This window comes from Vicia villosa, linkage group LG5 (assembly GCF_029867415.1).
Source record: "Vicia villosa cultivar HV-30 ecotype Madison, WI linkage group LG5, Vvil1.0, whole genome shotgun sequence".
Lineage (NCBI taxonomy): Eukaryota > Viridiplantae > Streptophyta > Magnoliopsida > Fabales > Fabaceae > Vicia > Vicia villosa.
In genome coordinates, this window is record NC_081184.1 from 147,983,433 (window position 1) to 148,055,521 (window position 72,089).

The window sequence follows — 72,089 nt, forward strand, 5'->3', positions numbered from 1 at the left end:
ACAGATGGTTCCAAGACTAATAAACTTTCTTTTCTGAAATCCTACAAACATAGTTTCTTCAACAGATTTAAGAACCAGAACTTGAAAGACAATCTTTCTTCCCTTCAAGTGTTGAGACCAACTTGAATCCAGGTGTCATGTCATGTTGAATGTTGTCTTCTTTGTTATCAAGAGAATCTGCAAAAGAAATAATCTTTTTCTTTGGTACCCACATCTTCTTGGGTCCTTTCTTGTTAGATTTTCTCAAGTTCTGTTTGAACTTGGGTTTGACATTGTAAGCAATAAGAGGAACAGCATGATAATTTTTAATGTGAGTTTCATGATATTTCCTAGGTTGTGTCACATGCTTCTTAGTGTGTGTAATGTGAAAACTTTGTGCATGTGAAGTGTGCCTAATATCATGTGAGTGGCCATACTTGAACTGATCATACAATGGTTTGTATGTGATTTTCATCTCATCAACAGGTTCAAGTTTGTATGGGGTTTCACCCTCATAACCAATACCAACTCTTTTGTTTCCCGCCACAGCATATATCATAGAAGCTAGCTGACTTCTGCCAATACTTCTAGATAAGAACTTCCTGAAACTTAAATCATATTCTTTCAGAATATGGTTTAGACTGGGAGTGGATTTTTCTGAATCAGAAGTAGATCCAACATTATTGGATAGTTTTAAAAGTTTTTCTTTTAATTCAGAATTCTCCAACTCAAGCTTCTTTGTTTCAAATTCAAATTGCTTTTTCAGCTTTTTGTATTTGAGACTAATCTGAGACTTGAGTTCCAGAAGTTCAGTTAGACCGGAAACTAACTCATCTCTAGTAAGTTCAGAAAATACCTCTTCAGAATCTGATTCTGATGTAGATTCTGATCCGTCATCTTCTGTCGCCATCAGCGCACAGTTGGCCTGCTCATCTTCTGAATCATCTTCTGACTCATCCTAGGTTGCCATAAGACCTTTCTTCTTATGAAACTTTTTCTTGGGACTTTCCTTCTGAAGATTTGGACATTCATTCTTGTAGTGTCCAGGCTCATTGCATTCATAGCACATGACCTTCTTCTTGTCAAATCTTCTTTCATCAGAAGATTCTCCACGTTCAAATTTCCTTGAACTTCTGAAGCCTCTGAACTTCCTTTGCTTGGTCTTCCAGAGTTGGTTTAGCCTTCTGGAAATCATGGATAGTTCATCTTCTTCTTCAGATTCTGATTCTTCAGGATCTTCTTCTCTAGCCTGAAAAGCGTTAGTGCATTTCTTGATATTAGATTTTAATGCAATAGACTTACCTTTCTTTTGAGGCTCATTTGCGTCCAGCTCAATCTCATGGCTTCTCAAGGCACTGATAAGCTCTTCCAGAGAAACTTCATTCAGATTCTTCGCAATCTTGAATGCAGTCACCATAGGACCCCATCTTCTGGGTAAGCTTCTGATGATCTTCTTCACATGATCAGCCTTGGTGTATCCTTTGTCAAGAACTCTCAATCCAGCAGTAAGAGTTTGAAATCTCGAAAACATCTTTTCAATGTCTTCATCATCCTCCATCTTGAAGGCTTCATACTTCTGGATTAAGGCAAGAGCTTTTGTCTCCTTGACTTGAGCATTTCCTTCATGAGTCATTTTCAAGGACTCATATATGTCATAGGCCGTTTCCCTGTTAGATATCTTCTCATACTCAGCATGAGAGATAGCATTCAGCAAAACAGTTCTACATTTATGATGATTCCTGAAAAGCTTCTTTTGATCATCATTCATTTCTTGCCTTGACAGCTTTACGCCTCTGGCATTTACAGGATGTTTGTAACCATCCATCAGAAGATCCCATAGATCACCATCTAGACCCAGAAAGTAACTTTCCAGTTTATCTTTCCAGTATTCAAAGTTTTCACCATCAAATACCGGCGGTCTAGTATAACTATTGTTACCGTTGTATTGCTCAGCAGAGCCAGATGTAGATGCAGGTGTAGGTATAGTCCTTTCACTTTCATCAACCATCTTTTAAATGAAGCGTTTTTCTCTTCCTGAATCTTTTCTAAACACGGTTAAGTGCTTGCACCTTAGAACCGGCGCTCTGATGCCAATTGAAGGATAGAAAAACACTTAGAAAGGGGGGGATTGAATAAGTGTGACTTTAAAACTTGGACAATAAAAATAAAATGCACAATTATTTTTATCCTGGTTCGCTGTTAACGAAGCTACTCCAGTCCACCCCCGCAGAGATGATTTACCTCAACTGAGGATTTAATACACTAATCGCACGGATTACAATGGTTCTCCACTTAGCCGCAACTAAGTCTTCCAGAGTCTTCTGATCACAACTTGATCACTCCAGGAACAACTGCTTAGTTCACTCCTAAGACTTTTTCTAGAGTCTACTGATCAACACGATCACTCTAGGCTTAGTTCACTCCTAAGACTTTCTGCTCAGCCAACTGCCAAGACTTCCTGCTCAGCCAACTGCCAAGACTTCCTGCTCAGCCAACTGCCAAGACTTCCTAGAGTATACTGATCAACTGATCACTCTAGTTCCTTACAACTTAATGTAATCTATTCAAGAGTTTACAAATGCTTCTTAAAAGCGATAATCACAACTGTGATATTTCTCTTACAATTTAAGCTTAATCTCACTAAGATATTACAACAGCAATGTAGTGAGCTTTGATGAAGATGAAGATTCTGAGCTTTTGATTGAACAGCGTTTCAGCAAGTTAATTTGAATTGTATTGGTGCTAAATCGTTAACCTTGCTTCTCATCAGAACTTCATATTTATAGGCGTTGAGAAGATGACCGTTGAATGCATTTAATGCTTTGCGTGTTCCGTACAGCTTTGCATTTAATGTTATACGCTTTTGTCAACTACCTCGAGCCTTGTTCACGCTGTGTCTACTGACGTAGCCTTTAGTAGCTTTAACGTTCCTTTTGTCAGTCAGCGTAGTCTGCCACGTGTACTTCCTTCTGATCTGATGTTTGTGAATACGACGTTTGAATATCATCAGAGTCAAACAGCTTGGTGCAAAGCATCTTCTGATCTTCTGACCTTGAAGTGCTTCTGAGCGTGATACCATCTTCTGATCTTCAGTGCTTCTGATCTCATGTTCTTCTGATGCTTCCATAGACCCATGTTCTGATTCTGCTTCGACCATCTTCTGATGTCTTGCCAGACCATGTTCTGATGTTGCATGCTGAACCATTTGAGACACAACTTCTGAGCGCTGAATTATGCGTACTCTTTATATATTTCCTGAAAGGGAAATTGCATTGGATTAGAGTACCATATTATCTTAAGCAAAATTCATATTTATTGTTATCATCAAAACTAAGATAATTGATAAGAACAAATCTTGTTCTAACACAATCCATATTGCAGATGCATCTATAAGGCCTCTTTTGAGCGTGAGCACCACCAAGACGCCCATTTGACTAGGTAAACTTAGCACCTACTGCAGGCAGCTGCAAGAGATCATTAAGATTTATCCATAATTGAAAATATTTGATTGTAAAATTAAAAGGAGTCATGCTACCTTTGTATTCATGAGCACCAAGGGTGACATTAAAGTCATCAATCAAAAACCAGGGGAACCTGAAATTCCAAATACGGGTAGTAAGCTTGTGCCATAAGATTCTTCTAGCTAAATAACTAGTAGGCATAGACATCAATAAGACCAAAACATTTCCCATTTAGGCAGGAGGGAAAAGCAACATATTGTTCACCAATATAGATAATAGTGGGGGTAAGAGACATCTTGCAGAAACACCAGAGATTAGGTAAAGTATTATTTTTATTATTAAGAGAGACTAACTTCGAACCATGTTTCAACAACCGAATTTGAGGAAATTGATCATTATTCATCCATGGCTCAACCACCAATAGAAAGTTAGGTTGATGGAAAAAATGATTCTTTTCAAGGCTTGTTTAATTTGGGTGTTGGCCAAACTCATTGAATTCCCAAAGATGCAGATCGTTTCAAAGGCATGGTGTGACCAACCTTTGGCCTGGTTACATAGGAGCTCCTAGTTTTCAACTACTTTTTCTTGTTCTGGTTCTGACCAATGTGAAGTGATTATACAGGGGAAAATGATCACTATCATAGTCTTCAATCTCATCAATTTCTATGACAGCTAAATTGTCCTGGGTATCGTGGAATCACTTTTTAATACTAGCTAACTTATCAGCTGGAGAAATTTCAATTGAGTCACTCTCATCCTTTAGGACCTGAGTGGCATTAAAAAAGTCATTCCCAAAAGAGTTATCCTATGAATCCACTATTTCTTATGAATCCTATTTTTTTTTCTCTGCCACCAAATCCTATAAGGCATCAAATTTGTTTGGTAAAATGGGAGTCTTCACGATAACACTAGGTTGAGGATCCTGAAAATTCTTGGCCAGCACATTATCAATTATTGGATCCTGAACTTTGACACTATTTCCAATAACATGTTTACCCTTGTCCATGTTCTCTTTTGAAATATTTCCATTCCTAACCTTGACATAAATCTTCTTGTTGTGCTTAGCTTTAATGTTTTTATCCATGGGTTCCCCGTTCAGTTTCTTATAACTAGGGGTGTGCAAAATATCCAGTTGTGATGCCCAAATCCATAACCAAACCTAAATCACTTTTAAATATCCGGATATAATTGAATGGTTATTAACTGGTTTAGTTATTAATGGTTTGGTTATCCATTCATATAATCCGGATATAATTAAATGGTTATTAACTGGTTAAATTATTCTGGATTCGGTTATAATCCGGTTATTATCCAAATCCAAATATTTTAATTCTCAAAATAAAATAAAAAATTTGAAAAAAAATAATTTTCAAAATTGGATTTTTTTTAAAAATCGGTTATATAATCATAATCAAATTTATAACCAGTTTTGATTAAAATGTGATTATGGTTATAAATCCAAACCATTTAAATGGTTTTAAAATGGTTATGGTTTGGTTTTTGAAAATAACCAACCATGCACACCCCTACTTATAACCCTTAACGCTGTGTATTTAATGTTCACAAAAAGAGCAAAATCTTTCCTTTCAACTAAAACATTATGATTAAGGAGAGAGATCCATGTCAACTAGAACACTCTAACATTAAGTCTAAAATTTTGATCAACCATGGATTTTGAGGCAATGGCATTAATGAAGATTGGTGAACCAACACTACTAGCAATAGAAAATAAGAAGTTAGTGCCAATATTCTTGCGCAAGACCAAATAACCTAATTCAGCCCTGGTGTATCCAGCAAAAGAGTTTAAGCTTTAAGGTATAAAAGAGAGGAAGTGTGAAAGCTCGTCTGAATGTGTTTTAGTGATCAAATTTTTGTAGAAACACATGTGTTTTCGTAAATTAATATGGATAAATCACACACTCATTAACACTTCTTTTCAAGCATCTATTTTCAAATAAAAGTGTATAAAATTATTTAGAAGTTTAGCCAGATGAATTTGGAACTGTCATATTAATTATGGTAGATTTTCCAATTGTATAATTGATTAGATCAAGTACCTAATCTATTAGATGAGGAAAAATGAGTCTATAATCGATTATGACAGTGTCTTAATGATGAATACCATATCTCTATTAAAATCTTCTAAAATGGGCATAAATAATCATTTATTTATGGTACCTAATTAATTAGATTCAAGATATAATCAATTAGGTAATTAATTTTTCCCATTGATAGTTTCCTTTTCTGAACCATTCTTTGACCTATAAATAGAGGTCTTCCCTTTAATTTTTTTCAAATCCAGAAACGAGAGATATCTCACCTTCGTATCTCCCACTCAATCTAGAAAGTATTTCTTCTTTCTCTCACATTAATTTAACCATAGTGCTTTGAGAAAGGTTTTTGAGTTTAAGCGAGGAAATTGTTCTACAAAGGGTATTATTGTAAATTTAACAAAACTTATTTTTCCTCTTGAGTGAATTATTCTTCTTTAGGAAGTGTTTGTTTGGGCTTAGAGTTAAACCCGTCAAAGCTCCTTTTGAGGGATTAGTGTTAAATATTCGTTTGGTTCGTGAGTTCAGCCATTGAGGGAAAACTTTCTTTTTGGGTTCTTGCATATAACCATTGAAAAGTATTCTTCTCAATTCTTGATCTCAAAACGGTGAAAAAACTCAATTGGTTTGATATCATTCTAGTGTAAAATCTCGGTTCAATTCGTGGTCAGCATGGTATAAAACCCCGATTCAGTTTAGAGGGTAGTCAATTCAAACCTCATCACGCCACAATGGGATGCATCGCGTGCGCACGCAGGAAATCCAAAGGCTAAAGGCTTGTTTTCTTCTACTTTTCTTCAATATTTTCACCAAGTCTATTTCTTCCTTGTGCTGCATTTTTGCTCATTTCTTCACATTTTGCCTTTGCCCATTATTCTTCTGAATTCATCCAAAAAATTTCATAAAAATCATGTAATGACGACTATCATCAGATTAATGCGAGAATATTTTTACACTAACGGCAATGACCCGTTTGATCATACATGTCATCGGTTCCACGCCCCTCATGTACCCTTTCTCGTACTAGTCTTTGTTGATTCACCACAGGAGTTTGATACGAGTTCCTTGGATCATCATCATCACCAAATTGCCTAATAAGTTTTTATAATTCTACGTAGTCTTATGCATACATTGACACGCAACCGTAATTGAGTTTGTTGTCCATGTCGTTGTAGTTAGGTTGTGTTGTTTGGATTGATGGGGTTATTGTTGGGTGGTCTGGTCAATTGAATGACGACATTGGTTTGAATTCTTTATTGGGAAAAGGAATAAATGATCTTGTGGTGTTTTGTGGCCATATGTTTGTTCGATGTTTTAGTGTTGTAATATTAGAGTGTTTAAGTTATGGTAGAAAGTGTTGGTGTCATAGATTTATTAGGTGTTTTGGCTATGGTAATAGGATGTGTTGGCGACATATGCTTGTTGGGTGTTTGTGTGCAAGTATTTTGGTAATTTTGTTTGGGGTTAGATGTTGAAGCTTGTATAAGTGGTTTGGCGTGGGTTGCAAAAATACATATCTTCATAGTATGACCCAATTGTAATCAATTTATTCCAATACATATGATTATTAGTTGGTTTAGATTCGGTTGGCATGATTCATTGATGTCGACGATTCCAATGACAACACTCAGCTTTGGCACAATCTTTTCAATCTAATAGCTTTTCCTTAATGGAAAAACATGATTATTTGAAGAAAAAAATTTATTAGAAAACATACTTATTTTAAAAAATTATATTCATATATTTAGGCCCTTGCTTTAGCAATAAAAATCATGTTTGCTATAAAATAGAGCACGTAATAATGTGCATGCAACAAAGCTAGTTAAATTGGAAACACTTTCTAGTTAAGATTAACAAAAATAATCTTCGTTGATGTAATTATAATATGTGATATTGGTTGCAATTTGTATTCCTCGTTTCCAATTTCATTTCTTATCAATAATCATTAATACAAATATCTGGCTTCAAAAAATACTCCCTGAAGCAGCCGTTCTCATCTTTTACAATCAAGTCTCTCTAACTTTCCTATATCATGGTTCAACTTCTTGTTTAATGGGATAACTAAGATGTACTATCAGGGCCGTCTTTGAAGGCGTGCAAGACGGGGTACCGCACAGGGTCTCAAAATTTTCACACTTAATATGTGACTAAATAGGGCCTCATAAAATACTTATAATGGTTAAACTATGGTTATATAGGGCCTCTATTTGTTTTTCCATAATTAAACTAAGACTAATCTACACGGGGCCTCCGAAAAAATTGAGACGGCCTTGTGTAGTATAAGTACCAGTTAAAACCATAAGAAAATAAAGTACATGTGGTTAAGTTTCCTTGAATATCTATTTCATTTCCAATTACAGAAAATTGATCAAAATAGTGAAAAAGATCAATAATGCCTACAAATTTAATTCATTTAGTAATAGCATAAGCATTCACTTAACACCATGGCAACACCAAGTTAACAAAACACAGTAGCATGGGAAAAGGAACACAGCCAGAAACTGTTCCTAAGCAAGATCTTAACACAAAGATTATATTACACTATCATAATAATAATAATAATAATAGTAATAATGAACACAAAAGCATTCTAAATGCGAGTGTCCCAGAGGGATTCTTGCTGAACTTTACCACTTTTCAGAAGCTTCTCAATCTCCTGCGGAGGGTTCAAACCAAGATTCACCGCGCGCTCCCACCGTGCCAGCCTCGTCATCCCAATACAAGGCCCGTAAACCGTGTTCATGTCAAATTGTCGCAACACCGACTCGCTTTCGCTGTATTCATCTGTAAACCAACAAAGCCAAAATCAGATTACAGAAAAAATAAATCTAAAGGAATGTGATTTGAGTGAATGAGAAAACCCTAGAAATTGAAGGAAATGAAAGAATTAGAACCTTGGAGATCTGGTTTGCCGTTGCAGAAAGTGAGGGCTGGTGGTTGGGCGACATTGGAACCGAAAGTGGCGGCGTGGATTGGAGGTTTCTTGGCATTGGCGGTGGCGGTGTTTGGGTTTTTTCTTTGCTTGTAGAAACCTTTGATATTTGCTGATGACATTTTCTCTCTCTATCCTCTTTCAAAATTTGAATTTTGAAAAATGCTTGAATGTCTCTAGCTGTCTAAAGAAGCATCCACCTTTAAATCAAAAGATTTAAATAATCCTGTCTTGAAACTCTAAATAACACAAGGTTGGTTTATTTAATCATTTTCTGTCCTTTAATACTAGTTGGAAAAGATAAACTTATTTTATTAGTACCAATGACAATAGATAAACCTATCATTTTAATTCTACCATACCTATATCCAAACATTTTCAAAATTCACTTAAATTAGTGAGGTAATATGGAAAAATATGTTAAAATATTATAAATATTTTTATATTAATTTTTATCTCTATAAATATCTAAAATTTCATTTTAATTCTTATTAAAAAAAATGACATATTTTTGTTCCTACAAAATTATTATGCACGTAATTTTAGTCCCTACTGTTAAACCAATGTGTATTTTTGAATGATTATTTGACAAACATGTTTAGAACGTTATAAAAAATTCTTCCTTAAAAAAAGAACTCAAAAATTATTTTTTAAGTCGAGATTTGCATTACTTTTATCATTATTTTTTGAAATTTAAAAAATTCATATTTAATTCTTCTCATTTTAAAAAATTCTATAATTTTAAAAAAAAATATTTTATAATATTATAAACACGTATGAAAAAAATTATTCAAAAATTTAAAATTTTAAGGTTAATTAAACAGTTTTCAAATTTTTAAAAAAATAGCGGGGACTAAAACTATATATATATATATATATATATATATATATATATATATATATATATATATATATATATATATCTAAATTTTTTATAAAAACTAAAATATATCACTTTTTAATAATAAGAACTAAAAATAAAATTTGAGATATTTATAAGAGAAAAAAATATACTTAACCCTTCTTTTTTATAAACAATTTTTTTAGCATCTTGATGTCGCGTGTTATTTCATTCTTTTGAATTCTTCAATTTATCATACATTGTCTTTTTCAAAAAAGAAATGCTTCTTTGACACCCATGTGTACACTTACACCGTAATATATACAATAAATATATACCCATCATTTTCTTAAGGAAAATTCTTTGGCCACCTCCCAACCTTCTAGCTCACCTCTGGTGAAAAACCCAGAATACCCCTGACTTCGGAAATGAACTTCCGAAATGCAAGGAAAAGGTGTTTTCGGAGATGCATCTCCGAAAGCGTTTTTTTTTTAAAATTTGACTTATTTCGGAAATACACTTCCGAAAACACCATTTCGGAAGTTCATTTCCGAAATATTCTGCGTTTTTCAGATTAAGCAAAACAGCCCCCTCCCCCAAATCATTTACCCTAAACTTCTTCCAAACTCACACCCCAAGAGATTTTTGTGCAAACCAGTTCCAAGCTACCTCAAAGTCTCCATCTACTTGCTCTATTACATTCAAAAGTCCTCCAATCCATTCAATTGGTAAGCATTTTGATTTTTAGATCTATGATTAAAATGTATATTAGGGTGTTTACAAATAGCAAAAATTGTATTAGGTTAGGTTTATACTGATATTTAGGATGTTTAGAATGTGTAGAAATAAGTTTGATGTTTGGTTTAGGGGTCTGCCATTGGAGGCTGCAGAGAAGTTCTGCGAAGGGGTGTTTCGGAAGTTCATTTCCGAAAACACCTCCATCCCAGTTTTCGGAAATGAACTTCCGAAATGTATCAGAAGTTCAAATTTTTTTGTTTTTTATTTTGTCTCGCATATTAATCGATTTCAATTGTTAACAGGAACATGTCAGGCAACCAACCAGCACGAATCAGACAGGGAAATTCAAGTTTGTGCTAATCATATTCAGTTGCGAGTGGCTGATAAGGATCTACACCACTTTTATCTTCCCAATTGACCGTAACTGAAAATGATTAGCACGAACTTGAATTTTCCTTCCCAATTCGTAACTTCGGCAGTAAGGCTCTCGATGAAGATCAGAGCCGAACTCAAAGAGAACAGAAATAAAATGTGTGAGTATAGAAAAAGAGTAAAGATGGAGAATGATTCGGATGTGATTGAAAAAAAATGGCAACCAACCAGCACGAATCAGACAGGGAAATTCAAGTTTGTGCTAATCATATTCAGTTGCGAGTGGCTGATAAGGATCTACACCACTTTTATCTTCCCAATTGACCGTAACTGAAAATTATTAGCACGAACTTGAATTTTCCTTCCCAATTCGTAACTTCGGCAGTAAGGCTCTCGATGAAGATCAGGGCCGAACTCAAAGAGAACAGAAATAAAATGTGTGAGTATAGAAAAAGAGTAAAGATGGAAAATGATTCGGATGTGATTGAAAAAAAAATGGCAACCAAATTATATGTCGCATATTTTATTTGGCGTTTGCGTTTAATTAAAATGCGAGACTGTTTAAGAAAAAACATAAAAAAAAAACACAGCATAATTCGGAAATGAGCTTCCGAATTCACCCCCCATGAGGTGTTTTCGGATGTTCATCTCCGAACGCACCCCCCTTGAGGTGTTTTCGGAGATGAACTTCCGAATAAAGGAAATTTTTAAAAAAAAAAAAGCGCTTTGGAAGTTCATTTCCGAAGCAGGGGTAGTTTGGGTTTTTCGCTGGGGGTGACCCCCCATAGGGAGGTGGGTAAAGAAAAAATCTTTTCTTAATCATTTTTCTCCCACTTTGATATGCGTGCAGCACTAGAGCAAATATATATATATATATATATATATATATATATATATATATATATATATATATATATATATATATATATATATATATATATATATATATATATATATATATATATATATATATATATATATATATATATACACGGTGTAAAATGTTGGGGGTGTAGTAAACTAGTGTAAGCATAGCATACCTCTTTTTAAAATACTACCAATCATACCTTTAATTCATTAATTTATTATTGTTGACTTGTTCCCTAAGAAAATTATATTTTTTTTTCAATGGGCTTGTTTTATTTATGGTTTATTAGGTGATATGTTAGGGTTGATTGTTATCAATCATTGGCTTCATTCTCCAAGTTTTACAAATATTCAATTCTTCAAATAACATCTTAATTTATTAAGATTGATAAGTTGCAAATGAGGTTGTAGCATATCCTATTTCACATAATGATAAAGAAATTATTGATTGTTTCTTTGAACTCTATAAAATTAGAGCTTTAGCAATCATTAACAAGTATTTTGCGGTATTTTTTCTGTCATCTTGATCACCTTTTTAATTAGAAAATGAGTCATTATTTGTCCTTTCATTATCCCCTTCTTACTTTCTCTTTCTTTTTTGCATTGGCTTCACCTGCTTCTAATCTCTTTAATACATGCTCGTGCTCAGTATGCTTTCCAAACAAATTTCTTATATCCAAAGTCTTTTAAGTTATGTGACTTTTTTATGGTTGTTACTTTTGACTGACATTCTTTGCACATAGACCTTAAAACTTTGTTTTCACAATCATGGTTTTATAAATTCTTACCTAGATTCTCTAATTTATTAATTAAATGAATAATGTACATTTGTATGGATTCCTCGGTTTCCTCGAGTTTCATATGGGATAACTCATATTCTTCTCTCAACATATTAATTTTAGATTTCTTTGTATTCTTAATACTCTCATAGAGTACCTGAAGTTCATTCAACATTGATTGAGCATTCTTACAATGTGAAATTGAGTAATATACATTAGTGTTTAGTGCAGAAATTAATATATTTCCCGCTTTCAATTCATAAGATGTTGTTCTAATCTCTTCTTTAGTCCAACTCTTTGGGGATTTTATAGTTTTGACACTTCAATAGTTCTTTTTTAGACAAAAGGATCATCTTCAATGGCCACCAAAACATTTTCTGGACCGACATTAAGTAAACATACATGGTATCCTTCCAGCACGCTTAGTTTTTGCCGTTGAATACAGGAGCTCTATTGCTTGCACTCTATGGTTCGTCCTTGCACATATTCTCAACTTTTGAAATCTCGAGATGTGACCAAAAGACCAACTTTTTATGCTAATTGTTAGGGGAGAATATAACTGAGAAATGTCTAGAAGAGAGGGGTTGAATATACCTTACCATAAAAAAATCTATTTTAAAAATTGTTTTCTCAAAAATCAGAGTTTATCTGAGCCACGAAAATTCAATTGTGTATGTGTTGGATTAATATCACGAGTTACTCAATGTTAAGATTATAGAATCAAATATGAAAAATTAAAGTCTTAGCTAATCAATGACTTTATTAAATCAAATTTTTTATTAATCAATGAATCAATCTAATATTGCACTTTACACTCATATTTAATCCAAGAAAAATAATTCAGATTACTTAATCTATTATAGGCCTAATTTTATTCAAAAAGTTGCTATAAATAGATTAAGCCTAAGAACATGAAATTTCAAAGAAAGCGATAAAAAACTAAACATGCAATCTATACAGAAAATTAAAATGAGATAGGAAAAGAGAATATTGCATAAGGGTTTATAGTGGTTCATCGTGTTTGTTCTTGCTTTGCGCTTAATACAGTCTCCAATGATGGACCATTGAAAATTCGTAGTATTCCACTATTTAGATAAATTGATAGTGTGCATTTTATTCAATCAAGGAACCAGATGCTGAAAAAAAACAAAAATTATAACCTTCAATTTGAATATCTTCTTCTTTTATTGTACACAACCCACACAACTAAAATCCCTATGACCTTCACTCAATCTCAACTGTACTCTTACTCATATCCAATATATGCTTTAAGCATCAGTTCCGTAGCGATCTTTACTCGATCCTATCAATCCCATGTATGAGCTCTTTGTATATCTGAAGGATCATAAACTTTTAACTTCGTTCCACCACAATCTTTATTCAATTCCACAGAAGTCTTCAATTTAGATGAAATCCTTTCTTTTTGCTCCTATTAAATTGTCATTCCCAATATTATTCAATTCCATAGAAGTCTTCAATTTAGATGAAATCCTTTCTTTTTCCTCCTATTAAATAGTCGTTCCCAACAGTACAACACAATACGAATTTAGTAGCAACCAACCCATGGTAATCTTGCTAGAGGTTAAAGATTGAATTCAGATGTAATCAAAAAATTGTGAAAAGGTAAACTTTAAAAGTCAAAACTCGAATTTGGAAAACTATCAAAGTTATGATTATATGATCATATGGTTTTTACTTTATTTTGGTAAAAATGACACAGATGATTTATATATGTGCTTGAGATAGAGCACTAAAATGATTAAAATTACCTCTTTGGTTTAAGTTAAAAGCAGTGGGTATGATTCGAGTTGAATAAGGAAATGATTTGAACCAAGAACTTAAAACCTAGAGTTTGGCCATTTGTTTCGAATCACTATTAGTGATTCGAGTTAAGGAATCATGTGATTCGAGTCAAGCTGACATAATAAAAATCCTAAGATTTGAGATAAATTAATTATTCAAACCAGCCTTTAGCTTGATGAAACAAGCTTGCTCCAAATTCGAATCTGGGAAGTTTGTGATTCGAATTACACTTGCTATGGCAAATCCAACTTTTCGCATGATTCAAATCATGCACAACCTTGATTCGAATCACACTTCAAAGAGTTACCATTTTAAAAAAAAATGAAGTTTTTGATTGAATCTAAAGCTAGTATGATATAAACCATTCATTCATTTCTTCTTGACCTAAATATTCAACTAATTTGATTTGAACCACTTTGCATCAACTTTTACCCGAGGGTTTGATTTATTGCATGTAAAACACGATTTAATAAATTGTAATATATACAACGATCTAACTTAGAGGAGATTCTATTATTGAAACGATACTAAAACCAAAACCTTAGAGGGGCAAAACAACTTTTATGTGACACAAATCTAATATGGTATTGCACAAGAACCTATAGGAAACCAATTATTTGTTTGTACAATGTTGCACCAATTGATTCTTCATCTAGATCTGCTCGTTTTTTCTCCAAATTCCATTGAAGTTATTGCTTCATTGCAATTACTCATATGGAACACTTTCAACACATCTTCAACATACTTCTTTTGATGTAGAAAGATGCCTCTATTTATTTTAATAAATTTAATTTTCATAAAATATAACAAGTTTCCAAAGTCAAACATTTCAAACCCCTACATTATAATGCTTTCAGGTTTTCTTCTTCTTTTGATTCAGTTATCAATGAGTCATCAACATATAGAAACGTGAAAAAAAATGCATTTTGCTTGATTTTCTTACATAGACTTCATGTTTTGATGTACACTTTGTAAAACCTAACATGATGAGGAAGATGTTTATTCTTTTTTCCAATAAATAGAGATTTGCTTCAAGTCGTATAGATTATTATTTGTTAATTTAAACATCTTTTTTCTTGGTCTTTTAGTTCAAAACCAGATTGTTGTTTGACATAGATTTCTTCCTCTAATAATCCATTCACAAAGTTATATTCTACACATAGTCTATGTTGTTAATCTCGAAAAGCGGCACGCGTAGTAAATCCAAAAATGTATGGGGAGCGTTGCATACGCTATTTTGGCGACGCGGTCACTAAAAAATAATTATTTTAATGGAATTTAAGTATGCAGTATAATTTTAGCTAGGGAGAAAAGGCAACAATAAAATATTCAGAAAGAGAAATTATAGTTCAAATGAAAAAGAAGAATGGAGTAATTATTAGTCACAGATATTCAGATTAAGTTGTAGTATTTGAAAAAGGAGTGAATAGAATCTCAATAATTTACTTTTTAATATTAATTATTACTACTAGTACTAATTATGAGTTTAAGAGAACCCAACCCGGATCAAGTATATTTTATAAAATTAGTGTTTTTTTATTAAAACTTGGAGAAGCGCTGTCAAGGTATTTTTTTTTCAAAATGAGTTTGCTGATGCTTCTAATCCCACCTGAAGCACTGCTTTGGGCTGCAGAACTTTCGCACCGCGCCACGATCTCGGCCGCACCGCTATTGACAACATAGCATCTAGTTGATGCATAGCCTAACCTCTATATGCTTTTATTGCCACAACTATTTTAATTGTCGCGTGTCTTGTAATTGGTGCAAAATATTTCAGTAAAAACTAGAACATGTCTTTGAAAGACCTCACTTGTCCCTCTCCTTCCTTGCTTTATACTTGAAAATTTCACCATTTAGCCTCATTTTGATCTTACAGACCCATTTTATATGAATTGGTCTTTTGTGGATTGGTTTATGCATCAGCTCAAAGTACTCATGATAAAACCGTCCTTTCTTTTGACAGTCATTTTTCTCTTGCTTTGGTCTGATAAATTCAACTTCTCCTATCTATCATTGTTCAACCTTACAGTTGATTTTATATGTTTTGATTTATGCTATGTAAAGATGGTCTGTATATGCAGAAACTAACTAAAGCATTCTATTGGCACAGAAAAACACATGCTAGGACATTCTATACCTCAAGTCCAAAATCCAAATCCAAAAATTTACACAATCAAAACACATAGCAGACTCAATCAACCATAGTTTTATAACTAATTTCATTTATATGTACACATTAAACCAGCAAACAAAGTCAATTTATATATCATCAAAAACCAAGGGAACACAGCCAGAAACTGATTTCCATAAACAAAATCTAAACAAACAAGTCATATCAGAAACTATAACAGCCAGAGATTATTATACTTTGGTTATAGATTATAGTAATAATAAACACAAACATTCTAAATGCGAGTGTCCCAGAGAGATTCCTGCTGAACTTTACCACTTTTCAAAAGCCTCTCAATTTCCTGCGGAGGGTTCAAACCGAGATTCACCGCACGCTCCAACCGTGCCAGCCTCGTCATCCCAATACAAGGCCCGTAAACCATGTTCATGTCAAATTGTCGCAATACCGATTCGCTTTCGCTGTATTCATCTGTAAATCCATAAAGCCCAAATCAGATTACAGATTTAAAAAAATAAATGAAGGTGATTTGGGTGAATGAGAAAACCCTAGAAATTGAAGGAAGTGAACGAATTAGAACCTTGGAGATCTGGTTTGCCGTTGCGGGATGTGAGGGCTGGTGGCTGGGCGAGATTGGAACCGAAAGTGGCGGCACGGATCGGAGGCTTTTTGGATTTGGATGATTTTGTGGCGGTGTTGGGGTTTTTCTTCTGCTTGTAGAAACCTTTCACTGATGACATTTTCTCTTTCTATCTCTTTTCAAATTTTGAATTTGAAAACTGAATGAGCGTCCCACTCCCACCTTTATAAATAATCTCGTTTTGATTTTTTTTTTTAATGAAACTTACAACAATAGTTTGGTTTATTTATATATATATATATATATATATATATATATATATATATATATATATATATATATATATATATATATATATATATATATATATATATATATATATATATTTTAAAGAAAGAGGGTTTTCGCCCAAGGAATAAACTAGTGTACACCCCTCCGTACACAGGCGAATCCATTAATATCTTTAACATACTCCTTGTGGAGATCTGAAGGACACTAACCATACATACTATTGCATTGGGCATCAGCAGCACCTAACTTAACTAGATGATCAGGACAAGCATTAGTTTCTCTATAAATGTGCTTCACCGTGTACTCTTTCAAATTGCCCAGCAAATTCTTTATGTTCATCAACAAACTTGATCCTCGCTGCCCCACACTCGTTTTAGGACTGAGTAAATTCTTCACGGAGCAACACCTTTATCAATAGCATGCTTGACGCCTTCGCACGCGCCCCCACAATTATGCTGTCAAAACAGAGCAACTTCCTAGGTGTTTTGCATATCCTTCCACCCAAAGATCAGAACTGTTTCAGATCAGACCCTCACACCCCGCTTGGTTCGACTTCAAAACAGCGCCATCAATATTTAGTACCGCCCAGTCCCCAGTTGGAGGGGTCCAATGAACCTGTAGAACCTTCTTATGTAGGATGTTTCCTTTGTTACATAAAAGAACACTTTCCGTGTACATTTTAACCTGGCCATTTGAAACGTTTATCATGTTACGTGGCATGCGAAATTCAATGTTGTGTACTCTTTGATTTCTTCAATACCAGACGTTATAACAAGTTGTTTCCCAGTAGGAGGTCCATTCAGCGATTGTTTTTCCTTCCGTCTTGTTGTATTTTAGATTTAAAAGCAGTTAGTCCTTTAGCATACCACTCAAGAAACGAGCTCTGGAGCTGCGCCTCACAATGCTCCTCTAAATATTGTTCACCATTTAACAGTCTCGTAGAGCGTGTAAACAAGACTCTTCCGCTGTCGTGCAATCAGTGTAGAACGGATTCCCAAGTCCACGCCTATGCAAGAACTGGTGGGTTTTGATACCTTCATGATGCAGGAGCCATATAAAATACCAAACACGTTCAAGGGCGCTAATTTTCCGTATCATTTTCCACATGTCACTATCACTTTCCTTATTCCTAGTGCTAAGAGAAGCATATGTACTAGAAATCGTGTAGGTACCGTTAGGCATACCGTTCCAAGACCTGCAATCTTCTTCATACTCTTCCCTATAGGGAGGAATAGCAAGCAAATTTGGAAGGAGTTCATGCTGGACATTTCTGTTAAACCAATCTCAGTCCCATTCTCCATTGGCCAAGGTATATTCCGCAACAGTTACCTTGCTCTGTCTAATTGGATTATGCATCATATAATCTTTAAGTCTTACTCCCGCTCTAATCCAACAGTCATCCCAAATTTTGACATTTCGCCCGTTTCGTAATTTTAAACCCTTTGTTATCTCTTTTTTAAGTAAAACCAAATTAACTATTGTTATTATTGAATAAATGCATAATGAAAATCACTACGATGAGCATACAAGAGGTAGACGTTATTGTGAAAACATGAGTACTATCATTAGTTTGTCGTCTAGTAAAAATAATTTTGAGTTTTTTATGTCTTTTTAAAATATTTCTACAATAATAGAGTCATATTTTTTCCCATTATAAGTTACATGATGAATATTATCAACCACAATCCATTGTAGTGTATTATACAAATTCCAAATTTCACACTCTACTGCTTGAAGATCCATGTGACACCAATCTGTTCTAGTCATAACAAAACAATCATTATCATCTCGCATACACATTCCAATACCGAATAAGATTGTTGTTGAAATGTGGCACCATCTACATTATATTTGAGAGAACCAAAATGGGGAGGTTCCCAATGAATACTTGAGGGGGAATTTAACCTAGTTTGAGTCATTGATTCTTTTGAGCATGGTTTCATGAACTAAGCATATATGTTTCTTGAATAATAACACCTTCAACATAATCGTATTTGTCATTCTAAAACTTTTGATTTCTCTTTGGCCAAATACTCCATGTTATCATAGATAACATGGACATCTGATCATCATTAAAAATGATTTAAAACGTGCAAACAAACATCATAAAAACCATCAGTGAAGAGCATCTGGTTATGTAAAGGCAACTAAAGAGAAACTTTCTAGCAACATCATACACTATCAGGGCAAACAAGAAAAAGATGCAAAGAGTTCTTAGTATCTCGGCCACCACAAACATAAGATGGAGGAAAATCTACGCCTTTTTTCTAAAGATTTTCCTATTGTGTGAGGCAATTCCTTCCTAGTTTCCACAAAAAAGCTTTGACTTTTGATGGGATACATAGGTTTCACAAACATTTCAAATTACTATAGACCTTTAAATCATCTTAAATGACCAATGCTCTACGCGCACTCTATAGCCACAATTGACACTATATTCAAGTGTACTATCTATTCCATTCTAGAATAAAAAATATATTGAGATATAGAAGTTACAACAGAGTAGAGCTTCCGGTGCGAAAGAGATGAGGTGTATCTACAAGGTTGGAACTCTGACGCTCAATTTAGTATGTGAAAGAGTATAGAGTATTCAAATTATGTTTGGAACTTTTTACCTAAAATAGCGCAATTCCCTATATATATGGAAGAGGAATAACGACTTTGCTATCTTTCAGGCGTGGGATGCAGAGGACATTTGGATTTGTCCTAGGCATCAATCTCTTGCAGCTTGGTGCATGAAAGTTTTGTGGTTAGGAGAAAATTCTTGAAGCGCAACCGAGCGGCCGATTTATACATTTTGACCCATAGTCATTTATCTCGAGGTGATCGATAGAGAGAGGTAAGGTCGGCCCAAAATAGTTTCCCATTAAGCCCTCGTGCTTAAGTATCTAGGTGAGGGTTTGGAGAATGTTGTCTTTGGCTGCTAACCATCCTTCTCTATTCTCTTGTCATTTGGAACATCAAACGTCTATTTAGAGGCGTAATTATGACCGTTCTTGGGAACTGAAACACATGAGTGTTACGTGCAAGAAACGTGATTATTGATAGGACATATTTCTTTGTATATTGTCACTTATAAGTATAGGAAGAACTATAGTCACTTCTCCTTAGACATTTATTTCGCCTCCATTCTTTAGCGGTAACTTGTTTCCTTCACTGAAAGTTTGCCTTCTTGTTCTAGAGATTAATATTGCGCCACGGGTAAAAAAACCGCATAAAATGTGAGAAAGAACATGGTGAACTCGTCGTTTCCGTGGGAAGGTTCCATATATTCTTCCACCGTGTCCATTTTTACCAAAGTGGGGAGTCTGAATAAGGCTTTTTCTTAAGAGGGAGCATCGTCGCTTTGGGGGTCTCATTATCCCTAGTGAAGATGATAAAATATGTAGTGAGTATGGTAATTTTAGCGTCCCTCTGTACGAGTATCGCTTTTCAACCTTGGGCATTTGTAAGCCTTTCACTACTTTTGAGGTAGGTATTTTTAACTACTTGATGGCGGCCCCATCTCAAGTGCACCCTTCAAGTTAGTTGAATGTTAAAGCCTATCAGTATTAGTGTGAACATTTAAAAGGAAACCCTTCGGTCGTATTGTTCTTTCATCTCTTTCGTTGTAATCGGGGTACTTCAACCCGACCAAGAGAACGAGGATTAGACTGTTTGGTGTCGACAATACAAATTTTTGAAGGTTTTCCTGGTTTGTCGTCCTTCGCAAACTGATCATTTTTGGTTACTCCTCTTCATCATCAAGCTCACACGACCACTTACAAGGTCGAGCTAGGGGTTAAGGGTAAGTGCAAAGTTTTATTTCCTCATTGCTCATCGGTGAAGCGTTTTCTTCTGGAAAATGACACATATACATTAATGGAGAATGAGACTTTCCTGTTGAGGACTCTTATTAAAAGAAGAAATTGTTGGAATTTATTAATTGCTTGGGTTATCTCGGAGGTAAATTTGAAGCGTCTGATAGACATTTCCATGTTGATAAGGGCTCATTCTCTTGAGGATCATCGAGTTGCCTTTGGTAAGTTTTAAATTACCTTTATCTCTCCATTACTGGTTTGCTTCCTGTTTGGGTGTGTATCTGAACAATTATCATGTTTCCATGCAAATATAATTTGGAACAAAGCGAAGGCCTGAGTTCTGAAACGGGGGATGCAACCACCCGATATGGTAGTAGGTTCTTCTCTTTCCACAGACCATCCTCGAAATTTCGCTCTTTTTCCTGTTCCTCCGAGTTTGCTGACATATCCCAAATCTCGTCCTAGTCCTCTTGCGACTTGCAGAATTTGGTATTTGATGATATCTAGGTGTTTTTCGCCAAACACTATGGGCAAGCTCTAAAGGAGGAGTTGCATAGTGTAGTGCAATCTGATAACAAGCTTTAGTTGCTCTCGCTTTAGGTAGATACTGTTACACCCTAAACCCGAAGTCTTAATTATAATAGATAAAATCGCATTTTAGGATGTTACTCCGACAAAACAATACATAATTTATTCATATAAAGACAACATACTTGCATCAGAAACTCAAATTATAACATGACTCCAAATATGTATTTAAAGGAAAATAAAATCCAACATTAACTCAATAGAGCAAATACGCCCCATTCCCCGATGTTACAGAAGTAGAGCAATGTCCAACTAAAAATAGTAAATAGTAAATAATAAAGAAAGCCGCAAAATCATCTTCCATTCCAACTCACAAGCAATTACTCCTGCTGAGTATCAATATTGCACAAAACCACACAAAAAAACAACCATAGGTGAGAATATGCCTTACAAATGTTAACGACGAAATTTAACAGCAAGATGGTAAATGAAATAATAATCAACATTATTCTCATAAAACACAATCACAATCAAAATGCATAATGCAAATGCTAATGCACCAACTTCTCCTCCAATATGCATGTGGTACCAGGTTTGGGATTTTAGAGGTATATTACTAATTTATCCACGTTCTCTGGTCCCTCTCTGAACCAATGACTCCTTTGTGAATCTGAGACTCACCTCTGGTTCCTCTCTGATCCAACGATTCCTCCAAGAATCTGAGACCATCATTGGACCGGAGTCCCACCTATCTCCAAAATATATGCATGCATGATCATGTATAGAAAACATACATACAACTCAAATAATGATCAGAAATCATCTAAAACATCGCAATCATAATAGGTTCCACTCAAAATACATATCTTTTGTTGAAGATTTTTATGAAGCAAACGAAATCTGTTGATATCTACTATTATTCTGGACAAAATTAAAATAGAAATCCAAAGGAGAAAAGCCCATAATTACATTGTTATTTAAGGAGACTCAAACCTCGTGTTTGAGGTGTGCATATATTGAATATACCTTGTGTTAGGGTTTATCTCTTGAGTATCCGCTAGTGTTATTTTTGGCACCACTATAGCGCCTCCATTCATATTTTAAGGCATAGATTTTAGTTTGTTATTTGAGTTGTAAAACTTTGTTCCAAGACTCCAATTATATAAGCTTAAGAACAGAGTGTTTGTGTACACCACACTATTGCTTTAGTAACTTAGCATAGTTATTGGTTTGTCTTAGTTGAGTTGTAGATTTAGCAATCATTGTGTTAGTGATTAAGTTGATCACTTGGATTAGTGATTGAGATAAAGTGAGAGGAGTTCTCATATTTAGGGGTGTCCTAAATAGAAAGTCACTAGGATTAGGAATGGGCATTGAACATCATGGGGTTGGTTTTCATATAAGACTAATTGTACTAATTCAACGTAGTGATTTTCCTTTCTTCGATAAAATGCCCTCTCGACGTAGGTGTGTTTTCATCGAAATAGGTAACCAATTTCTTGTGTTTATTTTGCCTTTTCTGCTTCACCATCTTGTATAAGCTAAGCTGTTATAATTTGGTAGTAAAACTGGTTTTCTGATGTACAAGTTCTCTAACATCGTGACTGACATCTGTCTCCTAAATCTGCTATCTGTCTTAAATTAGTTGGACCTGTTGTCTCAACATTGTGTCTAACATTTGTTCCCTCAAGAATTTCATGTGATAACCTTCACATGGTTTCACCAAAGTCTTCAATGAAGTATAGAAAAACTCTTCTCTCTTTATGAACATAACACAACCAAAATTCATGCCCAAGAAACGATATTCCACCTGATTCATAATACATAACTTTAAAGAAAAACATTAGATTCCATATTGTACATTCTGTCTATCTCCCACGGTCAATCTTTAGAGTTGGAAACCCAAAAATAATGGTTCTTGATAATGTTTGAAGATGGTGAATAGTATATGAAAAACCTCACACACACGCAGCTAATTCTCACAAGATCCACATTCTAGGAGGTTAATCACAAGGTATCAACAAGGAGATAGGTGTTGGTGAATGAAGAACACACATTTTGGTTCTCTCAAGGTTTTTGGTAAAAATAGGTTTCTTGGTTCTTGGACTAATATAAAAGTACCTTTCACAATTGTTGGAATAAAGATTTAACCATGAATGATGGTCCGTGGTAACAAATGATGTGATAGTAAGTGAGCTACTTACCAACATGGGCTTTTAGTCATGGTAATATAGTGTACTACATATCACCATGGTTGGAATAATCAATCGTAGTAACAAATAAAAAGGTCATTGGTTCAATACTTAATAATGGCAGTTTTGGCGTTTATTAAACAGTATATCTCGCTACATATCACCCTGGTTGGAAGAACCAAGTGTGGTGAGATATATTGTTTATTTATTTTACAAAATTTTCATTTTTTTAACCTCTATTTTTGTGAATCATAAACACACCAGAAACAACACAATAATACATTCGTGAATCAAAAACAAATTGAAAACTATTATGAACAAAAAATATGTATTACATCAAAACCAAAATGGCACCAAAAAAGATATACATTTTAAACATCATTACATCAAATAAGAAACTAATCTCTCAAATCTTCTTAATGATCCCAAAGTACACTCTTAATGTCATTATAGGATTCTTATCTATGGAACTAGAGAAGTACATGGATTCGACCTTAACCACAATTACACTATTTTGCATTATACTACAATCATCTTTTGAATTTGTATAAAAGAAAAATTTACTAATGTAGTATGCACTCCATATTACTACATTAAATTTAGGCATGTATGACATCCATTTAATTGTTCTCGAATGCTCTACTATCATTATAAATCTCTTCCTTAAACCAATTTATTAAATTCTTGTTATGCTCTTTCAACAACCACTTGTCATTTATTCGAAGATATTTTTCCTTGGTAAGTCTTTTGTGAGCGGATAAGTAAGGATGAACTTCATCAATATTATTCAATATATACAAATGTGCTTGAAGAACTATATACCGAGTCATTGACTTAACATTTAAACCTTGAGTACATATACCTTTGTATCTCGCATCATGACGAGACTTTGGAATTTCTACTATTCACAAATAAACTAGATTTTATATTTTTTATTTCAATGTTAAGACCTCACCACTAATGGTCGCCGATCACTTATCCAACCATCCTTATGATAATCACTCTAACTGTTATCAACAATCCTTTCAACCAACATTAACCCCTGCTATGACCACTTCCGATCACCGCTATATTCACTTATTTAATTTTATTTTTTTGAGATGAACCTTATTTTTAATCTGTTGAATCATATGTCTGTTTGAGATTTACTGAATACTTTTCTTATTATTATCTTATTTAATTTGTTCTTGAGTTTAATATTTTTTGTCGCTTACGGAGGTACGAATCGATTTAGATACGTAGGGATTTTTGACTGTTAGTCTACTTATCTGATCTAGGATAATTTATTTGACTTTGTAACTAACTAGGGATGAGTTGCTTTTGAATTAACACACTTAAAACACCTAATTTAACTTTGAATTGGCCTAAGGAATTATGGAATTATCGTATAATTAATGAGCTGCACACTAAGGAATTGGGTGCAGTGATTTGTTAATTGACAGTGAGATAGTAATTTAATTGAAACTCAATAAGTACACAATTCATCAACATGTAAAATAAGAGGATTCAATATAAAAGACCTAATCGTCTTTCTCATCTTAAATTTCATTCTTTTAATTTCTCGTTTCAGAACCAATTTTCTAATGAAAACCCTCTTTTTTTTATTACTTACATTCTCATATAATTCTCTTGTTAAATTACGATTCTCGTGGAGACGGTCTTTTTATTATTACTTCGACGTTATCGACACGGAGGTCATAAGATAACTTACAATTTTATCATTTTAGATGAAATTATTAATTCTCCTAATTTAGTCATTGAAAAATATCTACCAAAATTCTCTCATTTATTTTTCCAAACAATAAATTTAGGTAAAATCATTTAAAAAAATATTTTCCATCATTAAAATCTTTTACTTTTTAAAAAAAGTGTTTTATAAAATAATAAATGAATACTTTGTATTGATATATTCTGATATTAAAATATTTTAATTATTTATATTTAGATTCAAAGATTTTATCTAAGTTTCAATTCAAATTTTGAACTCCCAACTTATATATATTTTTTACTGTAATAAAAAGACTTTAAAGCCCTTACAAATTCTTCAATTATTTCTACTTCATATTCTTTTTTCTTTTAATCTTCTGATTTCTTTTACTTCAAACTCTCAAATAAAACTTTATTTAATATGAATTATACATTCTTATTTCATACTTAAATTTTATTAATTTGAAGTATTATTTAGTCCTCATTTACGGTTCTCTATTAGCCGACGGTTAATTTGTAACTTGCAACAAGCGAACCATGACAGTTAACTAACTTATCATCACCACTAACTTTGTTTCCTTCACCAATTGTTTTCTAAAACAAACACATTCACAATCATGGCCACCACAATTTCACCAACAACATGCTTCATCTTTCTTCCTATAATAATTCTATCGTCATTTTGTCCCATAACAACACTATGTGCCACAGTTCTAGAAGACCTCAAAAACCTACACAAACCACAAGATTTCAACACAACAATCATCAACAACTGCATCAGAAACCCATCTCTCAGATACTGCAACTCCTCTCCCATGATGGACCTTGATGAAATATTCAGACACACTATTGTTGCTAGCCACCTTTGCAATGAATCTAACAACCCCAATTGTGTTGAATCATTCCCTAAAATCGATCTTCGAAACCGACCAAACATTGCTCCTCTTTACTTGTCTTTCACTTTCTTTTGGAAATATTGTCCCTTGACTATTCTATCCATTGATTTCTCAAATAATTCTATAAAGGGTAGTTTTCCAAATGATGTTTTTTTCTGCACACAGATTCAGTCTCTTGATTTGAGTATCAATGAATTCTCTGGTGAAATTCCAATTCAAAGTTTCTCTACATTAACCAACCTCACTTTTCTTAACCTCTCTTATAACAGTTTCTCAGAGAGTGAAATTTCTGATTCACAGTTTTTCAAAAAGTTTAACTCTTCTAGTTTTCTTCATTCTGGTGCTCTCATTGATCACAAAAAGTTTACTATAAAAGCTATCATTCTATTGGTTGGTTTTCCTATTCTTGTCATTTTGATGGTGATTTTCTTAGGATGGCTTTGTTTTCAAAGACCTGATTATCTTCCAAGAATACTTCAAAGAAGTGGGAGATATACATTCACACCAGCAATCCTAAAGTCGGCGACTTTCGGTTTTTCCAACAAGAATTTGATTGGTAAAAGTGAATTTGTTCACATATATAAAGGAGTGTTAAGAGATGGAACTAAAGTGAAAATTGAGATGTATTGGGATGATATATCAAGGGATGGTTATCATGAATTTGTTGAGGAGTGTAAGATTTTGTCTGAGTTAAACCACAAGAACCTTGTTAAGGTACTAGGGTGGTGTAAAGGTAGAAAATTCAGGGCTGTTATAACAGAATGGATAAGAGAAGAAAGTGTGGAAATGTGGCTGTTAGAATCAGGTCCTTCATGGAATCATAGAGTGAAAGTTTTGATGGGAGTTGTTGAATGCATGTTGTATCTGCATGAGGAATGGCCTGAAGTTGATTATGATCTCAAGATAAGTAGTGTTTTGGTACATGATAATGTTGAACCATTGATTTCAAGGTTTCAAGTTGGAGATAGAAACAATAGTAGAAAAAGTAAGAATCTCTACAACTTAATTTTTAATTTCTAATGGCAAAATCATGTTTTGGTGTACACAATTTCTTGAAGACTTTATCCTCCACACTTTCAATTATAAACACAATATAGCATAAACACTTTAAAGTTGAAGGCATCTTAAGGGTCTAATAGGTGTTGGTGTCACACATAGTCACGATACCAACACATTTTTCTTAAATTGTTAGTACTTTCATCATTTTTATATTTGATATTCACATCTGATCGATTATAGATAGAGCTGATAAACGGACATGTCTGTCCCGTTTAGATCTGTCTTGCAAAAGTCTAAGAAAAAACGGGACGTAGCGGACATATTAGAGGACGCGGGTCTAAAATCTTAATTCGTCTTGCAAAAGTCTGGAAAAAAAAAAGAACGAAGCGAACATAGTTGAGATGAGAGTGCATGCCTAGAATCTTGGTCCGCCCTGTGAGAAAATGAGCATGGAGCGGGTATACGGACTTTGCACTTCTAAAAACTAAAAGTTGTAAAAAATTCTTGTCAATACTTGCGCCTAAAAAAAATGGAGCGGAGCGGACATATTAGATTATTCTGATTTTAAAACCTTGATTCGATCCGAAAAAAAAATGCAGGTAAAACGGGCATGTCAGGGGCCTATTTTGCTACCCTAATTATATATGAAGTGTACATTATATTAACAATGAAAAATATATATAATGTGAACCAAGATTTCTTCCTACAGGTTGTTTTTTTTTTTTTTCTTATTCTAATATCTTAAGTGGTAATTTAATTTAACTTTTTTATTGTATTTTAGAAATATGCAAGTTTGGAGTATTTCTGTTAGAGATGATACTAAACAAGAGGGTTCAAGAGGACTTTGATGGAAATGATGCTGGATTTATTAGCTACATGAAAACCCTTCATCCTCCAGACATGCAGCAGATGATTGATGAGAGAATGGATGTTACTGAAACAGCTTTGCATCATGTTAAACAGGTTCTATCCCTGGGATTAATGTGTATAGACCAATCAAACAATGAGAAATTACCAAGCTTGGCACATTTATATAGTATTGTATCAAAGGCCTATAAGGATAGCCTTGTTTTACCATCTGCAAATCATAAAACAACTCATGGAGATAGAGTTAAGGGACACAAGCGCGTTCAGTTCAAATAAGTTGGTATGTATAAGTGGATTTTTTGTTTCTGTTCTAACTTTTGATATGTTGTTTTGATTATGGTTCATTTATTATATTAGTAGTTTTAAGCATGTCTTGCATTGTAGTTTTTTGGCTAACTTATAGCTACACTTGTAATTTGGATTAGTTGAAGCTGTGGTTGATAATTCAACAATCAAACATCAGACTTTAAGGGTGTGTGTTCGAATTTACAACATCTTATTTATTTATCTTTAAAAAAAAGTTGAAATTTAAGTCACTAGACTATTTGGCACGAAAAAAATATATTTATTTATTAATATAAATATACATTTCAGAAAATAATATAAGACATGTTTAGTTTATTTTTATAAAGTTTGTATTTTATATTATGTGAAAGTAGATAGAAGTGTTGTTAGAAGAGAGGTTGAATAAGTGTAAAATAAATATAATGAAAAGAGAAGAATGATTATATGTCGAGTGAATGTCGACGCCTACAACTGCCACTAGCGCCTCTACGCTCACGCCCTCGGACCTGAAGCCGGTATTACCAAGAGACAAGTGACATAATGCTTGAGACCACCACACTTGTCCATGTGACACTTTATCCTCTTTTATTCTTTTGTTGGGTTAATGAACTTAAATCTTTATAAAAGCTTTCAATGTGAGTAAATCTTTTTATGCAGGACTATTTTTCATGCATTCATTAGCATTTACTCACTTATACTTTTCTTGTCATTTTAGAACATACCCATTATAATTAATACTCATAAATTATAACATTATTTTGCAATTTGTATGAGAATAATTTTGTGTGGTGCCTTAGTGTGGCTGGTTGAAATGATTGAATTATTCGGATATGTAATTTAAGAGCATACATATTTTTGCGTATAACACTTGTGGTTGTTGTTGTTGTTAATCTTGAATCTTGAGCTAATCACTTTATGTGCACTCTCTTTTATGGATACATTTTCGATATTAAAGACTTGGTGGATGTTCCTTTTATTTAATTCTTTGGGACATGATATGCATATTTATATTTGTCTGATTTTTAACTCTCGTTTAGTTTAGTTTGACATGGATTATGGTTAATGGAAACCGACCCCTTACAACAATATTATAGGTACAAATGTGGAGTTTCAAAGTGATTGTTGTTTTCGTAATACATGATCGCAAAGAAGAAAGGGTTTTTAAAACAACATTATATGGCAATAAATCAATCACATTACATTTTTAAATTATTGATTTAGTATATTTCCAAGGAATTAGAAGCGCGGTGATTTTTTGCTTAGGAATCTGGATTGACGTTGGATTTGATTAAAATTTTAAAATATTTTATTTATGTCTAAAACAAGTATTTTAATAATTTACGAGTCATGTCTTGAATGAAAATCCGGGACATTACATGAATCCTCCAAAGAATTAACACATTAAAGATGACGAAGAGGAAAGTGAACAACATGGTGATAAAAAAATACTTCAAAACAACTTTCTCAAGATTAGATTGTCATAAAGAAACACCTGATGGACAATATTTTAAGAGATATAAAAAAAGATCAAACACGCGTTTATATAATTATATAATTTCCACAAAAAAATAAAGGTAGGCTTTTTTCTATGCAAGAAGAACTCAACCAATTTAAAAGGAATAACATATGAGATTTAGCCCAACGTCCTAAAAACAAAATAGTCATATACACTAAATAGATTTTTTTAGAACAAATTCGATAAGAACAAAATAATTACTAAAAATAGAGTAGCACTTATAGCAAAAGGATATAATCAATCTGAAAGGATAGACCGTGAGGACATTTATGCTCCCCTAGTCTGTCTCAAAGCTATTAGTTTTTTTTTTCCACATTTGCTTGCCGTCTTGATTTCAAATTATATCATAAGGATGTTAAGTTCGCTTTCTTAAATGGTTTTATAAATATAGAGGTGTATGTCTTTCAACCTTTGGGGTTTTAGGATCATGAAAATCCTGATCATGATTTCAAATTAAAAGAGCCCAATTTGATATCAAACAAGCTCCTAGAACCTGATATGAGCATCTTAAAAGTTTCTTACTAGAGAAATCATTTAATCGTGGAACCGTAGACACAATTTTGTTTATAAAGCATAAGGGAAAACATGTTCTTTTAATTCAGATTTATGTAGATGACATTATATTTAGGCCTAATAATTAGCTTTTGTGTATAGAATTTTCCAGCACTATACAAGGTGAGTTTGAAATGCCCTTAATGGATAAACTCACGTACCTCTTAGACTTAAATTAAGCAAATTGACAAGGAAACTATTATAAATCAAAGCAAATATTGCTTAGAAGTCTTTAAGAAATATGATATGAAGGATGCTAAATCCTACACCAATGTTTTCAAATTTTCTCATTAACACATATGAAATAAGAAAAGAGATCGACATAACCAAGTATCGAGGTATAACCAAATCCATGCTTTATTTAACTGCAAGTAGACGTGGCATCATATTTAGTGTATGTATGTGCAATATATTTTAGACTTCACCTAAAGAATAACACTTTAAGACCATTAAACGTATTTTTAAGATGTCTAATTAGTACTTCAAACTATAGTCTTTGGTCCCCTAAGACTTTGGAGATGAGAGAGAGGGAGAGAGGGGGACTTTTAGTATAGAATCATAAAATAATGTTTATCATTAACATATTTTTAATTTGAATAATTTGTCTAACCCCTAAAAACTCTTCAACCCCTTATAAAATAAATTTTTTTATTTCTCCAAATTAAAGGAATTTTGATTTTTGAATATAAATAACTCCTCTGAAACCCTTCCAACTTAAATTCTTTTATTCTTTTCATTAATTTTTTTAAAGCCCTCCCATCCATACCTCTCCAAACTTCCAATGAAAATGAATTTAATTTGGTAGACTTCTATGATTCTAATTCATGAGATGTAAATTAGATAAGAAAAACAATAATGACACATATTCAAAAATTGTCTGATCTCATGACATAAGCAACCGAGCGTTGCACTTTGTACCGCAAAAATAGAATACATAACTATTGATAATTGTTGTGCACAAATCCCGTTTAAAACAACAATTATTAAACTATGGTTTAAAACTGGACTGCGTTTCAATCAAATGTGATAATACTAACGCGATTAGTCTAATTAAAAAATAGTTTTACATTGAAGGTATAAAAGACTATATTTGAAAAATATTGAAAAAATTATAATTATTTTAACCATGGTGGTGGTGTGTACTAAATAATATTTCATCCAACATTTTAGACTAAATACATACATTAATTTTATTTTTTCTCTTTACCAATAAAAATGTTTATTTTTTGTTTTTAAGTTCTATGATAAAAAAGGAAAGAAAGAATAGTATTTGTCCCTTTTGGAAGAATCTGGGTTATGTTGTGTGGCTGGGTTCCTTGTCACTCCGTGTTGAAAACTCGCAACATTAGCGCCTTCACTCGTCACTCGCCTCCTTTCTCTTTCTCTCCAAACCAGAGAATAACCTGCATGGACGCCGCCGGCTTAGATAACAATGGCCGCGAATACACCACCGCCGACGAGATGTGGAGGGAACAAGCCGGTGACCTTAACAAGAAAACCCTCTGGTACCGTGAAGGCGTCTCCTACTGGGAGGTATGTACTCTTTCTTTCCCAAACCACTTTCGCCAAATCAAATTGCGTTCGTATTTTCTGGTTCGTTATTTTCAACTGTTTGTAAGGGTAGGGTGTTAATGCAACCGTGGAGGGAGTATTGGGAGGGTTTTCAGATGTGAATGAACCAGATATTAGTTGCAGTGATGAGTTCTTGAAGAATCTCTTATCTGAACGTTTTCCTCCTGATGGGAAAAATCAACCACTCGTTGCTCTCGGTACTTTTTTCTTTGCTGCTTTCATTCAAATGCAGTATGCAAATAAACAAATTGCTTAGTATTTTGAAATACCTGATTTTTCGAATTCTTGAATTTCAGATTGTGGTTCTGGCATTGGTAGGGTTACCAAAAATCTATTAATAAGACACTTCAATGAGGTTTGTCAGATTTACCTTACATATATTTTGGCCCTGCTTGAATATAAGTACATCTTAATTTGCAGCTTACAGTGATAAGTGCTTATATATAACTATTTCTATAACGAAAGATAAAATAAAGTTAAATTGTTTTAGTTTAAGCTATAAGCTGTTTTCATAAACTGTTTTAGACAGCTCATTGGAAACAACTTCTGTACATGTCTTAAACTGTTTTCAAAATATCTACCAAAGAGTCATATAAGTGTGTATATCGGTAGATAAACTCAAATAAGTCAATTCATAGAAGCTAAGCTATCTAATTTGTGAGTAACTAACAGAAGTTAAGCTTCAGTTGATTGTCTAATTGTTTATATTTGAAGGTGATTGAATGTTGGCTTGTTTGAGAGGCTACTCAGGAAGAGAGAGGACAAACTAAATGTAGATGTCGTTGGATCATGTTCATGTTACTTTTAGGTCCAGCTTAATAAAATACGAATATTTACTGTGTTCGGGTTGAGCATTTTAGTGCCACAACCTTGTTCTACTTCTATCAATGAATAAATACTAATTGGCGTGAATTAGTTCTAGCAATCCAGCTATTGAACATGGATAGTAATCTGTTTTGCTTCTTTATTTTTGATACTGGTGACTTTACCAAATGCAAATTTCTGCACTTCTTTGTTTCTCCCTTTGCTCCTCTTTTTTCCTACATATTTTTTCTTTTATTTGTTTTTTTTTTAATCTTCAATGTTCTTTCTATGCATGCGACCTCTCTTACACGTGTAGATAACTTTTCTCTTTAATATCAGTTTGGAATTGTCATGTTTGATATTTTTAAGTTAATTATGCATCTTTCATTATCTTATTTGTTTTAATATTCAGGTTGATCTTCTTGAGCCTGTATCACATTTCTTAGAGGCTGCACGTGAAACGCTGACCTCTGGAGCTTATGCAAATTCAGATATGCACAAAGCAGTCAATTTTTATTGTGTGCCTCTTCAGGTGTGTGTACTTCACCTTCACATAAACGGCAGTATTTTATTTTCATCCAGTTAGTGTAATCAGAATTTTAGATAATATTGCATGCGACCAGCGTCCTATCACTACATGCCGCTAGAAAAGCAGGCTTGTCCTCAAGGCTGAGATAAGGAAACTGAATTGAGGATATTTTATCATTCCTAGGCACTGGTGTAGCCTTGACTTAGGCAGCTTGCAAGTCACCCAATAATTTTGGCTGGATTAATTTAAGCAAAACTGCAGCTGCCAAGTCTCAATTCTTTTGTCGTCTGATAGAACATGAATGCAACATGTGTCTGATTTTAGAGATATCCTCTTGAACCAATTTCCACAATATCATCCACATTAATCAGAAACACCATAATGCCTTTAGGAGTCCTTTGTAGGAAAACTAATGGATCAGATTGACTTTGAATAAATGAAAAACCAAGTAGGGTAGATCGGAACTGTTAGGACTTAGGATATAGAATAATGGTTTAATTTGAGTAGTTAGAGTAGTCAAGAATTGTTGTAGAAGTTAGCTAGTTAAGATTGTTATACTTATATGGCTATTTGTACAAATTAGAGTATACAATAGTGGTAGTTAAAGTAATCCATGTTTCTAAATGATTTGGTGAGAGAACTGGATCTGCATATACCCAAATTAAAAAAGATTTCACAGATTCTTCCAATCTCCCTGATCTTGCTTCTAACGTATCAATTTTGTCATCCATCTTGAAGGTCATGCTGCTGACTCTCAATAATTCTGCAGATCGGACAAATGATAGAATTCATGAAATCAAGAGAATGAAACTGTATATTATCCAATGTGTGAGGTGTATAGATTTAGCTATTCTAGTAACTTCCCATAGAAGCTTCCTCTATCTTCTATTGCCGCGTCTGCGTAACTGTTAAACATAAAATAGAATCGTTTAAATAAGGATAGAATATCATGTAATTAGAAGTAGAACCATGCAATTAGGATTAGAATATCATGTAATTATTCCTATAATTATTTCCATTTATTATGTCAAGTCTATATAAAGATACTCTCCTGCCACGATTGCCATTGAGTTGAGACATAGGATCAAAATTTGGTTGCAGAGACAGCATCATAGGTAGGCTGAGATGTAGAATTAGGTACAGAATGTGTGACTTTCTTGGGCAACATTAACAGAGAGTGGTTCAGCTAACACAACTTGCTTCATATTTTCAACTTTGGATTCATGTGAAAGAAGCATGGATTCAACTTCAATGATAGAACGAGTAACAACATGATACAGAAATATAGATACAAGGGCACTATAATCATCAGCTAAACCATCTAAGATTGCTTCTAGTTGATCACCATGTGAAATAGGATCATCAATCAAATCAAGAACATCAACCGTCTTTTAAATATGAGCTAGATATTCAGCAATAGTTTTCTCACCTTTGAAGATCGACTTCAGTTCAGATCGTAACTGACGAGACCACGTGTTTGTTTCCTCAAATGTGTATTTATGAATTAATTTTCCTCCAAACTTGATGTGATTGAACCATCGTACGACACGAAGAAGAACGGAATCAGAGAGCGTGGTCAGAAGCCACGTAAACAGGAGCGAAACTTGCTCCTCCCACGTGAGATACACAAGACTCTCAATGTCGTTGCTTTGATCTGCTTCTGAGAGGCATCATGAACGAAAACCGGTTTCATCCAATTTGAGAGTGATTTGTTTAGTGAACATCTTCGATGTTCTTCGAACTGGAACTAAGGGACGTTGGTGTGGATTCTCATACTGTTTGGTTCAAATCACCTTCAGAAGCCACGGCAAAAGACCTGATTTCAAGCTCTGAATACCATATTAAAAAAGAGAGAAAGTGAAGAAAAGAGTGTTAGATTTCTCAATAAAGAATAAAGGAAAACTGACTGTTCAGTTCTGTAGCAGTTATGTTTTGTTTAAGTAGCAATTATTATTATATTATTAGCACTTTAATGACAGTTATTATATCATTAGGAGAAGTTACATTTTATTAATTATGCAGGTTTATGTTTAGAATAAGTAGGGAAGAGCCAGTTTCCAGTAAAGTCGCTTGGTTAGCAGTTAATTATTCAATCTTGTGAAACATGGTTCGAAACTTGGCACCAAAAGTAGGGGAAGATAGATTTATGTTTAGAATAAATTGGGGACGATAGATGAGAGTTGATTTGTATGGAATTTGATAGGAAAAGGGCCATTTTAACATTAGGGAGGGGCAGACCCTTGAAGTTCTGTGGTACTATTTTGTAGTTAAAGGGATTTTCCCTATTTTCTTTTGTACTTCTGTTGGTTTCTATCATAGAGATAGAGAAGATTCCATTTTCTGTAATCAAGCTGATCTATTATCAAAAGTTAGTTACAATAATCAGTATATGAGTATTTATAACCATGAGACTGTGCTGAGTATTTATAACCATGAGACTGTGCTGACTTAGCAGAGTCAGTTACATTCGGTTACAAGCTTTTCGGCCTTGTTTGACTTAGCTATATTTGAACATATTAGCTATTACTAAGTTAAGTTTTTATTTACCATATGAGAATGAAGAGGCATTCTAGCTTTTATTTCTGATTACAAAAAAATTATTTCAATAGTTCTAGACCTTTAAATTTATTGGTTTTGTTGGTGCTCCAGTTTTTCTTTCTTTCTTACATGTATTCTGGCTGCTGAGAGACATTGTAAGTTCTCACATCAATAACATTTAGTGTATGCTTTTCCTTTTTTAACCGTGACCGTTAGCAAGTAAACAACTATCTGGAAACTGGTATATATCATGATAAAGATATATATTAGTTCAGATACTCTTGCAGACATTCTACAATAATGATGTACCAAATCAGTGGTTGTTTCCCTTTTCCATTCCCAAAATAAACAAGTGAAATAACTATGTGTTGAGCTTCTCTCGCACTTATGAGCTTTAACAATTTTATTATTTCTTTTGATCTTTTCTTCAGTGAAGTTATTGAGCACGTCTTGATTTTTTTGATTTAGGATTTTACACCAGATATTGGAAGATATGATGTAATATGGATTCAATGGTGTATTGGTCATCTCACAGATGATGATTTTATTACATTTTTCAAGAGGGCAAAGGTAAGTCCTCATTTATTTGATTGGTATTTATAACTATGCATATGATATGAGGGTATTGATTAACTGTGAGTCAAGAAATACATTTAAACAATCAATTTTGGATGTAAGAAAATTTATAGAATTAAAGATTTACTTAAGGCTTCAGCAGCTCAGCTTTATCTACCAATAAAAGAAAAGTTGTCACTTACTTACACTAGATGTTCAAAATCACAATGTATAGTTCATTAGAGAATTTGGGTGTACGGAAATATTTGATATTCTGGAAGTTTGCATATAATCAAGCTTACCACTTCTAAAGATTGATGATTTATAGTATTTATTTATTGGTTATGGTTGAGTCTTAACCATGTGATGGTTTTTTGTTCAACTTAAACTATTGTAACTTTCAATTGATTGGTAAAAAAGCAATTTCTTTCTTTCCTTCTGTTCTGGTAATTAAAAAAATTATGCAGAATTTATCTACCGTTATTGTTATCTAACTTAAATTGCTAAAATATCTCACTTTCATCCTTTTTTCCCTAATGGCATTAACATAGGTCGGCCTTAAACCAGGGGGACTATTTGTCCTAAAGGAGAATATTTCTAAATCAGGTACGCCGTTGCTCTTTGTTGCATTTAAGCCTTTCCAATCTTATTAAATGATTTATTTCCTTTAATAAAACATATTATAACTGTTTTCTACTTGTATCAAGCACAACAATATAGGACCTCAGGTTTCCATCCAATAATAAAAGATGTGTTGATAATAGATCTGTGCATCTTCCAGTAAGTTGAACTTTTTTGTTTTGGATTAATGCTTTGTTCTTTGCAGGATTTGTGCTTGATAATGATGACCGAAGCGTTACAAGGTCTGATTCATACTTCAGAGAACTCTTTTCTAGATGTGGCTTGCATATTTACAAAGCAAAGGTAATTTACTGTCTTTTTATTAGTAAGATTAAAAGTGCCGGCCAAGGTTCAACCATCCTCAGCTGGACACTAGGATTCTTTATGATGTCTCTTACGTTCTAATTTTCTTCATCAATTAAATAAACTATAGTCTGCTTCCTGGAGATGTTTTATATATATATATATATATATATATATATATATATATATATATATATATATATATATATATATATATATATATATATATATATATATATATATATATATATATATATATATATATATATATAAAAAAGCTTCCTAATCAATCCCACTTATCAAGAAAAGATGAACTAAAAAAAGAATGATTAGATACAATAATATTCTAATAATATCCTAATGAATACTATTAATAAAAGCAATAGATACTAATAATAAAAATGATACCTCAATACTCCCCTTCAAGGTGATGCATATACATCATATGCATCCATCTTGTCTCATATGGACTCCGAAGAGATTTTGTAAAGATGTTAGCAAGTTGATCCTTGATCCTTGAAATTGACAAAGGAGGTTCTGATGGTCTTGATGATATTCTTCTCTCTATGAAAGTGACAATCATCTTCTATATGTTTTGTGCTCTCATGAAAAAATAGAATGGGGGAGAGGTATAAACAGGTTATCACATACAAGTTACATAAGACAGACTTCACAAATACGAAATTCCCATAGTAAATGCTTTAACCTCAAGAGCTCACATATGGCATGTGTCATAACTCGACTTAGCTTTTGTACTTGATCATGCAACAACAGTTTGCTTTTTGCTCGTCAATGAGATCAAATTTCCACCAATAAAAAAACAATAACCTGATTTAGAGCGTCTATTACTTGCATCTCTTACCCAATCAACATTTGAATATCCAATGATATCACTGTTGCCTCTATAACAAAAATAAGCCCTTTTTCAGGTAATCCTTTGATGTACTTAAGGATTCAAATAACATTATCCCAATGGTTGTCACAAGGAGAGTTGAGGAGTTGACTCACTACACTGACTGCAAAAAATATATCGGGGTCTAGTCATGGTAAGATAATTCAACTTTCCCACAAGTCAATGACATCAACCTCGATCAACCTCAATTAGTATATGGCTCCCTCTAATTAGGAAGAACATGTGCTAAGACACATTATAAATAGGATAAGGGTTACAGGTTGAACTATTATCTTTACGGATGGGAAAATCAGGAGACGGAGCCAGAGCAGGGGTGGAGGCACTTGGAATACGAGCTGAACCACGTGGTCCACATCTTCACTCATAGGTAATGCCATACCGATTCAAGGGTGGTGGAGACTCATTTATCACAACTAGTGGACTATATGATAAAAGAGTGGACTTGATCTAAATCGGTTGCAGGAACATTTGAGTTGGAAAAGTATGATATGTCCTCAAAGAATGTAACATCTGCAGACTTGTAGAAATGATGTGTAGAAGGAGAGCAACACCAATGTCCCATTTGGACACAAGAGTAACCCAAGAATAAACATTTGATAGCATGAGCAAACATCTTATCACGACTTGGGGACAAATCATGAACAAAACAAATACAACCAAAGACACAAAATGAGGAACCTGGTCGTTCAACACAGAGGATGGCATCTGGTTAATTAAATACTAGACAATAAGAACATCACCCCAAAACTTCAGAGATACATTGGTGTTTTGCAAAAGGTATAGGCAGCGTTAACAATGTGCATATGTTTTCTTTCAGCGACACCACTTTGTTGAGGTGTATGGGGATAACTAGATTGATGTACGATGCTTTTAGAGTGCATGAAAAAGTTGAGTTAATCAAGGAAATATTCTTTTTGTATTGTCACTGTAAAATGTGAATAGTTTGCCAAATCGAGTCATAATTTCAGAACAAAAATTAAAATTATTCAACACTTCGGAACAGTCTCCCACGTATATCTTGAGAAATCATCAATAAAGGCAAAACAACACCTATACTATACCCTAAGATATAAGGAGCTAAGATATAAGGAACACGACTAGGACCAAAAACATCAGAATAAACGTCAAAAAGAGACATACCTTTTTTATTAATACGACTGGAAAAAGAAATAACATATTTTCCTAACTAACAAGATTCACACTGTAAAGACTCTAAATGAGAAAGACTAGACACCATTTTCTTCAATTTCGATAAACTCAGATGACCTAAGCGACGATGCAGAAGATCAGGAAATTCAGTAGCAACACATATAGCGGAATTGAAAGTGAAGGATAGAAAAACACTTAGAAAGGGGGGGTTTGAATAAGTGTAGCTTTAAAAACTTGACCGATAAAAATAAATTGCACAGTTATTTTTATCCTGGTTCGTTGTTAACTAAACTACTCCAGTCCACCCCCGCAGAGATGATTTACCTCAACTGAGGATTTAATCCACTAATCGCACGGATTACAATGGTTCTCCACTTAGTCAGCAACTAAGTCTTCCAGAGTCTTCTGATCACACACTGATCACTCCAGGAACAACTGCTTAGATACCCTCTAAGACTTTCTAGAGTATTCTGATCCACACGATCACTCTAGTTACAACCTGCTTAGATAACCTCTAAGACTTCCTAGAGTATTCTGATCCACACGATCACTCTAGTTCCTTACAACTTAATGTAATCAATTCTAAGAGTATTACAATTGCTTCTTAAAAGCTATAATCACAAACTGTGATATTTCTCTTAACGTTTAAGCTTAATCTCACTAATATATTACAACAGCAATGTAGTGAGCTTTGATGAAGATGAAGATTCTGAGCTTTGAATAGAACAGTGTTTCAGCAAGTTAATATTCACAGAAATTGTGTTAGTTCGTTAACCTTGCTTCTCATCAGAACTTCATATTTATAGGCGTTGGAGAAGATGACCGTTGAGTGCATTTAATGCTTTGCGTGTTCCGTACAGCATCGCATTTAATGTTATACGCTTTTGTCAACTACCTCGAGCCTTGTTCACGCTGTGTCTACTGACGTTGCCTTTAATAGCTTCTAACGTTCCTTTTGTCAGTCAGCGTAGCCTGCCACATGTACTTCCTTCTGATCTGATGTTTGTGAATACAACGTTTGAATATCATCAGAGTCAAACAGCTTGGTGCAAAGCATCTTCTGATCTTCTGACCTTGAAGTGCTTCTGTGCGTGATACCATCAGAACTTCAGTGCTTCTGATCTCATGTTCTTCTGATGCTTCCATAGACCCATGTTCTGATTCTGCTTCGACCATCTTCTGATGTCTTGCCAGACCATGTTCTGATGTTGCATGCTGAACCCTTTGAGACAAAGCTTCTGAGCGCTGAATTATGCATACTCTTTATATATTTCCTGAAAAGGAAATTGCATTGGATTAGAGTACCATATTATCTTAAGCAAAATTCATATTATTGTTATCATCAAAACTAAGATAATTGATCAGAACAAATCTTGTTCTAACAGAAAGGATGAAGATAGTAAAGACCACTAGATTCAACTTCGACTCCAATTATTTGTCCCGTACTCCGGTCCTGTATCAAAAAGGAATTAGAAGTAAAGGTTGCAACATAGTTTAAAGAGCAGGTTAATTTGCATATAAAAATCAAATTGAAAGGACAATTAGGAATCAATAAAACAGAGCTTAAAGAGAGTGAGGGAATAGGTGTGACTCGTCCAACATCTAGTGCCTCAACTTTAGATCCATCTACAACAATGATATAATGTGGATATTTATGCGGCGATAATTCTGAAAAAAGTCACATGATCTGAAACACTAGAATCCAAAATCCATCCAATAGGTGTAGACTAAGAATGACAAACCGTAGAATTTTCAGTATGAGTGTGCCCATCTTTCTTACTCTAAGTACAATAGAAATTACCTCTACCCCCTCTACCACAACCACAACTCCACTACTAGAGTTAGAAACAAAAGCAGAGAACCCAGGAGCAGTATAAGTGTCATCACTTGGTAACGATATCTGGACAAGGCGATTAATTAGCTCTTCTACCGTAGGATTGGTATTATTTGTTATCGCTTGGTCTTTAACAAAACTATATTCTTTAGGGAGACCATGAAAAATAAACACCCTGAACACATTATCAAACTTTTCCTATACCTTCTTAATATCATCACTAACTAGCATAAGTTTGAGGCCATCAATAGTGGATTGAGCACGAGTGAAGTATTCTGATAAGTCTTGATCATTCATTTGAAGAGTAGGCAAGTTGCAAACTGATTCATACAGTCTTTGATTAACATAAAAGCTTTTAGCCTTTTGGCAAACCTCATAACATGTCATATACAGCCAAAAGTGTGGCATTAGCTTTTGCTCAATAGAATTCCACAACAATGCTACAAGTTGATAATCAGCGGATTCCCAATCATCTTTCATTGTTGCATCAATTTTTGAAACCTTCTTAGTGTATGTTTGATTTACCTTTTGGAAGAGGCAAAAACAATTCTAGAGGTGTAGAATTGATTTTGGAATGATTTTGAGGTGTTTGATTCTTCTAAAGTAGAATTGATTATGCTTGAAGCTAGAATTTGTAACTTGAGTGTAAACATGATTTTTACATTGAAATTTATTGCTCAACTCAATTTTGCATTAAGTTATCTAAACATAAATCACTTTACGTTAACACACTTTTAACCAAAATCAATTCACTCAAAATAATTTTTTTCACCATAGAACCATACGCCTAATAAGATGGTATGACAGACCCAAAAACCATAATTCAACATGTGGATAGTAATTCAAATAGTTCTTATTACCAATTCACCATTCAATTTTTCTGTGGTAATAGTGGGTGTTCTTTGAAACACAACTGAAATAAAACTTTTTTTGGAGGATTGTCCCTAACAAACAACCATTATTTAGACTTGAAATTTTATTTCAGTCATGATGTTTCAGCAAGGTGAAAGAAAACAAAACTTCACCAAATAAAGAAGTCTGGATCGCAGCAACAATAAGCAAACTATAGATTGTATGTGGACAAATAAAAATAACAATGAACCAATATGTTAAGAGGCAAAGAACCAGCCAAAACATGCCTTACCCATAAACTGAAAGTGGTTCCAATGGAGTCGGGGGCAAAACCGAGTATGGTGTAACAAACGACTAGAGGGTGGCGCGTGGGTTGCGGGACGAGGTTTCTTGCGACACGGTTTTGACAGGAGGCGGATTGGTGGCTTCTGGCCATCATAGAAAGTTGCGTGTCACTGTTATAGGCGACGACAAATTTGAACCCCCAATAGCTAAAGAGAAAAAAGAAAATAGGGTTTTAAATCATGCTCTAGATACCAATTCTAGATACCAATTCAAGAGTAAATTTCTCGTATAGTATCTTGAACACCCAAGAGCAAAAGAGAAAAAAATTAGAGTTTTAAATCACGCTCTGAATACTAATTTAAGACTGAATTTTTTGTATATTATGTAAGGAGAATATCTTAATGGATACTAATAATACAAACAATTTCTAGACAATTATTATTATTGTTTCATTATTGCGCGTGATGTAAATATTGCTCTCTTGAGTAGAAGGGGCGGGGAGATGATTTTGCCACCATTTTTTAGTTAGGCAGATGTGATAAAAAAAGTATTGTGTTAGGTTGAAAATTTAACACCAAATTCTTACAAGGCAAAAGTGAAAGTTATTTTTTACTGTCTGTGGTTTGTGCAGCATGTTGTTGCTGTCTACTTGAAACGATACTTTCTCATGATGATGTTGTTGTGTTTACTACTTTTAACCAGAATGGCTTATTTTTGACGTCCTTTCGTTATGAGTAGTACTGCATGTTTTTATTTTCTGAACAATGTACTTGATTGGCATGGCCCTCCATTATTATTGAGAATCTCTTTTGACATTGTATACTGTTTACCAATCCTTTTCAGTTTCATTGATTCTGATATTAAAGCTGTTGTTTTTATTTTATTTTTATGTTCCATCAGGATCAGAAAGGATTCCCGGATGGATTATTCGCTGTGAAGATGTATGCATTAACTACAGAAGCTCCAAAGAAGGTGCATCGTACTAGATCTAAAACACAATCTAATAGGCCTGGGAAAATCATGTGATTTACTTCTATTGTGGGTTTTGAATGTCAGTTAAAAGTTAAAACCCCATTTTCTTCATGTTGTAATTTTTTTAGTTTTAATTATAAATGTTAGAGAGCTTAAAGCATACTTTCTCAGCCCCAAAAGAAAAAAGAAACATATTTTTGTTTGGAAGTATATTTCGAATAACAGAAAAATAGTTTTGTTGAGATGCAAGTGACGTTTATGGCGAGTAGGAATGACAATGAACTGAACCAAATCAAAAATAGTTTGAAATTCGGTTCGATAATTAAATCGTTGAATTAGGTTCATGAACCAAATAAAAATTAAGTTTGTTGACTAAATGAGCTGAATTTAAACTATATATAGTTCGACTCGTTAGATTCATAAGTCAACATTTCTAAGAGTAGGTTTAAAGATTTGCTTCAAATCTTAGCCTTATATTTTCTTTTAATGTAACAGTTTTAATTGATAATTTATATTCTCAAGTACTCAAAATATTTTTAAAAATAATTATATCAATAAATTTATTTTATAACTTTTATTTTATTTTAAAAAAATATAAATTTAAAATGTCAAATATATAAAAAGAATAGACATATAAAAAAAAGACTTTTAAGTCTGTGAAGCAAATGAGTTGAACCAACGAGATAAACCTAACGAGTAGAATTGAGTTATTCTTGAACTTCTAACGAGTTGAGTTTGAGTTAAAAAAAATTTGTGACGAATTCGAATTGATATTTGAGCTGCACTCATTCTTAATGAGTCGAGCTGAGGTGAATTCGACTTGACTCGACTCATTTTCAGTCCTAATGACGAGAAATTTTGGCTCTAAATATTCCTAATTATTCAATGAGAACAAAGAATCAACTGTCCGTACTGTGTGTTTGGATTAACGGTGAACAACATTGATTCTAGCATAATTGAGTGTAGTAGAATTAATTTTTATAAAATTGAGTTTAGCAGATTTGATTTATGTTTGAATACATTTATATATAAATGAATTGAACAGTATATTTTATTGTGAAAATCATTCAGAATCAATTCTGAAAGCAGAAACTACAAATTTTACTGTTTCTGCTTTCATTTGATTTCAAAGAAATTAGGGATATATAGTTTACTTACATACTACAAATTTAACTACAAATTTTATTGAACAGTATATTAATTTATTGAACAGTATATTAATTTATTTGATTTCAAAGAAATTAGGGATATATAGTTTACTTACATACTCCCTTCGTCCCACAATGAGTGATCCATTTGGAATAAAATGATATCCCAAAATGAATGAGTCATTTCAATTTTAAATACACTTTTTTTTAATTTTACCATCTAATTAATACAAGTTGAGAAATGCTAGCAACACTCTCTTTTGAACACTCTCTCAAACACTCACTTTCTTATTGGTTGAAACATGTGTGGGTCCTACTACTTTATGTGGGACCTATTTTCAAAATGAGGGGCCCACACATGTTTCAACCAATAAGAAAGTGAGTGCTTGAGAGAGTGTTCAAAAGAGAGTGTTGCTAGCACTCCTCATAAAAGTTTCACCATTTCCAATACATGATAATTGTATTATAGTAAAAACACTCTTCTCTCTTACTTTTATAAACTTTTTTAAATTTGTGTAAAATAGTGGACTGAGTCACTTATTGTGAGCAGGAGGGGGTAATATGTTGTTAATGGGTGACTTCATGTCTAGCGACCTATTTGTCTTCATCATTTAATTTTGGACAACAAGTAACTTTTTCTTTACTTTTTTTTCTAATTTGTTGTTTTACTTTTTGTTTCTACTTTTATGTCTTTCTTTCTGTCGGACTCATTTTTCACAATTTATTTTACTTTTTCATTCTCTATGTGTCTTCATTCACGTGATCCTCTTTAATGCAATGCTACTTTTTTCTTCTCCTTTGGTCCCATACTAGTAGTAGTAGTACTACTACTACATGTTTTTAACTTTTTTATTCAACTATTTTTCTTTATGTATCTTGTTATTAATACATGTGTTCAACAAGGTATAATAAAAAGGGCATTATAGTAAGTTTCTAAGTGGTTATTTTATATACATGTACAATATAAAATTGTCTCTTACACATTGACTGTCAAATGTACTTGAGCATACAAAAATGTCTACTACTACTGCTTTAGTCCAGTTATTTATTGACAATCAAACACACATTTAGATTAAGAAAGTCTAGAAAGAAATGTGAGAGACTTCTCTTTTAAAAATACAATTATTACTCTATTTATTTCATGATAATTGATTTATTAATACTTTTATAAATATTAAAAAATATATGAATAAAACAAGAATTAATATTTATTAAATTATTTTTATCCCGCGTATTGATAAATTTACAATTACCATATATGCAAAGCGTAATAGGTTAAAGATTGAAAGTGGTGCATGTAATTGTTCTTGTTAAGTTAGATTGGGTGCACCTTGCTAGTAAAATACTATGAAGTGAACAATACTATGTTGTGTATATGCGGTATGTGAGTTTTGTCAGCGTTGTGCTATGATCATAATTCTAAATGGTTGAGCATCATCCACGAGGATGACTCATATTCATTTGGAATTCGAAATTTTTGTATTTGTGTGTTCATCTAGAGAATACTGATACTTTGATAATAGTTGTTCAAGACACATGATTTGTAAAAGAAACTGTCTGAAGAATATCAAACTATATTTCAATTGTTATTTTAGCGATGGTGCTAGAGGAAAAATTATTGGAAAGGGTCAGTTGGACTATTTTGGTTTTCCTTATCTTAATGATGTGTTGTCCATAGATCTTGTTGCCAATCTCATAAGCATTATTCAACTATGCGACCAAAATTTAAGCGTTAAATTTAAAAAAAAAAAAAAAACTGAATTTTTAAATAAAGATTCATGACTTGATTAGTTTGATCTATAATATTTTGAGTGTTTTGTAATAAAAATGACAAATAAAATAAATTTTTGGATTTTTATGAAGATGATAATGAATATGAAGAATGAAAAAAGAAAGAAGATGGAGAGTATGAGATTTCACCTTTCAAACATCTAGAATTGATTCTAAATGTGTAAAATTGATTTTGATATGTTTGGTTGCTCTTAATTAGAATTGATCATGTTTTTTATAGTGATTATATATTTGAAGTTAAATTTTGTAGCATTTGAATCGAAATTTGATTTTTATATTGAGATTTACTGGAAACTCACATTTACAAAAATTTATCAAAAATATAGATCACTTTATCTTTAACTCTCTTTTAGCCATCATCAATTTTATAAAATCACTTTATTTTAAATCAAGTTTTTACCAAACCAAACACACATGAAGAAATTTTAAAAAATATTTAAAAGAAATGATTCACCATAAGAGTAGTTAAACATGCAAGTTCTAACTATGTAACATTTCTTAAACAAATCAAATAGTTAAATTTTAAAAATAATAAAAAGGTTTATGATCAACATTCAATAATATTGTTTTATCTTAAATATTCGGGAAATACCGAGTTCGATTCCGGGCAGAAACAACGCTTGGTCACTGCACGTGCCTCCATAGCACGAGTCGGATTAGTCGATCTACTATGTAGGTCGAAACCGGTACGAAAGAAAAAAAAAATTGAGGTAGAAATTAATATAATTGATTAACTTAACTACAAAGTAAATTAAAGCAATCTAATTAAGCATGATTTTTAAATTATGAATGGTAGGTATGTAAACAATTTTTAACATAGTCATCATATTTATAAATATGAATTTGATGTCGTTACTTATTTCAGATATTATACTGTCATAAAAAGTTTTCCACAGATAATCAGGAAAAGCTACACTTTGTAGCTCAACTGTAAACAAATAATTTGACAAAATAAATAAATAAATTTAGAAACACATAATATATGAGATGGAGTGATTAATTAATTATCCAAAATTACATCAACACCATACAATACAGTTTTTCTTATGGATTAAAATTTAAATCTAGACCACCATCTATTTTATTTAAATCTGCCATAGTTTTTAGATTCATTTCAAGCTTTGCAACCTTCAAGAGGAGATCCACACAAACACTTATTATGAGCATAAGAAGATTCATCAAACCTCTGCAACTTTCCTCCCTGTGGAATCTTTCCACATAAATTGTTGTTACTCACATTGAACTTACTCAAAAACTTCAGCTTTGTTAGTCCCACAGGTAGTGTTCCATAGATTTTGTTGTTCCTCAAATCCAAAGCATTCAAATCCTTTGAAAGCCTAACTTTCCCTATATCAAAAGCAAAAGAGTTCTTCCCCAATAGTATCTTCTGAGTGCTTTTCTTTGATCCAAAAAACACAGAAGCATCACCCTCCAACGCGTTTCGTTCTAAGTCAACAAACGCAAGGTTTAGTTTTGCAAGAGAAGCTGGGATTTTCCCAGAGAGGCGGTTTTTCGAGAGAGTTAGCACTGTAAAGGACTTAGGAAACGAGCCGTATGATTCTGGTATTGTACCGGTGAGTTGGTTGCCATCGAAGGAGATTCCAATGAGTTTGGGGAGAGTCGAGAGTGAGGCGGGGAGAGAACCTGTGAGTTTGTTGTTGGTTAAGTCAATGGTTAAGAGAGTTTTGATCTGTGAGAGAGTGTTAGGTATCTCGCCGGAGATACCAGTGTGGATGATATAGAGATACTGGAGTTTGGTGAGGTTGGCGAGGGAGGGAGGGATAGGGCCAACGAGGTTTGGCGTGCGGGCGACAGTGAGGAAGGAGAGGAAAGAGAGGTTAGGAATGGAGGGTGGAACTGGAAGGGGTTTGAGAAGGTCGAGTTCATCGAGATCAAGATTGGTAACACGGTAGGTTTGTGTGTCGGTGTCGCATGCGACACCGAGCCATTTGCTGTTACAGCAGTCAGTGGTTGGGTTCCATGAGGAGAGTTTTGTTGGGTTGCCGAGTTCGTTTTTGATTTGGAGAAGGGCTTTTTTGTCATTTGGGTTACATTGTTCTGAGAGTGAAGGAATGAAGTGATGTGTTGTTAGGATTAGGAGGAAAAGTAGAGTGCATGAGGAGAAGTATTGCATGGTTGAAGATGTCATCTTTGTTCTTCAGTTTATTTGCTTGCTGTTGGTATTTATAGGACAAATGTCTTGGCCAAGAAATAGATGCTGACCATAGATTTTAGGATGAGATAAGAAGTACAACATGTTAACATAAAACAGGATCCTATGTTTCAATATTTTACATCATTTACTTATTGGAAATTTAAATAATTTGATTTTTATCTAAGAACTACAAATATATTGATGTTAAATTTTGACAAACAATCATGGTGTGTTAGAGCATGCATTAGTTAATGTCTCTTTAGTTTTCGAGCTTAGAATAGATTTAGGTGAAGTCTCATTGTTTAAATATTGTTGACAATTCTATGCTGATACAATATAAAAAGTATGTTGTTTATTATTAAAAAAACAATAAATTCTTGCACATCTCCATTAAGTTAAGTATGTTTGGTTCATTTTTTATGAGGAGAGGGGAGGGGATTTGAGGTAATCCGATTCCCTCCTGAAGTAACTTTTCGTTCCCCCCAAATCGGAGGGGAGGGAGAAGAGTTATGATAAAATCTATTTTTTCTATATTGACAAAATTACCCTAACTTTTTAATTAAAATCTTAAATTGTTTTTAATATATATTATACGATAATTTTTATCGTCTTATTAGAATTCCTCCATTTTTTACGATAACTCTATTATTTTATATTAATATAGTGACTCAACTTTCTTCATTTTTTCATGTGTTTTATTATATACATTTTGATTTATTATTTTGTAAGAACTTAATTGTTTTATAAGTTATTGTGTTGTATTACATATTTTTATATATAATTGTAGTATATGAGCTATATATATATATATTATCTAAAATTTAATTTTATAAATATTTTATGGAATTAGATGGATCATCAAGATGATAAATATTTTAAAGTATTTGAAATAGTAAATATTTTGTGTTTCATTATCTATATTTATGAATTGACAAAAAAAAAATTAAGAATATCACATTGTTTTTATTTGATTTAGCATGAGTGTTATACTATTTTAAGGGTTAAAAGGTAAATTAGTTTTAAAATCCCTCCCCTCCCCTCCTGATCCAAACATATTTTTAATTAGAAATTCTCCCTCCCCTTCCCTCCCCCTCATTTGAACCAAACATACTTTTAATTAAAATACCTCCCCTCCCCTCCCCTCCCTTCCCCTTCCCTTTATTAAATTCCCTCCCCTCCCCTCCCCTCCGTTGAACCAAACAGACCCTAAAATTCATAGATGAAGAGATAGATAAAACATAACAATCTATCAAAAAGGGGAGGGATGGTTTAAATAAGATTTGGTTATGCATATAATCTCTAATTTTGATGATAATAATACATATATTTTATATGTAACAATTGTACTCTAATAGTTTCTTAAGTGTGGCATATATAATATTTCATGTGATTCTGGAAAGAAAGATCACTAGAATCATTGCTAGCACGTCTCAGAAGAACTATTGCATCCGCTTCTAAAGAAACATCAACAGTTCTGATGAATGTTGCATGTTTACTAGAAAAGGATCTTCATGTGTTTCTTAGATAAACTTTTTCTTCCACATTAGATAGAAGTCAAGATTTCCAGCTCAGATAAGCTTTTGTTTTCAGCTCAAAAATCAAGAATTGTTTCTCAGGTAAGCTTTTTCTTCCACATTAGAAGTCAAGATTTCCAACTTAGATAAGCTTTTACTTCCAGCTCAGAAATCAAGAATTTTTTTCAAATAAGCTTTTGCTTCCTGCTCTAAAGATAAGGTTCTGACTCTGAAGACTTTGATACTCTTGGAACACTCATCTAACGTGATCTCTTCTGAACTCATCAATACTTCAGATCAGAAGTATTTCATTAGAAGATATGATCAGAAACTTGCACAAGAAGAAATAGTACTACAATACCCATCCCACTATGGTAAACGTATGTACGAATTGTTGTGCTCTTTGTTTTCCACGATCTCATGCTACTGTTATGCCAGCTGGCAATGATAGTCACGTTTTGTCCTTCTCAACGGTCTAAGCCGATGTGTGCTTCAATTCAAGATCAACAACTTCCAAATTTCATCTGGTCCACAATTAAGGTTTTTGACCTAATTCACCTGAGAGATTGACTTTTAGTCAATACATGGTTCCATGACTCAAATCATGGTTCAACAATCTCCAATGCCTCATTATGATCCACTATATCATTTATTTGATTGGAAGAGTTTGATTCATTAGATACTTAGAAGATTTCAGTTCATCTGGAAAAGTCAACTGTTCAAGATCACCTTTGACTTTTGAGAAATTTGGTAAACTATGGACTTTTAAGGATCAAAATCATGAATATATGGTTATTAGAGCCATTTGATCAAGAGAAATCAAGAAAATTAATCAAGAATAAAAAAGTCAACATTATAGGGTTTTGACTTTTTAATGGAGGATTACATATTCTTCATTCAAACTTTGAAAGGTTATAACTTCTTCATCCTTTGGCCAAATATTTTGTTCCAAAGCTCATTTTGTAGAGAAAATCAAGATCTACAACTTTGCCAGGGTGAAAATTTTCTCAAAAAGTGAATGGTTTTTAAGTTAGAAGCTTATGAATATTTTTCCAACACTTAGAAATTTTTTCTAAGTCATTTTTATCAACTTTTCACCAACTTCCAAGCCATTTTTCACATTCATCCAAGATGAATTCATCCAAGATGAATTCATCCAAGCCATCAACAAGAGAATTGAAGTACATCATCTAAGATTTCCCAAAAGTCCTAAAACATCATTTGATTTTACTTGAGCAAGAAGTTATGGATTTTCAAAGAAGGCTTCATAAAACTAGTTTCAAGCTTAACTAGTCTTGCACTTCACCAATTTCTCACAACTTCTACATCAAATTAACACATGTCTATGCATTGTCATCAATCAAGAGCAATGGATCATTTTGGAATCATTTCACAAGAATATCAAAGTACCATTTTTTTCACTTATCATGTGAAAATGCAATCATTACAAATTTGAAAATCATTACAAAATTGGTGATTCATCAAACTATCTCCAAGTGCCAAGATTGGTGACTCATAAAATCAGATTCTAACTTGTAATTTGAAGGAGGATAAGTTGTGGAATTGAATCATAACCAAGCCAAAACAACTCATCATTGCATAAATGGAATATTCCATAACTTACTCACTAAGTTATTCAAGCTTCAAGCTCATTTGCTCAAAGACTCCCTCCTTCCATTTTCCTATAAATTAGCTGCTCTTCACTCAAAATCATATCAAAGCAACTTCAATTCTTGCTTTCTCCAACTTCTCTCTTTTCTCATTTTTTTCAAAAGTTATCATGGAGTGATGAAGTGAATTCTTCAAACCAGAGCTCTTCCTTTGAAAGTGAGCATTCATACACTTCATACACATCATGTAGAAGTGACCAAATCCTTGTTGGAGTTTTGAAACATCAGAATCATCATCTCCATCTTCAACTTAAAGATGCTGCAGTTGGAGTCGTGTGGAGCAATTCAGAAGGTTCCAGGCCAATGTGAGCATCCAAACACCTTCTAATATCATCATAGGAGATATCCAACTCATCACATAGCATCTGTAACTCCTCAAACTCAGAATCTGATTTCTCACTTTGAAGGTAAGCGTCAAACTTTGAACTCTATGATCCATGCGTTTTAAATGTTCAAATGATTTACCATCATGTTTCTGCACAAGGAATGTTTACCCTCAATCAATTGGATGAAACCATGCACATACACCATTTCTGACTGAATTTTCTTTTTAGGGTTCTTAGTTGTTCATACATAAAATCTTGAATTACACTTAAAATAAATGCAATTAATTACCACCATCACGTTCCTCGTTGAAAATGGAGGAAAATTGGTGTTTACATCTTTGCAATTAGTTGAGAAATGAGAGAGTTAGCAAATTCAAAAATTCAAAGCTCTAGTGGTGCCATTTTTTAATTTCTGGAAAATAGTTTATATTATATTGAGTAGAGTGCGTTAACTAAATGAATTCATCGTCTGCTCTAGTGGCCAAAGCGCGCGTCCATAGTCCTTTTGTGCCTCAGGACTGGGGTTCGATCCCCCCTCAGACCTTTTTATTTCCTTCATTTTTCTAAACTCTTTTAACACTTGTTTTCAAATAAAACCTAATGGGCTCACTCTACTACAAAGCCACGCGCGTGGCACATTTGATATAGTTTTGAGTTATGGACCATAAGGGCGTGGGTTCAACCCTTTGGAGGGCCAAACCATTATTTTTTTCACTAATTTCCATCATTTTCTTTTCAAACTTCACATAATTAATTAACCAATCAAAATTAATTATTTTCAAATGATTTTTCACACACCTTATTTATCACATATCTTTTATGATTACACCAAAAAATCACAAAAATATAATTTATTCAATATATTTTTATTAGGTTTAAAGTTAATCCTTTTTAGTATATTTTAAATACTTAAAAAAATGATTTTTCTTTGATTTTTTCAAAACCTGATTAATTTCAAATAATCATGTGAATAAAACCTAATTTCTTAAGTCTTAATTAAGTATAGATAATATTTCTTAATTTAATTTAGTCTGTTTTTGTTAATTAAATTGTTTTACAAAACTCCCCATTAAACAAACGACTAGGGTTTTCATTCAACAAAACCCTCTAAAACTTTCAAATCAACTTCAAAAATAATCTATGAGCTTCTCCTTGAGTTGTAAGTCTCAAACCTTTTGTGTAAATACCTTTTGGGCTTCTCATTGAGTTGTAAGTCCCAAACATCTTTCATCTGTTTCTCATAACCAGTTTTCAATAGGCTTCTCCTTGAGTTGTAAGTCCCAAACATCTTTCACCTGTTTTTCATAAACAGTATTCCCGGGCCTCTATCAGTGTGTAAGACCCGACACCTTTTCAATTTCAGTTTTCTTGAGCCTAGATCCGAGTGTAAGACCCAACACCTTTCTTTTTCTTTCATAATTCATAATTCATAAACAACTAAAAAAACATTTCTATGCATTCATTCATAATCAAATAACTGTTCATCATTCATTCACTGTATACTTGTTATAACTATCATATTTCATCATATCTGTTATACCTATTGCATTTATCATATTTTATCACTATACTTGTTATAATGCTTCATCATATATGTTATACCTATTATACCTGTCACATATATATGTACCCTACTTAGATCTCCGTCAGAGAAAATCCTAAGAAAAACACCTATATATATATATATATATAGGACTATGACCAGGATTGAGGATTACTTTCCGGTAGAGCCTCTCCTAATTAGACAACATAGTTTTTCATCCCCAAAGAGGAATTATTCTTGGTGAAACCTCTTAAAACCCTTAGATCAAACAATAAGGGACATCCACCTACAAAGGATTATTTCTCAGTGAAACCTCTTTCCCTTTTGCTTAGAGCCAAATCAGGAAAACCATCGTAGCTTTCTCTTATGCTATAACAAGGACCCTCGATGACCCTCCTCTTGGGCTCAAAATACAAGGACCCACAAGTTTTTTATAAGTTTTCCTTCAGCTTCCTCTTAAGCTTTTATACAAGGACCCTCAGGCTTCCTAAAAGCATAGGACAAGACATGATTACCTTTAGCCAACACCTGTGAGAATTCAATTCTTAGAAAACCCAATCACAATCATTCAAGTGTTCACTCAATCCATGTATTAAGTCTTTCCCCTTAAGAGAAAGAGATGTGGGAAGTCTCAATTCTCAATATCCCAGTCATCCTTAATTGAGCCAGCCTCAATCTCGGGCTTTGTACGAGATAGAAATATAATCACAAAGTAGTCTCAAAACTACAAAAATTTCAAATCTCATAATTTATTCCCTAGAAGAGTCAGCCTCAATCTTGAGCTTTGTACAAGACAGAAATAATTCAAACTCAATAGAGTGTTTCCTCTCATAGTCAACCTCAATCTCGGGTTTTATACAAGACAAAAATAAATCATTTCCAAAGCTGTGTCCCAGCAGAGTCAGCCTCAATCTTGGGCATTGTACAAGACATAAACAAATCATCACTCAGAAGTTTCATTCTCCTCTGAGTTAACCTCAATTCTGAGCTTAGTATAGAACAGATAAAACTCTTTTGTCAAAACTCAGCAGAGTAATCTTCAATAGAGTCAGTTTTCAAAAACTCTTTTATTGCCTCAATCTTGGGTCTTGTACAAGACACTCAAAAATTCAAATTTTCTCTCAAGAGGTGAGACATGATTCATCTCTATGGAAGAGACATTTTTTCTATTACACCACATAAAAAAATACAAATATTATCCAATCATTTTCCCATTTAGGTGATGTAAGAGGCACGCTCTGTTGATTTCAATCCAGGTTGTTGTCCCTCCCGAATGGTTGAAAAACAATTCTTTCATTTAAGAGTTTGTAACTGACATACTTGCGTCATTCAAGTAAGGTCCATCTCTTATTATGAAAATGTAAGATATCTCTCCGTTAAGATGACGTCTTGTCTCTTTCTCATCAGAGATCAACTTTTAGCTTCAATCTTGAGGTTTGAATAAGACACAAATTCAATCATCTTTGTCTACTAGTTCCCCGAACTACAGTTGCTCTGACTTTCTCTAAGTATATGTAGGCATGGGGTTCGCAAAAATAATAAGAGAAAGAGACTAAAACTGCGTGCAAAAATAATTTTATAGGGACTAAAAGTCAATTTTTTTTATAGGGACTAAAAATCAAAATTGAGATATTAATAGGGACCAATAATATATTAACCCCTTAAAAATATTAGAATGATTTGGTATGATATATGGTGGTGATTAATTGACAGTGTACAATTATTTTACACTTTCAGTGAATATCTTTTTTTTCTCTTTTTATGATAAGTGTCAATCTTGAAATAGAGAAAATGGGTGATGCAAGTGTAAAATATTTTTACACTCTCAATCGATCATCACCATGTATCTAATTAAACTATTTTTTATTTTTAAAAAAATTTAATGACATGATAGATTGATGGCTTTTTATTGGATGACATTGTAAAACTATTTTATAATGTCAATGCAATACCTTTTAACTCTTTAAAATATGGTGAATTCTTATATACCCAACTCAAAAAGTTGGGTAAAGTTACATTCAATGTAAAATGTTTTGGAAACAACCAAAAAATATATTATTTAATAATTAATTAAATAAGATAAAACTAAATGATGTAATGTGATTGGTGAAATGTACACTACCCAACTTTTTGTGATGGATAGAGAAGTTGTCCCCAACTTATATATATATATATATATATATATATATATATATATATATATATATATATATATATATATATATATATATATATATATATATATATATATATATATATATATATATATATATATATATATATATATATATATATATATATATATATATATATATATATATATATATATTAATTTATCCATATCTTTATAATATCAATTCAATATTTATTTGACTTAATTGCAATTTTGGTCCTCTTATTATTCATTTTTTTGGATTTTGGTCCCCCTATTTTAAAATCCGGAATTTTAGTCCCTTTGTTTTAGTTTTTTGAGGATTTTGGTCCCTCTGTAAATTCGAAGGCAATTTTTAATAAAATGGAACTCACATTGATGACATGTTAAACATAAATCTTAAATAGAGACCAAAATTACAATTAAGCCTATTTTTATAAACTAGTTTTTGTTTTCTCTATTTCAATTCACTTTATTATCCAATCAAGTATTTCTAGAAGTGGTGCAATTTCAAACCAACGCACATCTCAGTTGCACATCTCAGTACATTTATCCTTAAGAATTGAAATTGAAATTTCAACCATCTTTATTTAGGTATATAATTCTATGGGATCCATTATTTAATTCAAGTCTTGCATGCGGGAAGAGGAGAACCACACAAACACTTGTTATGAGCATAACAATACTCATCAAACCTTCTCAAGTGGCCACCTTGTGGAATCTCACCACACAAATTATTGTGGCTCACGTTCAAATTACGCAGTTCCTTCAGTCCCGTCAATTCCTTCGGCAGCGTACCGTAGATTTTATTGTTCCTCAAATCCAGAAAATTCAAACTCGCTGACAACCCAACTTTCCCAATATCAAAAGCCAGCGAGTTCGAGGCCAGCAATATCTTCCCAGTGTTTTTGTTTGAACCAAACAACACCGAAGCATCACCCGTCAATGAGTTATGTGACAACTCCACAACCGAAAGGTTCAGTTTCGAAAAAGATGCAGGAATATTCCCGGAGAGACGGTTTCTCGAAAGAGATAGGACTGAAAGTGAATCCGAAAGCAAGCCGTATGATTCTGGTATAGAGCCGGAGAGTTTGTTGTTGTTTAAGGTGATTCCATGAAGGTTTGGGAGAGAGGAGAGAGTGTCCGGGAGGGGACCGGTGAGTTTGTTGTGAGAGAGGTCGAGGAATAAGAGGCTTTTGATCTGTGAGATGGTGTTGGGTATCGTGCCGGTGATGCTGTTGTTGTTGAAGTAGAGGTACCCGAGTTTGGTGAGGCTAGTGATTGACGGAGGGATAGCGCCGACGAGGTTGGGCATGCCAGAGAGAGATAGGTAAAAGAGGAAAGGGAGATTAGCGAGGGAGGGTGGAATGGAGACGGGTTGAGGGAGGTCGAGGTCGGAGAGAACGAGGTAGGCGATGCGGTAAGGTAGTGCGTCGGTGTCGCATGAGACACCTGACCATGTGCTCTCACCGACATCGGCCCATGCGCTCTTACAGCAGTCGGTGTTTGGATCCCATGAAGAGAGTTTGGTTGGATTGCCAAATTCTTTTTTGATTTGGAGAAGAGCTTTTTTGTCATGTGGGCTGCAATTTTCTGAGTGTGAAGGGAGGAAGAGATTTGCGGTTAGGATTACAAGGAGAAGTAGCATGCTTGAGGGAAAGTTATGCATGGTTGAAGATATCATCTTGCTATGTTTCTTCATTTTAGTTGCTTTAGTTGGTGTATATATATATAGGTTTATGTGTCCGATGAGGATAAGATCTTGCATTATTGAGTATTAGTCTTTAGTTTTCTTTAATCCATGAAAATCGTCTTTGTGACTCCTTTGAAAAGTATTTCATTTTTTTTCGTCAAATATTGTTGGCTAGATTGCATTTAATTTTATTGTCAAGTATGGTTGCTTGGCTAGCTTGCAATCAATGTTACACACTAGTAAATATCATGAGAACTCTATCTAATTGAAACATTTTTATGTGGTAATGATATCCGTTATGGATAGGGTGGGTGAGGTATTTCAGTTGGCTCTTATTAGTTGAGTTAAGGGTGTTGTTGGTCTAGGGTTCAACTACTGGCAACAACGTTTATTTGTAAACAAGATGTTGATGATTTATAAATCAACAACTTTTATAAAATATATATATATTTGTTCTGGATAAATGGACAAAAATAGTTCATCGAGATTTTATATTAATTAGAAATGATAGCTATTATAATAAAATATATTAGTAAAAGATTAAGTTTTGGGTAAAATTGAAAAAGTTATAAAAATAGTAATTTTTTATTTGACAAATTATAATGAAGGGAAAGTTTTAAAATCGCAAATTCACAAATTATAATGAAGAAATATTCAATCAAATTATATAATTCAATTAGTGATAACTATTTAATATAATTGATTAAACTACAAACTATTAGCCCAATCTCAAACTATCAGCGAAGGAGAATCGATTATTTTTGGCTAGCTAAGGAGAAAATTAATTATTTTGGTTCAATTATAACTACAAACTATCAGCCTAATCTCATACTATCAGCTCTCTCTTGTAGGCCAATGAGAAACCACTACAAACTCCATTTATAATAATGATTCATTCAAAATATATTAAAAATACTTTGACTAGTTACTTCATCTTCCCGTTAATATTCATTATTTTGATAAGTAACTTCGTATTCCGTTAATATTTCAAATTTCTTCCCGTTAATTTTCAATATTTTGATCAGTAACTTCATGTTCATGTTAATATTCATTATTTTGATCAGTAACTCCTTGTTCCCGTTAATATTCTTTATTTTGATCAATAAGTTCGTGTTCCCGTTAATATTCCAAATTCGTTTCCGTTAATATTCAAAAAATGTATCAGTAACTTAATGTTTCTGTTAATATTCAAAAATTTATCAGTAACTTCGTGTTCCTGTTAATATTCAATATTTTGTCAATAACTCCGTGTTCCCGTCAACATTTATTATTTTGATCAGTAACTTCGTGGTCCCGTTAATATTCAAAATTTGTTCCCGTTAATTTTTAAAATTTGGATCAGTAACTTAATGTTTTCGATAATATTCAAAATTTTGATCAATAACTTTGTGCTCCCGTTAATATTTAATATTTTAATCAATAACTTCGTGCTCCCGTTAATATTCAATATTTTGATCAGTAACTCCGTGTTCCCAGTAATATTCAATATTTTGATCAATAAACTTCATTTCCCGTTAATATTCAATATTTTGACCAATAACTTCATGTTCCCCTTGATATTTAATATTTTGATCATTAACTTCGTGTTCTCGTTGATATTCAATATTTTGTTCAGTAACTTCATGTTCCCGTTAAAATTCAATATTTTGATCAATAACTTCATATTCCCGTTAATATTCATTATTTTGATCACTAACTTCGTGTTTCCGTTAATATTCCAAATTTGTTCATGTTAATATTCAATAGTTTGATTAATAACGCCATGTTTCCGTTATTATTTAATATTTTTAGCAGTAACTCCATGTTCCCGTTAATATTATATACTTTGCTCTGTAATTTAATACTCACGTTAATATTCAATATTTTGATTACTAACTTCATGTTCTCGTTAATATTCAATATTTTGATTAATAACTTCATGTTCCTGTTAATATTCAATATAGTTTGACCAATAACTTTGTTTTTCCCATTAATATTCAATAGTTTGATCAATAACTTCGTGTTCTCGTTAATATTCAATATTTTGACTAGTAACTTTATGCTCTCGTTAACATGCAATTTTTTATCAGTAACTTCATGTTTCCGTTAATATTCAATACATTTAATATTTTGATCAGTAATTTAATATTTCCTTTAATATTCAATATTTTGATTAGTAACTTCATGTACCCGTTAATATTAAAAAATAATTTTATTAATATTCAATATTTTGATTAATAACTACATATTCCCGTTAATATTCAATTTTTTTTATGAGTAACTTCATGTTTCTATTAATATTCAATATGTTGATGATATTTTTAAAACAAAAATAAATTAATTTTAACATTGTTTAAAAATATTTGATGATAATTAAAATATTTTATAATACAATTAAAAGTAAATATTTAATATAATTGATTAAACTCAATTATTCTATCAAATTATATAATACAATTAAAAATAAATATTTAATATAATTGATTAAACTCAATTTACAAATCAAATATATTATTCCATATATAAAAATATTTGAATCAATAGTTAATTATTCCTATATATAAATATTTTTGTTTTGGAATTATTTATAAAATATTTAAATCAATTGTAAACTTATTATCGTTATTATTCAACTTTTTATAAAATGTGTTAATATCAGTACCATATGCACGAACCATATAATTACCCGTGTGTATCCGTAATATATTATTTTGTATTTGGATAGAATTGACCCCATTAAAGTTTTAATGGTAATATTTCAATTATATTATATATAAAAAATATATATTGATTATTGATGAACTTATCCAGTTAAAATTTTAAATTTTATAAATGACAAATAAATTGTATGATTAATAAAAAATATCATACAATTTTGATATTATTTATTCATATATTACTTATGTTTCATTCTATTACTATTTATTCATACATTAACTTATGTTTCATTCTATTACTATTTATTCATACAGTACTTATGTTTCATTCGATTACTTATGCTTATTAACACCCATATATATAACTCACTACGCCAAATTTGGCTTTTAGCAGCACAGCTACGAAAGCGCTTTTAGGAAAAAGCGCTGCTATAGGGTTCGCTAAAAACAAAACAAAAAAACAAGGGAAAAAAGCACTGGTATAGGTGATCCTACGAAAGCGCTTTTAAAAAGCGCTGCTATAGGCTACCTTAAGAAAGCGCTTTCTAAAAAGCGCTGGTATAGGCTGGTTACAAAGGCGCTTTTGAAAAGCGCTCTCGTAGCTAATTTAAAATTAAAATTTTTAAAACAAAATTAATTAACTAACAGAATAAAAAAAATAATAAAAAGAAGAATAAATAGAAAAAGGGATTAGGGTTTGTGTTGGTCAAAACACGTTCTTTTCTTTTCCTCCTCAACACAAGAACGACACCCTTCATCTTCAACAAAACTGGTGGCTTCTCTCTTCCTCCGATCGTCTTCCTCTTCTTATCCGATCAATCACCGGTGGCTCAAACCCTTTTTCGATTCCATTCTCTTTCTCTGACGTGAATCTCCGTTCATCCTCTTCTTCTCTCCGATTCGAAGCTTTCTCCGATTTCGTGGAGATGATGATGTTATGATGAAGATCACATATCGGTTTTGGTGATGGTGACGCGATTCCAGAAGCAGATGATGATGATTTTACAAGTTACAGCATGTTTGAAAAGAGAATCAAATCTTAAAACAACAATAAACAAGAAGAAAGTTTATCCAGTATACGAAATCGGAAACAGTGGTGGTTCCGTCAAGGTTCCGACGACGACGAGGAGACTCAAGTAATGGTATTTAACTTTCCTTTTCCTCTTCTACTTTTATTCTTCTACTCTGTGTGTGTTGTTGTTGCTGTGAATCGTTGAAAATGCAGGGGATGAAGCTCTATCAATTAGGGACGAGAATTTTAGTGTGATTTAGGGTGTGAGGATCTTTAGATGTTTTCATAAGGAATTCTGCATAGTTTCCTTAAGGTATTTTTTCCTGTCAATGAGTGTCAATTAGTGAGGATTTTGAATCCACTTTGAATATTATCTTTGTCTATTATTAGTTTTGATGATGTTGCAGAGTCTTTGAAATTGAATCCACTTTGAATATGGCTGAGGCTGCACAATCCAACGCTGAGCTTACTGGTTAAAGCGATGAAGAAAAGAAAATGCAGCTTTCGATCTTGCTCACAAGGTGTTCGATAAAATGTCTCACCGGAATTTTTTCCTCTTTCTGCTTCTATTTTACTTTTGATTTGTTGCTGTTGTGTTTCTTAGTTGCCACTGATGATTATGCTCAGGTTGGTTTTCATATTAGCATAGACTTATCGTCGTTATTACCGTTTTGTGCTAGGTGAGTTTCATCATTCAATTTCAATTTCAAAGTAGAAGAAGATTAGTTGAGAAAGAGAGTGTGGGCATTAGGTTTAGTACTTTACCATCTATGAGTCTGTTTCGTATTAATTCTTCAAAGAGTGTTTACCTATGGTCTGTTTTATCAAATTGTTGGCAGGAATTCGTCGTCGTGTTACCGTGTTGCTGTGAGTGTGTCAGTTGTGGTGCTAACATCTTCTTTTCTTCATTTTCGGTAAGTGCTAATGCTATTAACATGCATATTAATTAACAGCATCATACTTTATAAATACTAGAGCATTGAAACTTGGTTGAAAGAAACAAAGGATACATTGAAAAAACTTTGAATTTCGTTTTGATTCTGTTTTGTTTATGTTTGAAGACAACTTTGTTTTTCATCTATGAAGAGATTTGGTTGAAATTTATATGAAGTTGGGAACATAATGGATTTTTAATGAGTGAGAAGTGATTCTTTTGAGAGTAAAAATAAGAACGATGAGATTAAAAAAGGATTTATCAGCAACAAGTGACAGTAGAATTTTTCTTCTTCAAATTTAGATTTATAACTAATGTAATATATTTAATGTGTTAAATAAAAAAGTTTATTAGGACATGAATGGCCACTGTAATAACGAGTACTAAAAAAGTGGTATGGCTGAGTGTTAGATATGTTTATGATTCTTCACTATGTCCTCTATTCTCTTCTGTTTTGATTACAATTGGTAATGGGGTCGGTTTAAAGGTTTAGTTGTCATAGATTATTTATTTTTTAGTCAATATCTCATACAACAATTGTATCAAAAACTATATAATAAAAAATAAACATAAAAAGAAGAGACAATTAAGAGAAAAAGACAAGTTTCTTGTCAAGCCAAAATCAAGCTCTTTCAATTAATTAATTCATTAATTAACAAGGACAATTTTTTCTTATTTGAGTGATTCAGTCTGATCTAAGTTGTACCCCATGATAAATTTTTTGGTTGGTTTACTAGGAACAGGAATAGGATTATCATGATAGGAAGACAAATTTGTCCAGTAAGACTAAGATTGTATTTTACCTTATGGTATTGTTTAATACAATCAAGTAATTCTCATTTAGTGTGTATACTACTTTGATAGTGTGATGATACTCTCCATGTTGTGGTGCAATTGTCCACACTTTACTGTTATGTTCCATGAGATAAGTTATTTTATTAACATGATGCAATATGCTCCATGATTTACTAACATAATTGATTCAGTTTCATCTATTCAAATATAATCGGTATTGCTATACGACTCCTAATGTTTTTGTTATTCCAACCTCTTTACACAATGCTATCTATATAGATAACATGGAGCTTGAGAAAGATTGACAATGGAGCTTGAGAAAGTCAATTATGGCCATCGAGGAGTCACGTTCGGCTGGAGAGAACTAGTGTTTTTAAGGAGCAAATCAGTGTATACATATATATATATATATATATATATATATATATATATATATATATATATATATATATATATATATATATATATATATATATATTTGTATTGTATTTTGTGTTTTGAGAATTTGATTGTAAACTTTGCTTCTAGAGCACTTATAAAATTAGTGATGTTTAATTTGTATTTTGATAATAAATATATGCAATACTAATTCATAAAATGTTTCATATTAAATGTATTTTTTTTAAAATTTTATTTGTTTAATATAATAAATGTATTTCTCAAAATATTAGTGAGAATTTGAGATATGTCAAAATATTAAAAAAAAGCGCAACCTACGAAAGCGCTTCTGGAAAAAGCGCTGCTATAGGGGAGGCTACGAGAGCGCTTTTTCTGGAAAAAACGCTCTTATAGGGGGGTCTACAAGAGCGCTTTTCTGGAAAAAGCGCTCTTATAGGGGGGTCTACCAGAGCGCTTTCAAAAGCGCTTTTGTTACCTACGCCAGCGCTGGCTTTCACAGCGCTTTTAAGCGCTTTTAAAGCCCAAAATAAGCGCTTTCGTAGGCCTTCCATGTTGTAGTGACTTTCAGATTTTATATTTTAAATTATTTAGTAGTATTAGTAAGAAATCTTATTAAAGTTAAAATAGTTGTTAGTTTTTCTATACAGAGAATGACAATGGCACATGTTGTATTTTAAATATTTTGAAAGTATACTTTATTTTTATAATAATAATTATGCATTTTTTATCAAAAAAATCCATACAATATATAAAAGCAATGATATGCCTAAAACACTTTATTAAAATATGTATCTAATAATATTTATCGTTTTGTTAAATGAGAGGTTAGAAATCTTCTAACCATATCAAATTTGGTTTCAAAATTATGTCGATAAATTCATTATTTTGGAAAGTTTCTATTAAATAATTTTGAAAGAAATCGAGTGAGATAAATTATTTTTATTAATTTTTAATGATAATTTGATTCACTCAATATTTGGTGATACAACATCAATATAATTGGAGTACTAAATATACTTGCAACGTATTTATTCTATACCAATTAAGATATTGGTAAGTAATTGATATGATTTTAATGTATTGATTCTATATCAATTAAATTATTACCAACGTAATGATTTTAACGTATGGGTCGTTAAAAAGGCTTTTATATCTTATAAAATTAGATAATTTTAGGTAAATCATACAAAAGTACAATATTTTCTCAAAATTATATTTTTTTTAGGTAAATCATACAATATTGTAAAAACAGTATAATTTTGTAAGTATAAAAGTACAATATTTTCTCAAATTTAATAATTTAAAAATATATATTGTAAGTACTAAAAGAATAAGAAATCAAAAGTTACATTAAATCATAAATTAAAAGTTGCAATCAATCAATGGTTACTAAAGATAATTATGATATTTAACTTTTTTATAGGTAAATGATTTATGTCTTTTCATTCTAAACTCTTTATTTACCTAAAAAATTTTACTGTTTTTTTCTTTATTCTTTGATTCTATTTTCTTATACATTTCAAAATTATGTATATATTTTTAATTTGTAATATTTTATTATATTCTATCTTTTTTTTTTGTTCGACCTTACAATAAATAAATATCAATAATATTTTATAAAACTAACTTTATAAATTTTATATATATATATATATATATATATATATATATATATATATATATATATATATATATATATATATATATAAACTTAATTTTTTAATTTGACCTAACTAAAATATTCTTTAGTTCTATGAATTAATATTATGTTATTTATATATTATAATATCTATAACTTTTATAATTACTAAGATTTAATATAAATATCACTCAAACATAAAATCAATTAATCAATGAAATTTATTTATTAAAATTTGCAATAATATACCAATTATTTCCATATCAAGAAAGTAGGTGTGCTGCTTCATTATTTCAATAAACCATTCTTTAAAATCACGTTCAAATCGACCATAATGCTTGAACTATTATGGATAAGAAGTTAAAAATTGCAATCACATTAAATCAAAAATCAAAATAATAAATCAAAAGTTGCAATCAGATTAAATCAAAAATTAAAGTTGCAATCAATTAAAGATGATTATGATATTTAATTTTTTTATAGGTAAATGATTTATGTCTTTTCATTTCAAAACTCTTTATTCACCTAAAAAAAATATACTGTTTTTTTCTTTATTCTTTGATTCTATTTTCTTATACATTTCAAAATTATGTATACATTTTTAATTTGCAATATTTTATTATATTATATCTTTATTTTTTGTTTTGTTCGATCTTACAATAAATAAATATCAATAATATTTTATAAAACTAACTTTATATATATTGATAAACTTAATTTCTTAATTTGACGTAACTAAAATATTATTTAGTTCTATGAATTAATATAAAATATTATCTTATTTACATATTATAATATCTACAATTTCGATAATTACTAATATTTAATATAAATATCACTCAAACATAATATCAATCAATCAATCTATGAGATTTATTTATTAACATTTGCACTTAAAATATAAAAAATTAAAGTTCATTCTATGAATTAATATAAAATATCATGTTATTTACATATTATAATATCTACAATTTCGACAAAACTTGCACAAGCATAACCGAATAATTTTAAGCAGACTCTCCATTGTATATTGCACCAGCCAACTTGATTTCTACTTTACTACTCAAACTTTCAGGACAGTCAAAGAAGAATATTTATTTCAAACGAATCGTATAGACGATGTTTGCTACTGTCTGCACCAGAAAAAAAATCCAAAACACATGGATTAGGACAATATTTAAATTCTTACAAAAAAAATAGAAAATAGGGATTGGAAACAATCCAGGTAAAAAACGAACCATATACTATGGAGTGACGCTTCAGAATGATACACTACAAATTCAACCTGCAAATAACATGAAACACCAATTGGTACTTCAGAATGATACACTACAAATTCAACCTGCGTATGAAACGCCAATTGGTACTTCAAAATGAGACACTACAAATTCAACATGCAAATAACATGAAATATATTTTCTATCGAGAAAAGAAAGGAACAAATGTTAAATATCGGTCTGTCCATGAATAGTCGCGGGAATGGCTGGAATTGCAAAAATAGTATAAACCAAAATTTACACGATTAGGTTTGATGAACATGATAGAGAATGTGAAAGTATGATCGATTATATATAATAATGATAAAACCGTTTTGGAATGTGGAAGGTGGAGGGCTTGGAAGACAGAAGGGTTGGAAGTTATGGATCGAAGAATAAAGGTTGAGGCTGCTGATGTGGAATATTGTGGAGACAGCATCTGATGTGGACAGTCCCAATGATCAAGAAAAGGGAGACTTTTCTTATATGATAGATTAGAAAATTGATAGGGTAATATGATAAATGAACATATAGTTATGAAACACATTCATTATCATATTAATTCAAGTGACTAGTTATAGATTCAAAAGTCTTAATCTTAGATATTTTTCTTGTTAGATATTTTTGAATCTACTAGAGAAAATTTTCTAGTATAATATTTAAATTTGAACACTATTAATATTATATTTTTTATAATATTATGAAAAATTAATTTTTGTAAATAACTTATTTTTTAAAAATATTTTTGCATTTTTTATCTACCCGATCAATCCAACCCAAACCAATCCGTTGTTTCTCGGATCGATTCGGTTTGGGCTTTATCGCAAAAATTTGTAAATCCAATCCATTTAATTTTAATCGGTTTGGGTATCGGATTCTCTCAAAACCGAACGAAACCGGCCCGCACACACCCCTATTGGATATGGAATTAGTGAAAAGAGGTGACACAAATCGTAAATATGAGCGAAACTCTATTGTTAAAAGCACGTAAACATCTGAGAATGAAAAAAAAAAATAACAAAATTTTATTAAAATTTAAGGTTAAAAAATTAAGGGTTAAATAAGTTTTTGCTTCATATAAATATCTCAAACTTCATTTTTAGTCCCTCAAAAAATTTCTTTCAAAAAATGGTCATCCTAAAGTTTTTCATCCATACTTTTGATCCCTCCTGACAACGTCCGTTAACCGAAGTTGATGTGGCACGCCATGCGGCAGTGCCAACATGGCAAGATGCTGATGTGACATGCCACGTGGCTAAGTTCAAGAACATACTTGAGTTCGTAAAAAATTGTAGCTAATCTATAGACAAATTCGTAACTAATCACCAGCAAATTCAAAAACCAGAAAATTTATCATATTTTCCATTACTCATCATTATTCTTACTGAGCATAGTCTTTGAATCATTACAACAATCATACCCAACCCAATTATCACTTTCAAACTTGTTTGAAAGTGATCAAACATATTTAGAAAATTTATAATAATTGTTTATTCAATATGTTTGAAAACTTCCCGAGCTCTAATATATAAAATTCCTTGCGTAAAAAATAGATGTTTAAAAGAGAGAGAATAGTATGGCTTGGAGGACAGTCAAGAAAGTCCAAACGATGAAGAATGTCACTGACAATACCACTAACTCCACTATGAATAATTTTGAGACTAATGAGCTCTTTATGCCGAGGCATCTGTCTAAAAGCCACAACAATGAAATTGTAACAATTTTTAATAAATGTAGCAAGTATACTAAAGACACCTAAGAGCATAGGCTTATCCATAGTTGTAAATGTTGGATTCATTGGTACTCGTTTGGGACGGAGATTGACATTCTTAAGGATATTTTCCCTTCATTTTTTTCTGATTCATTATTGCAGGATGTGTCTGTGGCCGTTATGGGAGGTTGGAGCAATTATGTTTGGAGGTGGGGAGATTTTGGGGTCCATTGTAGGTTTATGAATCCCTATGGTGCAGTAGTAGATTGACTGCTACTCTACAATCTGTTGCGGTTAGAGCAGTTGGCTGTTGGTAGTGCGGACACAGTGGCTTGGAAGCTTGATAAAGCTATCGGTTTCTCAGTCAAAAATTGTCACGACATCATAAACCCTCACTGTATTCTATATGGTCCGAAGGAGCAGTTTGATTCGGCTCTGGAGATAGTTTGGAAGATGGAGGTTCCCGTAAAAATTAGAGCTTTCGGTGGAGATGTTTTAATGTTTTATCAATAAACTTCCAACGTTTGATTTACTAGCTATTAGAGGTATCATATCTTCTTCTAATTCCTCTTGTGTTTTTTGTGGATGTACCGTTGAATCTCCGCTCTATTTTTTTTCTTTGTCATATCTAGAATTTGGTTTGGAAGGATATGACCGATTGGATTGGTTTGGAAGATTAAAAAGCAAAGAGTTTTAAGGAAAGTTTTTTGAAGTGGTATTCGTTTTGTAAATCTGAAAAAGTGAAGAAAGGACGAGAGGGAGTGGTGTGGTTGGCTTTGTGTTAGACCTTCTGGACAGTTAGAAATGTCATCATTTTCAGAAGTGACTCGCGGAATATCTCTGACATCGTTGGGGGCTAAAGCTATGGATTGAAGATGAGCCTTTATAGAAAAAATTAACCAATCCAATTGTAACTTTTACGAGTTTAATAAAAACCCTTTATCATAGGTTTCAATTGGCGTGTAATTTTTTCTCGAATTTTCTCTCAAACTTTTGTATCAAGTCAATGAATTTGGATTCTTGTATCAATATATTCTTGCTTTAAAAAAAAGAAAAGAATGCCATAGTTTTGTTTGTATTAATTAATTAAAGTGTTATTATTAGTAGTGTCCTATTTAGTGTGTAGTTATGATTTGAAAAATTCATACGAGGAATATTAGTAGAGTTATTTGAAAAATTCATATGTAGAGTTATTTAATATTATTTAAAATAGATTTGGCAAGGAAAGAAGGTCATAGTCTTGTAGAATATTAGTCACGTACTTCTCATATTTATTATTTATTATTTGTTAATTTAATAGTTTAAGAATTTAGATAATTAAATATTAATTTATTAAAATTGTTTTTGCTAAATAAATAAAATTATTATTATTAGTAGTCTCCTATTTTTGTATGTAAGTTATAAAATATTTATTTAATATTATTAACAGAGGAGGTTTGTAGAAAATTAAAATAAAAAATAAATTAATAGTGGTAGGAATTGAAATTACCTTAACTTTGAAAATTTTAGAGGGAAAAAATTGGTAGACAAATTGTAGATTATAATTTAAAATATGATATGATGTTATGTTTTGAATCCTCTTTTATTAATAATGTATTTTAATATATTTGAATTATGCTAACAAGTGCTCAATGGATAATCTCTTTAAACATTTCATATAAGAATATATTTCTCAAATAAACTATTTATTTTAATTTTCAATGCATTGAATACAAGTAATTTCAATAAAACAAACGTTATTCATTAAAAAAGTCAATTATTTTCATTTCTAACACATTAAATATAAGTATTGTTTACCTTTTTAAACTCTTAACAAGTGTCTTGGACACTCGTAATGGTTAAAACTTTAAAATAATAAAATTATCTCGGTAATATGCGTATTTAATGCCTTAAAATTTGAAAGATTAAATTATCTATAAAATATTTTCTTGTTTTAGAATGCTTAACCATTATCTTCTTCTTCTGTATCTCCTAGAGAGGAGTGATTTATGATCGATTTTGATCCAAAATCACCCCTGCAAATCGTTCTTGTTTCTCTATTAGTTAAATAAGTGGTTTTCACATATATTTAGTGTTTTTTTTAATGATTTCGTTATTTTAGTGCGTCATTGTTTGTTTTTATTTCTCGTCTTTGTGCGATGTATTTTGTTTTTCTGTCGTTGTGCGCAATGTTCATTTGTTTCAGGTTGAAAGATGACTTTCAATCTAGAGCAGATCCTATCTATGACTTTGGTGCCATTAACGCTACAGATCTGGAGGCATGAATATTTCAGACATTTCAATATAGTCATAGTTATATTCATAGACATATGCAATTTTCCGTTTCATGCTACTAACATCCTGTGAGTTTGTTTGCAGATTCATCCTTTTTGTTTTTGGCGATTTTTAATTTGTATTGCAACAATGTACTCTTTCAATTGGAATGAATAAATATTTTATTACCAATCGTTAGTTGGTCCAGTGGTCATTGGCGCTATACTTGGTAGGGAGAACCACGGTTCGATCCCCCGCAACTCCGATCGGGAGGAAGCCAAAAAAAGAATAAATATTTATTTTTTCAAAAAAAAAAACTTATAAAGAAAAGTTATTTAAACACGCTTTCTAAAACATACACGACATATCTTTTCAATACATTTTTATGGGGACTACTTCAAATTTATCTCTATCATTAATGTGATAGTTTCCAATGCAAACTTAATTCAAATTGTACCTTATCTTTAAAAACAACATAATAATATCAACAACAAAAAAGTATGAGATATATATAAAAAAAAAAAAAAAAGTACATGTAACGGTATTTTTGTTTTGTTTTGTTTTTTTTAAAAATATTTTCTTTCAAAAAACTAGTAAGTCGGACATATTTATTTTACATATAATTATTATTTTTAACATGTTCTAAAATAATATATGTTCTTGAATTATAAATGAGTATTTTTAAAAAATTAATTACACACTAATAAGAAAAAAATTATTGGTAAAATATTTTTTAATTGTTTGTACTTTTGTTGATAAAATTAATTTGGATAACACACCAATATCATTGTTGAAGGTTGTCGGGGAAGAAAATCTAGCTCCCCATAGAGATGGTATGCTTGACTGATGTTAACAGCAAATATCACACCTAGAAAAGCTTTATGTGTCTCCGACAGAGACTGGGAGCCCAAAATCACCTTTTAAAGAGAAGACGTGATCAATGTGAATTGTGACATGAGAAGGTGATGGTGCGAATCTTGAAGTCTGATTGATTAAATTTTTGAATTTGTTTGTTTCTTGGTTCATTTTACATGGTGTGGACTATCCGATATTGAAAATTCAGATGATCTGGTGAAGGAAATATTCAGATGAAAATGACCATTTATGTTGGATGACTTGTGAATTATGATCTATGAAGAAGATTGTGGACCTTTGTGAGTCCAATTGATAAAAAAATTTAATTTGTTTGTTAGTCTATTTTACATGATGTGGACTGTCCAATATTAAAAATTCTAGTATGTGTACTCCTAATGATGGAAAAATTCAGTTGATAAGGATTCTTTCTAGTGGAAGACATGTGAATTGTGATCTAGAAAGGTGATGGCAGATCTTCGGGAGTCTGATTCATGAAATTTTTTAATTTGTTTGTTTTCTAGTCCATTTTTCACGATGTGGACGGTCTGATATTGAAAGGTCTAGTCGATGTTCTTCTAGTAAAGGAAATATTTAGTTAAGAATGACCATTTTTAGTGGAAGACTTATGGATTGTGATGGTGGACCTTCGAGAGTGCAATTGATGACATTTTTGAATTTTTTTTGTTTATCAGTCCATTTTACACAATGTATACAGTTTGATAATGAAAATTCTAGTCGATGTTCTTCTAGTGAAGGAAAGAGTCAAGTCTAGTTGAAAAGGAATGATTTTTTTTTTTTGATAAGCAAACTTTTATATTCCATTAGAAGCTCAAATAAAGCTTCATAAATACAATTACAAATCGTACAAGGCTGAATTACACATAACCTAACACAATGCCCTACCAAAACCTATTCTTACACCAGCCCCAGTAATTTTACAGAGCTAAAACCTCATTAGGATGATGATACCAATCATAGAATGCACACATTCTATCCTCTTTGGTTCCTAACACCTGCCACTGCCAGCTTAATATTTTTGTATCATGAAAAATCTCATCAAAATCCTCAACAGCATTATTAAAAATAATATTGTTTCTTTGTTTCCATATAGCCCAACAAGCAGCTCCCCAAATTCCACCTGCATCTTTTTCCTTGCATATAACCTTCATAGCCTCAACAAAATTACAGTAGAATGATACAAAATTTGAATTAAACTGTACATTAATTCCTAACCAAGACTGTATCATTTCCCACAGCTTACGCGTTTTAGGACACCCAGAAAACAGATGATGATTATCTTCCCTGACTTGGAAGCCAAAAACACATAAAGAATCATAATCAACAACAATAATACCTCTTATCCTCAATAGCAGTCTCGTTGGTAGTCTGTTCTGAACAAGCCTCCACGCAAAAATCTTGATCTTTGATGGCATTTTCAAAGTCCAAATTGCTTTAGACACCAACCTAATATCGTCTTTTATATCCTCCACCACAGAAGCATCAAGAAGCCTTGAAT

General features: G+C 32.2%; 7 protein-coding genes across 7 annotated transcripts in view; 2 read left to right on the forward strand and 5 right to left on the reverse strand.

Moving 5' to 3' along the window:
- Positions 1-7,868: 7,868 nt before the first annotated feature.
- On the reverse strand, positions 7,869-8,604 carry LOC131607718 (uncharacterized). The gene is made up of 2 exons (XM_058879687.1): positions 8,386-8,604; positions 7,869-8,275 (listed from the first exon to the last, which is right to left on the reverse strand). Exons 1-2 carry the CDS (start codon positions 8,543-8,545, stop codon positions 8,082-8,084), a joined length of 354 nt encoding a protein of 117 aa, XP_058735670.1. The 5' UTR covers positions 8,546-8,604; the 3' UTR covers positions 7,869-8,081.
- A 7,455-nt stretch (positions 8,605-16,059) lies between these two features.
- On the reverse strand, positions 16,060-16,734 carry LOC131607719 (uncharacterized). Its single transcript, XM_058879688.1, has 2 exons — positions 16,532-16,734; positions 16,060-16,422 (listed from the first exon to the last, which is right to left on the reverse strand). Exons 1-2 carry the CDS (start codon positions 16,689-16,691, stop codon positions 16,229-16,231), a joined length of 354 nt encoding a protein of 117 aa, XP_058735671.1. The 5' UTR covers positions 16,692-16,734; the 3' UTR covers positions 16,060-16,228.
- An 8,932-nt stretch (positions 16,735-25,666) lies between these two features.
- Positions 25,667-28,128, forward strand: LOC131607721 (probable LRR receptor-like serine/threonine-protein kinase At4g30520). Its single transcript, XM_058879689.1, has 2 exons — positions 25,667-26,930; positions 27,726-28,128. Exons 1-2 carry the CDS (start codon positions 25,667-25,669, stop codon positions 28,085-28,087), a joined length of 1,626 nt encoding a protein of 541 aa, XP_058735672.1. The 3' UTR covers positions 28,088-28,128.
- A 3,301-nt stretch (positions 28,129-31,429) lies between these two features.
- Positions 31,430-43,333, forward strand: LOC131603101 (alpha N-terminal protein methyltransferase 1). Its single transcript, XM_058875356.1, has 8 exons — positions 31,430-31,697; positions 31,789-31,933; positions 32,033-32,091; positions 32,953-33,072; positions 36,076-36,177; positions 36,714-36,768; positions 36,989-37,086; positions 43,020-43,333. The coding sequence occupies exons 1-8, from the start codon at positions 31,461-31,463 to the stop codon at positions 43,143-43,145; spliced, it is 942 nt and encodes a 313-aa protein (XP_058731339.1). The 5' UTR covers positions 31,430-31,460; the 3' UTR covers positions 43,146-43,333.
- A 3,680-nt stretch (positions 43,334-47,013) lies between these two features.
- On the reverse strand, positions 47,014-48,208 carry LOC131607722 (polygalacturonase inhibitor 2-like). Its single transcript, XM_058879690.1, has one exon. The coding sequence runs from the start codon at positions 48,177-48,179 to the stop codon at positions 47,145-47,147; it is 1,035 nt and encodes a 344-aa protein (XP_058735673.1). The 5' UTR covers positions 48,180-48,208; the 3' UTR covers positions 47,014-47,144.
- Positions 48,209-55,774: 7,566 nt separating this feature from the next.
- Positions 55,775-57,117, reverse strand: LOC131607723 (polygalacturonase inhibitor 2-like). Its single transcript, XM_058879691.1, has one exon. The coding sequence runs from the start codon at positions 57,090-57,092 to the stop codon at positions 56,016-56,018; it is 1,077 nt and encodes a 358-aa protein (XP_058735674.1). The 5' UTR covers positions 57,093-57,117; the 3' UTR covers positions 55,775-56,015.
- A 14,391-nt stretch (positions 57,118-71,508) lies between these two features.
- Positions 71,509-72,089, reverse strand: part of LOC131605700 (uncharacterized) — a 771-nt gene continuing 190 nt past the window's right edge. The window contains exon 1 of the mRNA XM_058878026.1: positions 71,509-72,089. This exon is cut by the window's right edge and continues 190 nt beyond it. Within this exon, the coding sequence (XP_058734009.1) occupies positions 71,509-72,089 (581 nt within the window).

Excerpts from the sequence above, each read along its gene's own strand:
- LOC131607718 (XM_058879687.1), bottom strand. The coding sequence starts at position 8,545 with ATGTCATCAGCAAATATCAAAGGTTTCTACAAGCAAAGAAAAAACCCA. Across the intron at positions 8,276-8,385 it reads CGGCAAACCAGATCTCCAAG|ATGAATACAGCGAAAGCGAG; the intron begins GTTCTAATTCTT and ends GTTGGTTTACAG.
- LOC131607722 (XM_058879690.1), bottom strand. The coding sequence starts at position 48,179 with ATGACATCTTCAACCATGCAATACTTCTCCTCATGCACTCTACTTTTC.
- LOC131603101 (XM_058875356.1), top strand. The coding sequence starts at position 31,461 with ATGTTGTGTGGCTGGGTTCCTTGTCACTCCGTGTTGAAAACTCGCAAC. Across the intron at positions 33,073-36,075 it reads TTTATTGTGTGCCTCTTCAG|GATTTTACACCAGATATTGG; the intron begins GTGTGTGTACTT and ends TTTTTGATTTAG. Across the intron at positions 36,178-36,713 it reads CATTTTTCAAGAGGGCAAAG|GTCGGCCTTAAACCAGGGGG; the intron begins GTAAGTCCTCAT and ends GCATTAACATAG.
- LOC131607719 (XM_058879688.1), bottom strand. The coding sequence starts at position 16,691 with ATGTCATCAGTGAAAGGTTTCTACAAGCAGAAGAAAAACCCCAACACC. Across the intron at positions 16,423-16,531 it reads CGGCAAACCAGATCTCCAAG|ATGAATACAGCGAAAGCGAA; the intron begins GTTCTAATTCGT and ends ATGGATTTACAG.
- LOC131607723 (XM_058879691.1), bottom strand. The coding sequence starts at position 57,092 with ATGAAGAAACATAGCAAGATGATATCTTCAACCATGCATAACTTTCCC.
- LOC131607721 (XM_058879689.1), top strand. The coding sequence starts at position 25,667 with ATGGCCACCACAATTTCACCAACAACATGCTTCATCTTTCTTCCTATA. Across the intron at positions 26,931-27,725 it reads TAGAAACAATAGTAGAAAAA|AAATATGCAAGTTTGGAGTA; the intron begins GTAAGAATCTCT and ends ATTGTATTTTAG.